At 39.3% G+C, this 60,948-nt stretch overlaps 1 protein-coding gene across 14 annotated transcripts; it reads left to right on the top strand.

The window, feature by feature from the left end:
- The first annotated feature begins 516 nt into the window (after positions 1-516).
- LOC132989311 (neural cell adhesion molecule L1-like protein) lies at positions 517-58,860 on the top strand. Of its 14 annotated transcripts, none has more exons than XM_061056856.1 (31): positions 16,654-16,807; positions 18,918-19,093; positions 19,679-19,787; positions 19,922-20,100; positions 20,222-20,344; positions 22,088-22,258; positions 22,597-22,635; positions 22,831-22,942; positions 23,062-23,243; positions 23,380-23,514; positions 24,252-24,392; positions 26,433-26,544; positions 27,223-27,389; positions 28,786-28,951; positions 29,628-29,758; positions 29,985-30,089; positions 33,032-33,229; positions 33,529-33,599; positions 33,679-33,901; positions 34,783-34,898; positions 39,214-39,418; positions 40,280-40,402; positions 42,139-42,321; positions 48,725-48,763; positions 49,198-49,260; positions 49,713-49,826; positions 50,139-50,300; positions 50,687-50,866; positions 52,096-52,168; positions 52,363-52,426; positions 57,382-57,518. In XM_061056856.1, exons 2-30 carry the CDS (start codon positions 18,946-18,948, stop codon positions 52,424-52,426), a joined length of 3,834 nt encoding a protein of 1,277 aa, XP_060912839.1. In that variant the 5' UTR covers positions 16,654-16,807; positions 18,918-18,945; the 3' UTR covers positions 57,382-57,518. The 14 variants fall into 14 exon arrangements, with proteins under 14 accessions (XP_060912830.1, XP_060912831.1, XP_060912839.1 ...); XM_061056857.1 differs by having other exon boundaries at positions 50,687-50,818; positions 57,376-57,514; XM_061056855.1 differs by having other exon boundaries at positions 57,376-57,514.
- The last annotated feature ends 2,088 nt before the right edge of the window (positions 58,861-60,948 follow it).

The raw sequence follows: 60,948 nt of genomic DNA, 5'->3' as shown, positions 1-60,948 counted from the left end.
TTCACTCATTGAGCTGATGTACTGCTCTGCTCTCTTGCAGCTGGAGTGACCGGGGGAAATGAGAAGGATGTGAAAGTCTTTACAAGCACTGGCACAGTTTTGTGTTTTCACCTACGTATTCTGAGTGTTGATGCGAGAAAGCTATTGAACTTGTCCACTGGAATTCTAAGCTATTTTTTCACCTTTACATTTGATCTGGTAAATACAACTGAGAAGAGTACAGTCACTCTGCACTGCAGTCATTTATCCTCTGTACTCTAGATACTCGGAAAGGGCATGAAGGGAAAAGTTATTGTCCTGTGAATGAGCAAATAACAAATGTATCTCACTTTTATCAGAAGTAGAAGTTTGTGGGTATGCTACGGGAAAAGAGATGATGCCTCTGACTTTCCTTTGATTTACTGTCGGCACGCGCGCGCTCACACACACTATATTTCCCCAATCCCCGCGCTTTGTATTCGCACATATTTTAGCCATGAAGCCTATATGGGTACATTCCGCTTATAGTGTATGACAGCAGTCATTCCACACGCGGAGTCACTGCGTGTCCTTTGACCTCCCTCGTTTCTAAAATAGAGAAACGACCTTGTGGAGACTTGAGTCATAGTTACAGTTGCAGTTTTGGCCGTCCGTCAAAGACTTTCTTACGTTGGGGCGTCTGAAGTAAAAAAGCCAGCAGGAGTCAACATGTTTGTCACTCCATCAGCACTGACTTGTACCGCGGACTAAAAGTTGCCTAAACGTTCACACTTGGAAGCCACGAGCTTCCTCGTTCAAGAAACTTGAAAGACTTTTAATCTCTTCGGTTGCTCGTCTTATGGGTAAGCTATCTCTTTTGCCGTATTTTGTGAGACAGAAAGAAGATCATTTAGCTTAATCATGAAGCAGGCCATATTTTGACAAGGGAAGTTAAAATCAAAACTCGTATAAGGCATCATTCATAGCCCACCAGAGCGTCAGGCTGCTTAAAACCAAGAAGTCTAAAGAGTTATTTGGCTCATGTGGAGCTCATGGTAGCAATTCAACAAAAAATAACACAGTTGGACATTTCAGGTTGTGAAAAAGTGCTTTTTTTTTTACATAGAAAATGGATAAGTCAGTAACAAAGCACTTGTAGAAGTTTTGCCTTTTGTATCTGTTATTTATTGTCTGATCTGGTGATAATGAGCACCAGCCTCCCTCCAGAGATTAGACATTTTTATGTATTTGTTGTTTTGTCCTTCTGACATTATTGCAAAACATTTATCCATTATTTCATAAAGCTGTTTTTTTTTTTTTTACAATAATTGGTAATCTCTTTCTCATGTTTAACATGTTGGGTTGCCAGCATTTTGCAGTTATTCCTGATACATTTTAATTGATTACACATTTTCAACCCTCTCAATGATTTCTTTTAAACATTTGAACAGTGTTTTTTTAGTGGTCTCAAAATGATACTATCAAAGTCACTTAATAATATTTTGTTTGACTTTAAAAACAACAGGCTGTGCTGGTTTCAGATGAGATGGTATCTGACTCTTTTTCCTCAAGTTCAAGCAGTATTCATCAGTACATATAGAAAACAGCTGATTACATTACAATTTGAACTGGAGTATAGGTTTTATTGACGTTTCTATATGGAAGTCACACATTTTCAGATTTATATAAAGATTGGTTATTTTCCTGCACAATCAGTCCAAACTGCTTACTTGCTTTTATACCTCCTTCAGTAGTCAGAGCCAATCACATGAATGCAAATGTTTTACAGTGAGATCACATCTCTCTGCGTCTGTTCTTCTGTCCGGACACTCAGAGAGTGAAGAGGAGTGTTGGCGTCTGAGTCGCTCAGAGCTTTTGCCACACTCAGTCCTGTGTAGGCAGCCCATTCAAGCCCCTGCAGCTTTGTCATGGCCAAATGGGTCGAGTCTTCCTCTTTGTGTGACCCAACTTGACTGAAATGTGGTAATTGGGGGAATCCTGGGATCCTCAGCTCCTGTGGTGTTGTATTGGCCAGCCTTTCAATAAATTAATTTACAGTACAACAAGTTTTTACATGAGAAACAGGTCAGCTTTTAATCAAAACTTTGAAAAACATCCAGTTATGTGTTTATTCAGGCATGGTTCGCTTAGAGTCTCTCCCCCTCTGGTCATCTCATCTGAAATGTTGGCAAAGCCGGTATACTGTCTATCAAACTGTGAATACTTATACAGTTCATCAGTGTTAAGCAAATTGCAAACATTAATATTCTACATGAATTAGTATAACTAAAGAAAAGCAAGTTGAGTAATTTGTTGACAAAAAAAAGAGTTTTTATAGTAAAGTAGAAAGAATCTCTTGTGCTTCAGCCACTCCAAAGTGGAGAAGGATTTACAAGGACGTACAAAAAATAATTCAGTGGATACCTTCTTCAAAACAGGAACCAAAAGAAAATACTGAAGCACACAAATCACTTAAGGCAAAATTAGTAAAGTTGCAAAGGACTAACATTTGACGCATTGAGTCAAAACCTTAAAGTTTTTATAATTCTTCATCATTTCTGTTTACGCCTTTTATATTTGAAGATTCCTGATTCTCCTCATTTTTAGTTAGTTTAGCTTAGTCTGTGAATGGTTTGTGTTGCCAATGCGACAACAGCTCCATAATTAATGCTTTTGTCTGTGAAATATTAGAAGCAGTTCCCAGAGAACACAGATCGATGTCCTTAAATGTCATGTTTTGTGTGACTTCACTTTGCTGTCTTTTTTGGCAAAATGACTAAAAGCAGGATTCAGAAACATTTTACCTTCCGATTGATTTTCTGTTGATTGTTTCAGCTCTGCTTGAATTCACCAGTCCACTGAAAATACACAGACAGCCGCACAGTGCTCTGCCTTCTTTGGTGCACTGATTTAATTCATCCCTTCTCTCTGATAAACACTGTATTGTGCTGCTTGTTTTGACCAAGATTTTCTCCATAGAAAATAAATTGAATCATCCAAATTCATTGCTCAAGGCATTTTCTGACTTATTAGAGACAGAAAAGGGATGATTAATTCTAAATGTCAGAGGCTGAGTGGTTTGTTTTAGTACACTTCATATGAAGCAGGTGCTTGTATGTAAACTGACAGTGGATTCATGCTGGAAATGTCATAATGCTCTGACACTGTGAAATGAAAACTTCCCCGGGTAACTAGCTCACCAATGGCAACAACGAGAGCACATAAAAGTAAGTGTTCCAGTAAATCACTTTGTTCTGCCTTCTCAGAGGTTACACACAGTGTTAGCCCGGGACAGGTATATCTAGCATGTGTTGCCAGGTGCCAGGCATGCTGTCTCCACCTATATCTACTTTGCCTTTCAGAGAAAAATACCAGATAATAGCTTCTCCGCAACCTCTGCAATTGTATAATTGAAGCCTGTCGGAGGCGTTTTACTGTATTTACTCAGCAATGCAGCTGTAAGTCAGTGCATTGCTTTTCAGAGGTGGCAAACTGACAAAACACCCCCAAACCCTTACATTTTGGGATATGAATATCATATAAATACTGGATTATTATGATATTCTGAATGTAGCATATTTTGTTCTCAGTCTGTTGTTGTATTAGGTCTGAAATGCAGCCAAATATTCAGTGACTGAATGTAGTATATTTAGCTGCTGTCAGCATCTGAGCAGCTCATTGTTATCCATTAGAAGAATCTCTGCAGTGTAAGAGCCTTACCAAGCAGGGGGCGAGTTTTCAGCCACTTAATCTGAGACGAGCTTGGGGGAGAAAAACTCAATCCCAGTCTCTATTGCCAACAACATTATGCTATCAACATGCACCCACTTTATGAAAGAATACAACCTGAGCTATGAATCCCAGAGTGGTCTGTCTTGTTTGGAAATCATTTTGTTTTTTAATGTCACTTTGAGAGTGGTTTCAGGTGGTTGTGTATTGGTCGTTAGCCACTACAAATTGATTTTCTGTGTTGGAGCTTTATCGACGTGGTGGACACGGTTGGAAATTCCCTTAATTACAAAGTAAAGGAAGGGAGGTGAACATGCATACCATATCAAAACATTTTACTTCTAGTATCAACTCATAAAATAAACAGTTAGCTGCATAGTTTTAAACCATTAAAAGGTAAAGCGTCCTTGGAAAATGATTCTAGTTGATCAGGCTTACAATGCCAAATGATTTCATCTGCAAAGATTTTTAATTGCAGTAGTAAAAGAAAACTTGAAACAACACCACCACATTTATTTATACACTGCCACAATCAATATGTGGGAAACAAAACCACAGGATTGCTATTAAGTGTAGAAAAGGCTGAAAAATAACTTTATATTCCCAGGGCAAAGAATTATTTCAGAGAAAAGAAATGTGATTGCTTTTTTTTTAGAGAGGCCCAATAATAACTTATTTTACATATCAATAGAGTGAGAGCAAGCTTTCATGTGGATTAACTGTTTAAGTACTGTTTAAGAAGATAATCTGCCAATACTGCATACATGCATAAATTTAGCAGCCTGTGTGTTTAGGAATGTGAGATAGCAGCTGTCAGAAAAGTAGTATCATACTCTGTGTGTGCATGTTTAAATGGCCAAACTGAAATTGGCCTAGCATAATCTTTTTGTGGTAGTAAAAACATTCCATCCATCATCTGCAACCACCACCAAAATAAAAGTGAAGAATCTAACGCAAAATGTTTTTTTTTTTTATCAAGAATAGCAGGTGGTTCGTCTGTGTCGTTCCCATGCTCTTTCCTGCTGTGAGTATTTAGGCTGTGTAGTAGTTCCCTGCTTCTGTTCCATAAAAGGGCACACAGGAATCCCTTCTCCATCTCTTGCTCAATAATTTAATGATGCCTGGGTGGCTTTGATCAGAATGTGGCCATGAAAGAGAAACTAAATGGCTTGAGCACTGATGTGTGTATTTGGTGAGGGAGAATTTATTGCTCTCCTCCGACTCGAGGAGAGCCAGTCCCCATTCGGAATGCTTGTGAAATATTTACAGGAGTCACTGACACAGGAACTTACTGCCATCAACGCTGTGGTTTAAAATAGAGGGATCACTGTTGGAATGCGATTGTGTCTTCACACTGTCTGTCTTGTCTGCCTTTGTGCATTTATTGACATATTTGTTAACATGAAACCTTCACCATCATCCATCGAGGGATTAAGCTTCGTATCCTCTGGAAATGTTTTTAAGAATTCCCAGTCAGTCTCTCCAGCATGGATTCCAGCAGTCTTGTTACCATGGTGCCTGGCTTTCTGCCTCTCAGCTCTGGCACTTCCTAACAACCTAGAGCAAAGGTCGTGACCACTCCAGCCGACAACTGTTTGGTGAAATAAACGCCCCGAACAGGGGGCACAAATAACTTTGGACCCTGTCTGAATTGGAGGAGCTGAAGTTTCTACCGTGAGCACAAGAAGACAGGGATGATCTGGCTTTGTGGGCGATCACATATGTTGTCCTCAGACTCCCTTCACCCCTTAAGCTGCACTTTCAGGAGCTTGTGCTCAAGTTCAACTGGGAATAGGTTCCTCAGTGGTTGAGAAACATGGTTTGCTGGCACTTGAAATGCTCTTCAAGACATTCATCTGGATGCCTTCTTTTGAACAGTGCCCTCACTGTTAAGTCCCCCTTTATCCAGGACAAAGCTTACTGTGACACAGAAACAGGAAAATAAGACGTGACATCTACAACCCATCCCCATGCTAGCAGTTACAGAATGTCCCTGTTACCAGACTATGAAGTAAACATCCTCTCTGCATGTGGTCACCTCCTGCAAATTACTTAATGCACTATTGCAAATTCTAGTTTGTATTTGGCCTGGAACCTGGAGGGATGGGATGACTTTAGGGCTTGTTCAAAATCAGGGCATGTCACGCAATCAACATGAAATCTGCCCCTACAGCCGGTGTGTGAAAACATAATGATAAGAGCTCTGCTGTGTTTGACAGGAGGAAAGAATTTGGGTATGACGCATGGTTCAATGTTCGAACATGTTCCCCTGCTTCAAGGCTGGGATGATCTACATGAGTAACGACAGATTCTCACTCCACTAATCCAAGGCTCTTTAAGTGTTCTGCCATGTTGCTTTACCTGTGCATATTGTCATTATATGATCGACAGCTGTAGAGGAGATGTGATAAACAGTTGAAGAGAAAGTATGTAGGTCCATAAAAGAGAAAATAATTCAAGTGTGTTTAATAACTAAAGTTATAAAAGGTATATTTATTTATTTTACTCACCCATCATCTAGGGGTCTTTGTTCATAATAACCTTTAGTAGCAGCTGCTTTTCAAAGCTCAGTCTTTCTCCCCTATGGTGAGCCTGTTGCACGTGTTTTACAAGCGTGTGGAATTCCTACAGTATGTTATTTTACCATATTTAACCGTCACTCTCAAACCCTGAGCTATACTTTTGAAGCGTACCACCCGGGGATTCACGATGACCCTTGCACTCCGAGCACATTGATTTTGCTCATCTACTGCTGGTATTCCTAACAACAGGCTCTGAACTGAATGTCTGTCTTTTCCTGCTGCTGGAATTTGATTCATATGCTAATCAGCTGAATTCCCATGGATTTCTCTCTCCTGTGCCGTAGATATCAACCCAAATACTCTCTACCTCCCCCCTCTCCTCGCTGTCTGTTTTTGTCTCTCTCGCGCTCCCTAACTTTCATGCTTTCTCTGGGTCTCAACCTTGCTCACAGTAATCCTAGGATGCTTTATATGGTAGTATGCAGTTCTACCTTTTTCTCTATTGCCTTTAGGCCATGTAGAGGTTCAGCCAAATCAGCATGCTTTTCCCTGCTTCTCGAAGTGCTTCTTTCCAATGAACAGATAAAGAGAGAGAAGCCAGCTGGAAAGTGTCTGTTCAAATTACGCATACATACAGTGTATTTTCTTAAATAATGGCTATACAGTATTTTTTAACACAGTCATCAAGATTTGAATTTAAGTATATGTTGCAGCTCTGAGGTCATAATCAGTAGTGGAGTTTTCTGGAGATAAATTCATTGAAATGTACTCTATGACAGGATTAACAATACCACTTTGAACTATGAACCCAAATCAATCATACATTTATTGAAAAGTAATTTACCTTTTAACAAAAACTGAAGATATTTGATTTTATAAAAATAAAAAGTATGACAAATATGTGAAATAAATTGTGGTCTTAGTGAGTGAAAAATAGGGATGTTTGCGTTTAGTAGAATAAATGGTTTAACGCCATCACCCTGGCTAGTCTGCAGCAGAATTACTAGTCAGATCACAAATTATTAATATTTTGGCCCACATTGCCACATATCAATTGTATTTTAAGACTCCCTTGAAAATTAGATGATGCATCACAAGGGGCCACCCTTTCATGAATTCTAATAGCCAGTCACATGTTATGCTCAAACTGCAACACAGCCATCCCCCACTAGCGAGGACTGTAGCTCCGGTTAAAGAGCTGTCCCGGCTCTACTACCTGGATGTAACCAAGGACAGTGAATGGATATCTCATAAGAGCAGTGCGGTTTTGCAGTATTGGGTTGTGTAAAGTTAAACTGGCATATCGTCAAGATTGAATCCACTTATAGCATAGACATGTCATGTGAACCTGCAGGAAGGATAGAAGGCTTAGGATGCTATAGGCAAACCAAATGACATTGTTTACCAGCAGCCAATTTTAGATAAATAATGCTAAATTTTCTCTGTTTCTCTTTTGTTAGCCTTTGACTCGTCAGTTAGTCCTTATTTAAATTTCTGTTTAACGGACTGGAATTTGGTATGCTAGCAACATCCTTGGTAAAAACTGGTGGCCATGACTTTGATCCAGATTCAGCGTCCATTCTCACTAAAACTCATTAACTGAGTGCAACAATACATTTCTTCTGATCCAGGAATGCCTTGCTTTAATCCTATAATGTTCCTCTATCTCTACGCACCAATTTTGAAAAAAATTGCATTACGAAAATTATATTACTAACATTCTTTGCTGGCGAAGGTAATCAATTTCCAAGTTGGTTTACTGTTTGGCAAATAGCACAACATAACACCTGCACAAAATCTGCATTTGAGCTTGTTTCGCTGAATGGTTGAAACATTAAGTATTTCTTTGTATTTTAAGTTTTGAGTTTACCTTCATAGATGCCCAAAAGAAAGGCACTGAGTAAGTTCTACCAGTGTGATTGTAGATTTTTACTTAATGAAAGGAGATCATTTCCTGTCCTTTAGCTTTTGGATTCATGTAATGAGTGGTTGTTACAAATACTTGGTCTTTATGTATTTCAAATTGTATTTTACATAACAAGAAGTGATGTTCATTTTCCTCCATATTTCTCAATGGTTGCACATTTTTTGGAAACCATTAGACTAAATTAATTTGTCATGGCTACAATCTTACTGCTGTGTTTTTATGAATGGCCGTCTTACCCCTAGCAGTACCTTTGTGTGGAAAAACAAGGTATTTGATAATTGTTACTTAGCACAGTTGCCGGGGGGGTAGTGTACTCTATGATTTACAGTAAACAGGCTTCAGTTGATACTTGGCTCTGAATGTAAGGCAGCCACCCTCAGATGAATCACAGCCTCTCAACATGTTCAGTTTATGTGTTAAAAAACGTATGATACCTGACTGATGTCTTTGGTTGATAGCCAATCTGATCAAAGCTGAAATATGTCAAGCAGTCTATCATCTGCATACAGATTGACCGGGCCACCGCGTCCCTCAGAACATTTTTCTTTTGCTCTAGCACCCTCCTTCATACACCCGCTCTCAAACTTCCGACCCAACACAGTGGAACTTCTAAAACACTCTTTAATGGACCCTTTCAATAGGGAGCACAGACCAGAACAAACACTTTCATTCATGATGTTCCAAAAATGCAAATGAAGCAAGGTCCTGACACTTTCACAGGGGTACCCCTGTCATGGGCCTGTGTTAGACAGCAGTGAGGCTATCATGCATTCAGGGTAATGTAAGGTACAAGTCCTATGTTAACTGTCCAGAGAGTCATTTAGACCCACCAAGATGATGAGTCTCCTCAAGCGCCATTGACTCTGAGCCATAGCATAGCTGAAGCACCAACTGATTGGGGGCAAGCTAAATACACTACTGCCATTAGTGCTATACGTATAGAAAAAGGTATACACTATTAGATAGTCATCAGTGCATTAGTGTGTCACTTACTGTTCGTTTGGAGGGATGGTTAAGTGACATGACCACAACAGGTCATGTACATGAAACTGCCCCCCGCCCTCCCCACCAACAGGTTATGAACATGAATCTACCCCCGCCACTAATGTTTTAGAAAATGTCCTTTGTTAAATATTGTAGTTCTGATCCCTTGTCAGAGCTTGCTATCATGTGATAATGTTTGATGAACAGTTTTGAGGTGACTCATTTCTCTCTTGACAAGTCAAAGCAGATTCTTCTTAGCCCATTGATGGCCAGCTCATCATCATAGACCAATTTTTTTTTTTTCTCAGGAGTGTCCTGTATGACGATTTTCTTAATACAGTAGGTTATTTGCCTTTGGGGTTTTTTTTTTGGCTTAAGACAAACATGTTTTCCTCTTCAATATATAAGGCTAATTTGCATATGAATGTGTGTTGTTACTGACGAATCTGACAGTACTAATACATATCTTTTTTAAAATCTGCCAAGATTAAGCTTGATACCTCTTAATGTGACACATGCTTGTGGTTTTAGAGCCATGGCTCAGACTCTTTTCATCCGGACAAGCAGCTGTTAAATGACCAATATCACTCCTCGTCCTTTTCTTTCTTGTTTGAGAAAAAAAACTAGGCTGCAGGTGCAGGCCGTTAAAAGTAAGTCCCAAATAAGTTTTTTAAAAAGTGACAAGAAAATCGCTCTTTTCTTTTCCTTTCATTGTAGTCTGCCTAGGGCTTGAGTAATGACATCCACAAACTGTGTTTTGGATGTTTTAAAAGAAAGCTGGGGGAGAACACGTGGGAGAGTGAAAATGTGTTTACAATAGTGTGTGCGTGCTACAAGACCAGACAGGTCTCGCACTGAAGTGACGCTTCACTTTTCTTTCTGTGTATGAGCACTTGGAGATGAATTTTAATCCCCAGGATCAAACTGTTATTCCTAAACACCAGAAAATGACAATCATCACAGCTTGTCAGGATTTGCAACATAGTCTATGTAACTTCATGGGTGGCTGTTTGTCAAATCTTTTCACCAATAGGAGAAATACTGAAATATGAGGAGTTGAATGTGTCTTGTGTTATCACTGTCTTTTGTTTCATTTGGAAACAGAGAATGTACTGCTTTCATCATGGACATAAGAATTTGTTTTGGGTGGATATATGCCGTTGATACTACTGATTAACGTATGTTAAAAGCTAGATAAATAGCTAAAGTTAGTTTATTTATTAAAAAAAACTGAAAAATGTCTTTACTTATTCAAGTTTAGACGTTTAAGACCCTTCACAGCTCTCTTGATCAGACAAAAAAGCAGAAAATGAAATGAACAAAGTTTGAACAGCTTTTAGGCCCCTGATCCCGATCCGATTTTTTAATATTGAGAATCTGCCGATACCGATTCCTGATCTGATACTTGTTTTTTTTATTACAAAAATAATGTTTGTAAAAATTAAGTTACTACAAGATGTCTTCAGCTTATTACATTCAACTTAGTCCAGTTAGTATTGTTGTAAAACTCACATATAAAATCAACATTCTACTCAGAATGATGTAAAAGCTTTGTTTAACTTTAATATTCAGTCGTAAAAAAATGACAAATTCACTTAGTGCTGTTTTATAATAAATAACAAGTAAACTTGAATACACTAGAACACATCGCAAAGACTACAGTCAAAGGCCAACCAACACGCATGTTCTGCGCATGCGTGAGAGACAATAACTCTCCATGCCAGCAGGTGGCGGTAGTCTGTAACCGGAAGAGGACGAGGAAGAACGCGGATAAATAAACCGTTGTTGTGATACGAGAAGACAATTTTCTCACCACTGTCGCTCAACACTCGTAATAAAGGTACTTCTAATCAAGAATAATGTCTGATAAAAGGTGAAAATGGCACTGGCAGCCCTTGGTCTTTTATTTGTGGAACAAGAATAGAAGAGGCGCTGCCGTAATTCTTCTCATGCACTGGCTCTCCTGTTTCGCTTAGCTGAACATCAGAGAGATTCCTATCCCCAACCGCGTCGGCTCACGGCGATTCAACAAGTAGAGTCGCCCAACTGGGGCCGACGGGTAGCGACAGAGCTGGACACACCGCAAAAACTAGGGTGACGAGCGCTCACCGACGGTCCATCTCGTCCCCGGAACTATTGGAAACCAAGTGATAACGACGGAGGATAAAATAAACAACCCCCCGTCATGGTGGTGACGCCCATGTCTACACGTCATTGGTCACAATTAAACACCAGGGAGAAAACTAACTTTGACTACAAAAAACTGCTCCAATAAACAACAAACTAAAAGAGGACAGATTTAGAGAAATAATTTGCTTGAACTATTTAACCAACAGTACTGTCTAGGGCTGGGAATCTTTGGGTGTCTCACGATTCAATTTGATTTTCATTCTTGGGGTCACGATTCAATTCAGAATCTATTTTCGATTCAAAATTATTCTGGATTCATGATTCAAAGTCTATTTTTGAATTAATACATACTTCAGGATCTCCTCCACTCATCTGTGAGACTGGCTGAATTAATGAATAAATCCATTTTTTCCCCCACCTAGTACTGTCCCATGTGAATGTTTTTAAAACTTCACAAGCTCAGCTCAAACTCAAACTAAGTTCAAGGAATCAAAGAAGTGGACCTACACAAACAACCGTTTTGAGGCAAAATTTCTGGCATTTGTTGGATTCTTAAAAAAGACCTCATCAACCCAACTAAATACCACTCTATGCCAACAGGATTATCCCATAAAACTAATTACCAGCTTAGTTCAGACCACGGAGCACCGTACTGCTCCCTTTATCTGCCTCTCTGCCACACTGATCAACAACGTGTGAGTGTGAAGGAAGGTGTGAAGAGGTCTTCTTGTGGCCTTTTGGTGTTTGAAGGGAGGAAGTTGAGTGTGACTGCTTGTCTCCACACTGTCTCTACTTGTGCTGCTGGCTGTGGCAAACTGATTAAGCTGCTGAATGCCACTCTTTGTCACTCTTCACTTCTATAAGGGACATGTTTCCACAGTGATTCATGTTGTTTTCCAGTCCGTGTCATTCAAAAGCCTTACTTTTTCAAATGGGGATTCATTTAAATATTCTTGTTTTTTTCTGTAATGAAGAAACACCTTTTTTTTTTTTTTTAAACGAGCCAAAGCAATAGAGAAGGAGGTCATATTGATTTGAAAGAAAAACCCAACCATGTGTTTGGTGATTTGGTATCAGGAATTTAAGATTAAAATAATATACAGTAGTGCCCTCTGATTGCGTGCCAGGCAAGCTTGTGTTTATGGAAGCAACTCTTCAAATGACTTTCCACAGAGCAATGTGTGCCAGCACAGGCGCTACTTCAAGCTAGACGGCTTTTAAATGAGGCGAGACGCCTAACATACTTCTAAGAAGCACATGTGCTCTGAAAAATATAATTTGCATTAAAGAACAGTAAATGGTGTTCTTGCTTTAGCTGTTGAAGTGAATAAGAATGTTTTAATGATCTAAACCAATGTAGTGTTTACATATTGGATCAAACTTGCAGTAGGAATTGATCACAGTTAAAGAGTTGTGTGTTTAGATGAGAGGTTTCAAGTGCTAATGTATTTAACCATTAAGTTTCCACGTGCAAACACTTTACAATGTTTTTGTTGGAGTTAGTAAAAGGTTTCAAATATCAGCCACTAAACACTTTTGCTTTAAACCTGTTTTGCATGTTTATGTTTACAATGTAGCAGTTTAGAACTCCTGCCCCTTTACATAATACTGGAAACACAGGTTTGATGGATCTGTTTGATGTGTGTCAGAGTTGTTTGCGTGAATTCCAGACCTGCATAATTACTAGTTGTTGAAGCGCTTGGGGGACTGAAACAGAGACAGTCGCACGTTTCTGTACCAACAAGTAATAAGAAGAAGTGTTGACCTTAGAGGTAAGGGGAGTTCTTTTGTTATGACCTTAGGTAACTTTTAGACTGGATGTGTTTAGAGGAAACACATTTAGGCTGTGAAGCTCATGTATGTCATTATAGGATTATAACACATCCCACTAGGCTTATAGAGCTATCTGTGATTTAAAATATATTTAACTTTTCTTGGAGAAGTCCTCCTGACAAATTCCCCAGATAAAACAGGTATGAGACAATAAACTTTCATGCTTATCTTTTTTCATTTGTGTTTTTTGTTTAGAATTGATTACTTTCCTGATTGAGTTTCATAAACATAGAAAATATAGACGGCAACTTGGGATGTTATAATCATTTAAGTTGACAGTTGAGAGCTCTTTTATGTACAGATAAGTCGGGCAGTTGTGGAGTATTGTAAAAGAAGATAAAAAAAAAGATAATACCTTGTAGATGAAGAAATGGTATTCAGCTCCAAAAATAATTAGTCCACAGAGACAGATGTCTTGTTTATTATGCCTATTGTGTTAAGTTTTGCTGTTTTTAAAGCCATCTCTTAAAATGATGTGAACCTAATGACACCAGGGATTGAAATAGTCAGGATGCACCCATAAGTTGTTTTCCAGAGGAGCAAGAAAATCATCCTAGTTACACTTTCTTTATCACATGTCTGTTAAAAATCCTGAGTTTTAAGAAGTTTTGAGACATCAACTAACCCAACCCACTCAGTTTTTAAGGTGTCGGCGTAGTTACTTTGCCAAAACAAAGTTGACAGGGGAAAGTACTCCAGTATTTGTTCATGAATAGAGTCTGTCTGCAGGCTGCCTTCCTTTCTGTCAGTCCCAGCAGATGTTTGTGGTCGTCTGAACCCTCCTCTGTTACTGCTGTCATTGTCAGTGTTGTTGACAGCAAAGTTTGACATGATGCATCTCTCTTTGGTGCGTGCATTCTTATGTCTGCGTGTTAAGCTTGGGTTAACACCCACTGGAATCAAACAATGAGAATAAAATAGAATCATGAATGGGTTGTGACATTTGGATTCTGTTGTTATTGGTTTTAAATACGTTGGTGTGTCCAGGAAGCATTCCATCCTTTCTTTCTTTGATCATTACACACATGCACATGTGTAATGAGTACAATATTTTCACAGCTATTTAGGCCCAGCCATCTGATGTTGAGGTATGTCAAGCTTTTCTCAAGTTTGTTTGAAAGGTATTCTCTAACAACTATGTGTCTGTGAGCTTTGTGTAGAGACATAAGCAAAAGACTTGTAATTATCAGAAAGCACCAAAGACGAGGGCTGCTGAGGAGGAAATGCATCACTACAAAGGCACGGGGCAGGGCAACCTTTTCAGTTTGTCACCACAGGGGATTTAGATCTCGGTAGAGGCAGAGTTGGAATTCACAAATGAGGGATGTCTCTGGTTTGTTTTAACGTTCCTGTTAATTAAACAAGCACAATGAAACTGGTCATGATCGGAGACCCCGAAAATACTTGGCAAAATCCATAGCATTCTCTTTTGTTTGTCATTATTCTGGCGCCTAGGTGTCATCCTTCAAACTGTGAGTCATTGTTACAACAGTAACAACAGACCTTTGTATATAAAGGGCTTCAACAAACAACTATGTTTTTATAGCAGTTCATCTGGAGATAAGAGTTGTGAGTACCAGTGGATTTGTAGTTTATACTTAATGTTCTTGATACATTGATCAATAGAAAATAACAAACGTTTTTTGATGTCCATCAAAAAGGACACAAGGTCTTGTTTGTTTGTCTATCATAAGACAGCAAAACATATCATTTTGACTGATTTAACAGGAAATTAGAGAAAAATCAAGACCTAGCACAAATTGGTATATTTGAATTGTAAAATACTGATGCAATTGGGCGCCGGATAGCCTACTGGTTTTATCATGGGCCTCACCGCATAGTCTCACCGCATGACCGTGGGAAACAAATAACTGATTATTAATATAGTTGCAGATTATTTCTGTCAGCCGATTCATCAATTCATTGAAAAACACTCAGATTTGGAAAATATACGGTGGAACAGGAATGTACGCATAACATAACAGGATATGTTTTACAAATTATTTTATGTTGTGTCCTATATCTTATATATTATTTTTATATATATATATATATATATATATGTTTCTTTCAGTCTCATTTTCTTGAGCTCTTAGCTAATCCTAGCTCCAAAAACAGCCAGGTGACTCTGTGCATATATTTGCTTTGACCAGAACATGTATGTTTGGCCGTGCTACAGCTATTGTCTTTTAATTTGCATGAATCTTTTGTGCACTTGGTTCCATGTCTACATAACATGTCAAGCTGTGAGTGAACAAGTAAGGCTGTTAGGCTTTGCCTCTAAGGTTCTTTCTCTCCCTGTTTACAGAGGCCCTGCTCCCTTAAACCATAGAAAAGGTCCATTAGAAGTGATGACAAACGGCTTAAATGGACTGCTTATGTCTCAGCCATCTGGACCTACAGTAAAGTGACTTTTGGTTCAGTTAAAGTAAAAAAAAAAAAAGTGGGACAGTACAAAAAGTATTTGTTTCTTATTTAAATAAACATAAACACAGAAGCATGAGGGAATATTGGAAGACATATTCTTTTTTTGGCAGAGTAAATGCGGTTTAGATTGTTTCTCCCCCCCAGAGCCACTAATTAAAGCCATCTTTAAAATATTATACTGCAAGTAGAATAGCTCCTCTCATGGGTAAGGCTCACCCTACCTCATTTCAGGCTTTAAAATACTGAAGCTGTTAGTGTGAAATCTTTTTTTTCCTGCTGGGTGTTTGACCCTGCAGGGCAGTACGAGCATTGCTTAGTCGTTGTGGTCATTATGTCTCCATTAGGCCTAGAAAATTATGTTGTAGATAAAATCTCCATTATTCCTACAGTGCAGATCAGGAAACAAATTGGAAAACACTTTAACTCAGTGCTGTGGCTGTTATGCTACCTATACTGCAAATCCCCTCTGTACTCCTTGGAATATAAATGAGTCTATTGAGAGAATTACAAACAGATAAGATTGCAGACCTCTGCATGAAGGGGGTGTTTAAGTTGTGTGAGAGAAATAAAGATTGATCACTCGTCTCTGGATAAAAAGCCGTACTTACGTGATGAAAGAACTTTAAAAGAGAAAAGCGAAATCATGTTGTTTAGATGGCCTAGTGCCCTGCTATCACACCATCATGTCTACTTCAGGCATGTTCTCCCATGCCTTCATCCATCAATACCCTGCAGTACCGTAAATGAGAGCACACATTTATAAAAGCTCTGGTCCTTTGGGAAAAGATGACTCCCTTCCCCTTTCAAAGGAGCTGAGACACATTGCATTAACATCATTCAGACAGGGACGGTTGTAAATGGGCGTGCGTAGTTTGTTGAAGGATGGAGGGATCTATGAAAGAGAGAGAGAGAGAGAAAGACATGCCTGTACTTCCTCTCCTCCCATTCTTTAAAGCTCTGTGAGTAGCCCCGCAGTGCAGGCTTTGTCCCAGTCATTGTCACAGGCTTAGCAAGCCTCTTTGCCAGTGAGAGGCTTTGGCGACATATGTCACTTCAGTGAGTCTCCTGTTAGCTGCTTGAGTGAAGGGGCGGGCAGGGAGGCGTGTCTGTGTGCCAGCAGAGGAGCAACGTGTGGTGGAGGAGGAAGGGCATGTCAGAGATGTTGGTTTAGAGAGAGTTGTAGGAATGATCCCTCGATAGTCTTGTCACAAAGTTTTTTGTTGTGTGTGGACTTGCCGTGCAGCTGCCTTGTGCCACTGCTAGGGGTGATTTGAGATGTGGAATAATTCAGAAACCAGTAAGTTTTGGTGACTTCATTTTGGACATTTGCTGAAAGTAGTCCCTAACTCTGTGTTGCTTTTTATGTCTTTGAGTAGCAAAAGGTGTACAGATAAATGTGCATTTATTTACTGGCTGTTTCTTTCTGTCTACATGTAAACAGTCTCTGTGTGGGTGCAGGTAGGTTGAGGGAAGTTGTAGTGAGTGTGAGCTTTAAGAAAGGGAGGGAGTCATGTATACAGTGTGTGTTTGCAGGGATTAGTCATGTAGTAGTCACACTCATTGTGCCCCGGCCAACTATTGGCTTAGTGATCACAACCCCTGCAGATTTGTGGCTATGATCTGCCATGTGCTCAGGTAATAGATCCTTTACTCCCAAAACAAATGCCCTGCTATGTGTTTACACAGGACTCCACCCCATTTCACGCTTGAAAGATTATGCCTTTTAATGGGCTGTGGGGGCCTTGTGTTAGTTATTATTAAAGGGATATGGGTGCAGATCTCTCTGTGCATATAAGGCTTGGTAATTCAAAGTGTTCACCCTGCATCAGGCAGAGGATTTGCTGCACATGATTGAAAGTTGCCTGTTTGGTTGTTGCTGTATTGACAGCATCGACACATGACACCCGTGGAGTTGTGGCCTCCTACCTAACAAGGGCTCTGGTTTGCTGTCTGTGATTTAAAGCAAAACACTGTCACTAAAGTTTTTATAGTACTGTGGGTGGTCTCTAATGAAAAGCCGTGTCTTTGTGCAGCCTCTGTGAAATACTTCACACACAACTCCAGACGAAGAATGACAGCAGCTTACAGCTTTATCACAACGTGAAAATGTATGCTTACTCCACTGGAACAAACATCTAGCAGCTTTGTTTACCATCCAATTCAGTGGAAGATAATCACAATAAAGTCCTTATTGTAAATAATACTGTGCCACAATCTCTCAATTTGTTTAATTGATTCCAACCTCAAGCAGCTTAATCCTGCATCTACTGGCACAATTATCATATTAACCTTTCTCACTAAGAAGGGACAGCACATGTAGCTTTGTGTCCTTGGAAGAACTCTAAGTAGCACTCAGTCATTGTTAAGCAACGTACTGTATGACTGCTAGAACTCCCCTGCCTTCATTCTCTTGATAGTAGGATTAGCTGGGCGGGGGGGGGGGGGGGGGGGGGTGAATCCATTTGGCAATACCACCACGGTCTCAGCACTGTGAGAAGTAAGCCGTGAAATACTGACGAGCTTAGACCAATTTATAGTCTGCCATCTTGGATCTAGTGATCGTAGCAGAATGCAGCTTTGTGCCAGTAGGGTTTACTGTAAGCATGCCATGCGATGCCACCAGCCAAGCTTTACAGTTCAAAGGGTAATCTCCAGACAAGTGCTCTGCTGTGTTGTGCCACGACATCACAACAAAGAGGAACAACTGCATCTAAATGGGTAGTTTACTCAAACGGAGATTTTGCATGAATTAATCACAGACTAGTTAAAAAAGAGAGACAACTTTTAAATCAAATCACTTATTAAATAGTGCTGAACTGGCTGAAATTAATGTCGTGTAATTAAAGGAATTAATTTAATTCTTTATTGAATGAAAAATATTTTTTACTCAATTGTTAATAGTCTCGACTGCTTTTCTGTGGCTGTCAGCCTTCAAGTGCTAAGCCTTTAAATTCATTGAAATAAATGCCCTTTGGGTAATCTGCATTTTGCTGCAAAAATGAAATATTTTTCTTACCCTGAGGCACAGCGTAATTAAAATGAAATCATCAAAACACTTGAATGGTTTTAGTTTTAGATTGTGATAGAAAAACACTGTAAAAAAGAATATGGATTTGACATGCTGTTATGGTATCAGGTCGTCTTGTTATTTATGTATAGCCTTCTGGTTTTCACACTTTCTCTCAGCTCTGACTCAGCTCAGTCAGCCACATTTTATAAATTGCCTGATATCAGCATTGCTACCTGAAGTTGGACTATTAAGGGACAAACACATGATCTTCCTTCAACACTGCTCTCTGCTTTGCTCTCATGCTGTGGTGATGATCGTAGCATGAATGAACCTTTATTTGACTGTGAAATAAGTCTACTAATGACTTTGTTTTTTGATCTTACCCTCCATCCTCAAGGTGCTCTGTGCCTTACACATTCCAAGTGATGCCAGTTGATCTGCATCGACACGTTCGCCTGATTGCTGCTGTCTCCATTGACCATTGGACGGGGATGAGGTTGGAGGGTTGCCTGCAGTTTGTCCTGCTCATGGCCTTGACCTCCAGAGCTGCAGGTCTCAATATTCCTCTGGAAGGTAGGAGTACCATATAATTATTATAATTAACTATTTAGGCAATGCCCAATTACTAACTGTACAGAAAAAATGTAGAGTTGATTTACAATGTTTGATAGTGGTGGAAGCAGAGATCTTTATTGTTTTGGATTTTTCAAAATGTAATGTTTGCAAGTTGTGTACATTTAATTGCCTCACGTCTCCATGTGAGTAAGAAACCATTTCTCAAATATTTGTACTCATCCTTTAAGAAGTTCCATCTTGCGAGAGTATAACTGCTTTGTTATGACTAACAAATAAGTTAAAGTAAATTGTTTATGTCACCTGTGTTGCACCAGCGGTTGCTCTGTTTAGGACTGAGAATGCTTTGCAATCAAGTCCTGGTTCGCTGTTTCAGTTCCGTGTCTACATCAGGCACCTTATTTGTGCAGATTATCCAGAGTGTTAACATTCAACTTTTCATTGTCATGACTCATGTGCTTCATACAAGAAGGAAAAAGTTGTATTATTTCTTGTCAGTTTTGTTTTGTAGCCATACCTGTATCACTAATATTAAGATGAGGCATTCTTGTGATCATTTTGCATGTTCTTGTCCTCATATCACAGTGGAGCAGCCTCCCACCATCATAACTAAAACATCCGGCACTGTTATTGCACTTCCTTATGACCTTACCATAACTTTGAAGTGTGAAGCAAAGGGAAACCCAACACCAGAGTAAGTAACACCACCTTCACCTCTGTTATGACCAGAAATGCTATCGCTGATTTAAATGAAGTGTCACAGAAGATCATTGCTTTCATACGTCGCACAAAATGAATGATAACCCGCTGTGTATTTTGTCCGAACAGATACAGATGGACAAAAGACGGCAAAGATTTTATCCCTCCCCTTAACAGGACAGGCCACACAGGTGGCACTTTTGTGCTTCAAAACAAGCTTCTCGACGAGTTCCAGGGTAAATACCGATGCTATGCTTCTAACAAGCATGGAACAGCCATGACGGAAGAGATCAAGCTGATAGTTGCGAGTGAGTATTCTTTACAAATGAAGCTTTTGAACAAGGTGCTTTTCAACATTACAGTGTAAGTCATTTGTTTTTTCAGGTTTCACAATAAGGTTTTCATTTGCTGTGTGTCTTTTTTACAAAGGTGTCCCCAAGTTTCCAAAGGAGACAGTGTCTCCTATTGTTGTTGATGAGGGAGACCCAGTCATCCTGCACTGTAACCCTCCTGAAGGCTCCACCGACCGTCAGATCTACTGGATGTCTATTGGTAAGCCAAGAAGCAAAGGTTTCTATTTGTAGTTTTTCGGTTGAAAAGTGTGATAAATCAGCCTGAAAAGTGGGTTATGTTCTTCTAATATTAAGACACTTCAAGGAAAGGCATCACTTTTACTTGTATTTCACTGAATAATTATTGTATTATGGAGGAAGGGAAAAATACTAGCCAACAACTACAGTCCTCTCCCTTCAAAACTATGGTTGGTGGATTCATCTGGTTTGACCATGCCTGTGTTTTCATGCTTAATAGTATTCCTGTTTTGAGACTTTGCCTGGTTGTGATCTTATTCAGGACACAATGTTTACATGGTACATGTGAATGACCCTTGTTCTTCATGTGTCTGTATACATGATCTTTACAGGATACTCATTTCTTTTAACTTTGTGCAGTTATGTCTTCTCTCTATCTCAGTACAACAGGTAGATTATGCTGGTTTCTCACAACCAGGATAAGGGCATAAACCAGGATATGATGCACATGTAGGAGACATACCCAGGATACTTAACATAACATCACATTGTGAACATAGAAAAGCACTCTGTTTAAGTGAAGACAAGTGCAAAGGCTTAAGTATGTTTCAAATAAACTTTGTTGCCCAGCCATGTCTACATAAAGAGTTTATACCTTGATCAAACACATTGAGACTAATAGCACACTTTTGGATGGTTGCTCTTCAATGGAAATACAAGGTCATGAGTGTTTTGAGATATATTAAAAAAACAGACATTTAAGGAAAACCTTGGCAACTCATAAGTGATAAGCTGTTAAAGTATGGGTGTCATTGATTTAGAGCCTTGCAGAGTTTTAGAGATGGATAGTGAAGGCAGTGTGAGCGTTGAAAAGAGGCAGGTGGCTGTTCTCACTCTCCATTGGCCATCAGTGATTTCAGCAGTGACATTAAGGTGAACTTTCAGAAAAAGGTATAAACTTGAGGAAACGCATCAGGCCCCTTCTTCCCTCCCCTGCCAAAGGAAGTGTTTCTGACTAAAGTGCTTTGTCAATATGGGTGGAGTTTTTTGACTTACCTTTTGCTCTGCTCAAGGAGCTCCAAAAAACCTGTCTGATGTGAGAAAGAGAAATATACGTCTTTTAGATGCTCAGAAGGACATGAGCTGGAGACCTGGGGCAGAGTGAATAAAACACTTGGGCACAAATTCTTGTTTTTTCAGTTTGAAAAAAAAAATCTGAACAAGATGAAAAATATTGTTGCCTTATATGAGCAAGGGCCATGAAACTTAACCCAGAAACAAATGTGTTGGTGTTTTTTTTTTTTTTTTGATGTGCATTGAAAAAACAGAAAAATGTCTCGGGGCAGTACTGTGAATGGGCTTACCAAGCAGTTACACACACCGTCACTGACCCGTGACATGAATAATGGTTCAATGTAAACCATTTATTCTGTTAAAGGGTGCATACAAGTTAAGGCTCTATTAAAGGAGACTCCATAAAGGCAATTCCATGGATATGTAGTGTATGCGGGGCTACCCTGTTTTGCAAATTGTGTCATGTGACCTTCCTTTCATTATGAGACTGTTGTTGAAATATGTTTTATTTTTATTTTGTTTTTACTCTTGACCCTTTGGTGCACCTGATGGCTTTATCTTTCTGTTCTGTGCTGTGTCATTTCTGCTTTCTTACCAGCCAAATTGTATCAAAAAACAATTAGTAGGTTGCATTTGTATTCGAAGATTTGCATTGCTAGCATAGCTTTGATGCAACTATGCTCTTTTCCAGGCCTCCAGCACATTGAGCAGGATGAGAGGGTTTCCATGGGCATTGATGGCAACCTGTACTTCTCTAATGCCTTACAGAAAGACAGTCGGCAGGACTACTGTTGCTTTGCTGCCTTCAACAAAATACGCACCATCGTCCAGAAACCCGCCCTGACTGTCATGGTCAAGAGCTGTAGGTTGACTTTATCTCTTTAACTCAAATACATACAACTTTGAAATACTGAAGCACACAGCAGGTTTGTCATCACATCAAGGACAGAACATATTTCCAGATATTTTTACTGTCCAATTTAAGACGTTCCCAAACTGCATACCAAGACACAGGGCTTGTCTTGTCATGTTTTTGCTTTTAAAAGCTATGCTATAGGACTGGGCAAAGCAAGATATGTCAGCATAGATAAACCATCACTACCACTAGTATTGTTCTCCCTGTGTTTTATTTTCATTCCAGTGAAAAATGCCCATGATTGTATCACTACTATTATCACTTTATGTTGTTTTTCATTTCAGTGAAACCTGACAATAATTCTGCTCTCAGCAGCAATACCAGTGAGTAATTTTTACACATCAAAGCCTTTACAGCATAAATCAAGCCGTTTTTTTTATAATGTGATCGGCAACTTTTCTGTTTTCCAGTTTGAAAAAGCTACAGAAAACATATATTATAAGCATGTCTGTGTATTATATGACTAATTGATTTAAATAATAAAGATTGAGAAACACTATTCTTTTTGTGTTATGTAGCTCTGGCCCCCCCACTGAGGATGCCTGGCCTGCTGCTGCCCCCTAGTGTTCAGTCAGAGAAGGTTCTGTTGAAGGGACAGAGTCTGGAGCTAGAGTGTATACCAGAGGGATAGTATGTATACATGCTGCATCATCACAACGAACTGCAACAACTTCATCACTATGTGTAGTCTATTATCTTCTTCATCTTCTATGACGGCTCACAAAACATCATTTTGTTTCTTGACACAGTCCCACTCCCAAGATAACATGGATGAAATTGGGGGACGAAATGCCTCGAAAGACAAAATTCAACAACTTTGGAAAACAGTTGACCATATCTGCTGTAGAAGAGATGGATGCAGGGAAATACATGTGTTCAGCCAAAAACTCTGCTGGAGAGGCTGTCCACTACTTTGATGTAATAGTTGAAGGTAGGTCAACACCAAGCGCTAATTATGTGTGTTCTTGTGGGTGCATTTGTGTTTGTGTCAAAGAGCAAACTGCTGACACAGAGAGGGCAGTTGTTTAGATGTGTAGACCAATGCATCTCTTCTTAACGTCTCCCAGAGCCTCCTAAGTGGCTGACAGAGCCTCCTCAGAGCCAGCTGACTGTTATTGGGTCTGATGTTCACATTAAGTGCTCGGTCAGCGGAAAACCACCACCAGACATAACATGGAGGAGGAATAGTGAAGTTTTCAAAGGTAAGTTGGGAATCGTGGTTTTGTGCTTCTTTTGGCACTGGGCAGGAGGACTGTGCAACGAGCAGCTTTTTCAAAAGTTCAACCACAAGGCCCTGAGTTCAAGTCCACAAGCAGCTGATCTGCTAAACATCCTTCTACATAAGATGGAATTTATAAAACAGATTGCACTACATTGATATAAATGTCTTGTTGCATAAGTTTCTTTCAGGTCTACTGTTAATTTATAAATCCAAAGGTAATTGGCCAGTACAGACTTATGATAGATATAATGGAGTGAAATTTTAATTTAATGACAATACACCAAATGCAAAAATAAGCTGCAGTCCTCACTGTTAATGGTTTTATGCATGATTACAACTATTTGTCTGACTAATTACTTCATTGATGAGAGTATTTTGTGGGTCTATACATTTTCAGTAGTGGAAATAATGTTCATCAGAGAGTCGTACCTGATGTTACTGTTAATCAGTTTTCCCTGACCAGTAGACCCTAAGCAAAGAAATTATATTTACTCAAATGGAGCCGAGCAGCAAATCTTCACATTTCTGGAGCTTAAACCAGACTTTTTTGATTGATTGCTTTGTTGATCAATCAGCCAATCCTTTCAGCTCTTCTTGTTATCTGATTTGTTTTAACGTTCAAATACTGGTGTTAGCGTTGGCTTAACAAATCATGCTGTGAACTGTAGCATCTCCTTTGAAGTTGTTTTAGATTTCATGTATGTTCCTCTCTCTCAGATGACCCGTTGAGCAACAGACGAGTGCTTGATGACACTATAGTGCTCCATAACGCCACGCCAGAGGACAGTGCCGTCTACCAGTGTGAAGCCTCCAACAATCATGGCAAGATTCTGGCCAACATCAACATCATGGTCACGAGTGAGTGTATCAATAAAAAGTTAACCTGTCAGTGAGGAAATGGTTACCATCTGATGAAATCAATATGAAGTGCAACAGGGTTTTCTAAATGGTTCTGATCCCAAGTATTCTCATGTATTACTAGTATAAGAGTACTCATGTACTATTATAATCCCAGAAGAAATGGCCTTAGGTTTCATTTTAACCATGAACAATAATGACATTGTCACCCTTTAATCAACCAATCTCTGCTGACATGCTTGCTGTTGTTTCATTGTCCTTAATGGCTGTCAGTAGCAGAGGCAGATCTTCTATGAAGAAAAATAAATCAGACCCCCATCCAAACACCTGTGAGATTTTTCTTTTCGCATTTTCTAGCAATGTACATCTTCCGATGTTACACTGCTTGTTTCTCTAAGCTTCTCATGAATGAGTGTCCGCCCTAAGCTGAAGTCTAAACTTGATCTTCTCTGCTTTTAAAAAGCACTTTTATCTGAAGCACTTTTCACAAACACACTCACACAAACAGAAAGAGTAATGCAAGACAAGTTAGCCACTGGGCTGACCACTGGGACCAATTAATGGACTCAAAGAAAGAGGTTTAACTGAGCAGTCCTTTCTTAGAATTTAAAGCTCCAAATATTTGTTGCAATCAATGTCTGCAAGGTTTACTCTCTGTTTATGAGTCACTGTCTAGAGGAGTAGATGTTTACCAAATAAAGACGCCTATGTGAAAGCCTTTTACTAGCATATATAAGTCAATGAAATATCTTATTAAGCATTTCTGAAATATAGGGGGTTGAAAGGCCACACAAAATTCTCATTTTCAACACGTTTGAATAAGTCTCGGAGCTCCCCGAAATATGTATGTGAAGTTTCTTTCTAAAAATCCTCTCTGATCCTGTATTTGATCATGCCTATAAACCCCTTTATTTCAGCCTGCTCAGAACAGGCTGTTTCTGTGTCTATAGCTTTAAATGCAAGTGAGCTGTGTTCGACCACGCCCCTCTAGAAGGGCTTGGTTGGCTTGGGCCTTCTTGCACCATGTCCTATTGATTACAGTGAGAAGGCAGACTCAGAGGGCAGAACAAACACCTAGCTGTGGGAGTGTCACCCAACTGGGGGAGGGGCTACTGCCCTTTGTGATGTCATGAAGGGAAAATCTACAAACAGCCTGTTTGAGCACACATTTTCTGAAAAGTGGAGCAGGCAAAAGACGGAGAGGATGAACTTTTCTCATAATGCGCCTGTTAGTAGACAGACTAGGGGCACACATTTAAAGTCTGTATCCTACCATAATGAATATCTACCATAGTAGTTAATATGTAAAATTGAGAAATTATTTTCTTAATGATAACTACAATACATTTATGTGAGAAAGTCCATGGAAAGGTATGCACATTGTTTCATGCATATACAGGACACTCACATTCTCTTATGCAATAATGAATTAATTTGCTCTTAAATAAGATAAGTGACTTTATTGCCAAATTTTTCACACGTACGGGACATTCTGAGTATTGAAATGCTGTTTTCCCAGACCCCAGTTTATCAGAAAAACATTAAATAACAAACACAATAGAAAAAAATAAATAAAAGAAAACTGTCAAATATAACAGTCGTCAAAAATAGCAGCACTTAACATAATTTATGATGATGAAAGTCAGAAACGACTCCATCAGTCAGTTGTCTTAATACTCAGTTCATTTTCTATCATTTGACTCATTCTTTCATTGTCTCATTATTCCAGCTGTACTGTCATATTTGACCTATCCTTAGCCACTTAAAATGACTGAGTGGTTCAAGTCTGCTCAAAACAGAAACATTAGATACGTTTTTAGCTATGTTTAAAAAAAAAAAATAAAAAAAATACTATTTTGTAGTGATGTCAAATTCACATGTCATATTGTTGTTCAACTTCATCTTCTTAAGTTATTGGTAGTATACGCTATAACAAATGTCATATTAATTTTATTGAGGTTTTCTTACTTTGTCATTTCAGCTTTCTATAAGAAGTTGTGACTACAGCAGTAACCTTCTTTTTGTTTGCTTTCCTCTTAGATTTGGCTCCGCAGATATTGACAAGAGACAACCATAATTATGCTGTAGTCCTAGGAGGTGACATCACCATGAACTGCAATGTGTTCGGCTCTCCTTTACCTTCTATCTCTTGGTAAGGATAACCAGGATAGCAGGTATTCGTGTTGGAGACAGCTGAGAGTGAGAAGTTTCACAGAACATTTTTACACATATTGTCACTGTGCACACCTTTTTTTCTACATGATGTTCTATCTTCCAGATACAAATTTGTGCATGTACACCACCGTATTATTCATGTTAGTGAATTTTGCAGATATCTGTGTCTTAGGTATAAACCAGAGAGAATACCGTACAGAAGTGAGTCATTATATAAATCCCACGCTGCTTCAGGTGTCTGCATGAAATACGGTGATGTTGACACCTATGTCTATTTAATGAGATAATCCCATTCCGTTCATCCTAACTGGGCTAATTAAATCCCATTAACTACCATTGAGCTCTGCTATAGTTCTACGAAAGAGAAATAGTATCTTAAACAGAGCCTGACGACAAACTCTTAACTCTACAAACACCCTGACAAAATATATGATGTTCTACATACCCAAGATAATATTATATATATGTATTGTCGAGAAATATTTTCTAGATTTATAACTAATTTAATTAGCCTTAATCTGGCGTACAACAAATATTTTAATAACTAAATATATATATAACTCATTCTCTGTTGTTTTCACTCAAGTGGTTGAAGAAGTTTTTTTGTCCTTTGTGTTATTGCCCAGCCACTCTAAAAGAGACCTTTCTCTTCCAGGACCAGAGATGGGACTCAAGAAACTCTTGTCGGTGGACGTTTTTATGAATTCCAAAATGGGTCTTTGCAAATAACCAACGCAGAAAAAGACGACAGGGGGAATTATGTGTGTGTTGCAGTTAACACGGAGGGCAAGTCAGCTGCCATTGCTGCACTGGATGTGAAAGGTATCTAAACAACATGATTATTGCTTTCTTACATAGGGCTCGTACAAGTCTCTGCACAGGATTAGTCATTAAAAGGTTAATTAGCCACACTTTACGATCTGTTTCCACATGATCTGTTTGGCTAGACCTGAGGTAGAGATTTTTTAATTTATGTGAACTGACCCTTTAAAGTTAAAGTCAATTTGCTCATAGTTTAACAATGCCAATTGAAAACAATTTCTCAGTGATTCCTGTGAAGACAGTGGCTGGGTTAAATATACAGTAGGTCCTGACCAATATGGGATGTGTGGGGCAGATAAGGATCTAGATAGATAGATAGATAGATAGATAGATAGATAGATAGATAGATAGATAGATTGATTGATTGATTGATTGATTGATTGATTGATTGATTGATAGATAGATAGATAGATAGATAGATAGATAGATAGATAGATAGATAGATAGATAGATAGATAGATAGATAGATAGATAGATAGATAGATAGATAGATAGATAGATTGATTGATTGATAGATAGATGCGTGACATGAAAAAAAATCTGAATTCTGAAGAGATAGATTTATTTAAACTTACACATTTATTATGTTGATCCCTCAAATGCAGTTATCAAACACTTGTGAGTACTGTAGGTGCATCACTGCTTGACACTGGAGATTGATAATGCATGTTGTAAATCCATATACCACACTCAGCTGATGACAGACAACTGCTTGTGTGATAATTTTACAAAACGTCTTTCAGAATGTTTGTTTGTTGAATTGAGGTCGGATGGATCATTTCTGTTCTGTAGTCAAGAAATCTATAAGCTGATTGGCTTAGGTGACACAGCAAAGAAAATCAAGCAAATATGTTGCTCACGTTAAAATGTATGTTCTATATTTGATTGTTAGCTGAAATTTTACGCAGATTTCTAGTGATGAGCGCCTGTTTGGCATTAGCATGGATGCGTAGCTTGCTATTGGTTTCCATTCGGACTACTTTTCCTGCACACACCAAAGTCTGTTGATATGTAATTGGAATTTTTAGTTTGGTCCCTGTTCTCTTCTCCTCTTTGTAGAATCTGTAGAGATAAGGTCATTTGAAACATGCCTACGCTGAATGCCAAACAAATATGTTAGCATCTAGACTTTAGATTAATGTCCCGTTGATGTTTAAATGGAGTTTAAATAAAAATGTGCTGAAAACATTTAGAAATACATTTTTCATGTACTTTTCTCAATGAAAATCTCCATGGAAGATTCCTGAGCGATATCAGGATATTAATATTTTGATTACTGCTATCACAAATTTAAAAGGCAGTTAATGCCTGAAGAACTATTGGATAATGTTAATTAATTGGTTAAACTTTAAATGTTTATGTCAGGGCCTTTATACCTGCCCCTTCTCATCTTTAGACCCCACCAGAATAATGAATCCACCTCAAGACATGCAGATCATCAGTGGGACCACAGCGCAGTTGATGTGCCAGGCAGAGTATGATCAAAGCCTGCGCAGCACCTTTGAGGTGATATGGATGAAGGACGAGGAGGAGATCCCACTTTCCTTTGAGAGAAATTCAAGGTAGGTGGCTGCAGCCTAATCATGTTTCCATTATTTTCCAACCATGCTTGTGTTTAAGACATGTTCAATGTCTTTATCTCAAGTCAATGCTAGGGAAGAAAAATGCATAAAACATCCTCAACGCTTTTATCCTTATCCTGATAGGTGGGGGAGCAAATACTTTTCCCCAGCTAATTACTTGATCCATCACATCTTTTAAGGAGGTTACATTTTGATGTCTTTCTTTAAGAATGCTACAGTTTTAGAACAGCTGTTGGAAAAATAAGTATGGTGGGTAGAACCTTCTACTGCAATAAAATTAATGCAAAAATTTGAAATATAGAGGCGCCTGTTAGCGGAGTGGTTGGTGCGCACGCCCCATGTATGAAGGTTGTAGTCCTTCAGGTTGGCTGCCCGGGTTCAGGTTCCACCTGTGGCTCCTTTCCCGTATGCTGTTCTTTACTCTCTCTCTCCTCCATCTCTGGCGGTGTCCATCTTCCAGTCTCTCCAGTGAAGGCACAAAAAGCCCCCCTCCCCGATGAAATTGTCACTCATTTTAGATGATTATTCCTTACATTCAAATGAGGAGTATTGTAGAAAACTGTTAAGCCTTGGTAAAGTGATATATTTGCTCATTATGTACTTTCTGCCTGATTGTACTCATGTTCCAGTTATGTACTAACACATGTCTTTATAGGTTCAGACACGTTGTGGACGATGGGATGCTGCAGATCATGAATGTTAACCTGAGTGATCAGGGATTATATACATGCATTGCTAGAACCAGCCTAGATGAGGTCAATGCAACTGGTCTGCTCACCGTACTGGGTAAGAGTGTTTTCTAAATAATATAGCACAATATCATTTATTATTGATAGAACATTTCTTCAAAGGTCTCAAATCGGAAGTATACCGTTTAATATAGATAATGACATGAATAATTTAAAACAGTGTGTGAATCTCATTAACATGTTACTCCCTCCGTAAGGTGTGCTTTATAAATTGACTATTGCATCTGAACATCTCATTTTGTTGTATGTATTTTGTGTTACAGACGTTCCAGATGCTCCCAAAAATGTTGAGATATCTGAACTTACGGATCGGAGGAATGTTAGTCTGTCTTGGGTGCCTGGCAATGATCACAACAGCTCTGTAGCAGGTAAAAATGAATGCAGGAGTGGAAAACATGAAGTCTAAAATGTGTTAGAGGTGGTAGTGGTGCTCCATAATGCAACAGAAAAAGACTCACTTAGAGATCATTATTATACGTACATTTTTTACTTTACATTTTACTGCCTATATAATGATTTAACCATTATTTACTTAATTAGAAAAAATTTAAGAAAATGTTAAGGCTTGTCTGACCTGCCAACTTTTGCAAACCCTCAAAGATACCCTATTTGAGTAGAATAGAATAAAGTTTATTCAGACTTTATTGTACAACCTAAGCTAATTATTTACTGCCATCGTTGAACACACAATATAAATAATGGCCAATTAAAGCAACAATCTGTAGCATTTCAGTTTGGTGGCCAGAATCTGTTGACTGACGACAATGAGGTTGAGAGAAGCCAAAGAACCATGTCGATTGAGAAGTTACAGTAATATCACCGTAGTTTAAGCAAAATGACATTACAAGCGTCTCCAGCTCATTGTTTGCATGCTCTTTGCATAGTGAGTTCGGTATGTGCATTGAACTGTTACCATTATGTTTAAAGTCTGTGGCTAAATGTCTACATTGGAGCAATGTGTTACATGCTAGTCTAGAGAGTTTTATGGGCTTGACTTGGACTTGAGCGTTTACACCGCAAAGAGGGAATGAACCCCCGACCTTCCGATTGAGAAACTATGGACTCTACCACTGAGCCAAAGCCGCTCCATTTGTAAGGCTTATACTTACATGTCTTATAAAGTTATACAGCTAACTCCAAGATTGACAAGGAAAGAGACAACTTTTTGGTGTAAAATGTATTTATTAGCATATGCAAGCCTGAGACATAGGTTAGGTTAGACTTAGGTTAGATGATTTTCTGCACACAATAAAGCTGCTAAACATGAGACACTGATGACACTGATAATGATACAGCCTCAATCTGTTAGGAATAATATCAATGGCAAATGGGCAATATGTAACCTGTTTGCAACCATGCATGTGTAAGATGCTACAATTTAGCATTCTCTTTATGCCTTACTAACTGCTGTTTATCAAAGCTCTCACGAACCTGTAATAACCTGACCAGTATTTACTCAAGTCTGGCTCTTTGCTCAGTCACTCTCTCTCGTTCTCTTCTTAGCTTTTTCTTCTCTTCTAACTGAAGGCTTGTGGGTGAACTAATGCCATAAAGCTGTTTGCACTTCATGCGAGATGACTGGCCCGCTGCCAAATTTACATCGTGCTAATAGCAGATGACCTGGCCGTGCAGTGGACATGAGAGAGACTGTGTTCTCCCTGTTGAAAGTCATTGTACTATTAGATCGACTTTAATGCTACTATTTTAAGGTGGAGAACTTACACATTATTGCTTTAAAAGGACAAAAACATACCTATCTGCACACAAACTAGAAACTACCCTGGCAGGAACCTGACACTTTTTTGCCTGATTTGTTCCTGAATCAATTGATCCTGTTATAATTACAGATATTTTTTCATAAAATCAAATCACATTTAAGTCTGTAAAACTCGTATACTTGGTATTGATCTTGGATGTAAGGTCTGTACATCACTGAATAATATCATGTCTCCTCTGCTGTGTAAATCAGCATGTACAGACACAGTGGCTATGATCACTGTTTAGTGCTTACTTAAGTTCTTTAACAAGTGATGGCTGCAAATAGCAATGAAGCTGTGAAGTGCTGATGATCCTGGCAGGGAAGCTCGTGTCTCATTTGTGCTTCAAAAAAGGACTGAATTATTTTTGGAACTAAGTGATGATAAGATTTTATATCAGCGGAAAGATATATCCTCTTGTAGGCTTGTAATGTCTCTGAAAATAAATAAGAAGAGACATGCTGGATGAAGATCCTTTATTAGACTCAAATATGAAGTTGTTTTATTTGTTTAGTTGAACATCTAAGTAATCAAACATCCATTTTAAGTCCAGCTCTAAGGATCACACAGGGAATGGCCAACAGCTCTGGCTGTAATTGAAATCATCAATTAATTATTCCTTACATGACAAGTATGTGAGTTGGGTACTCTTATAGAGCCCTTATATTTAAACATGTCTGAATTATTAACATATTCAACATGCTTACAGGTTTAGTGATGCATAATTCACTTATAAATGTGGAAATTAGGGAAAATAAGGATCAAAACATGCAATAAAGGGACTTTTGGACAAATAGAAGATAGTTTGGTTATACATGCTTAGATAGATTTTTTCAGCCTTTTGGTGCAGCAAAAGACTGTGAACACTTCTATACATCAGCCTTTAGGTATATATCCCACCATTTTTATTACACTGTTTCTTATTAACACATAAAGCAGCCATGGGACACCATTATGTTGATTTTGTTTTGTGTTTGTGGCCGTTTGATGCTCTTGTATCTGACATTAGCTATTTTCTTTAGCTCTGTATTTGATCTTTACTGAATTGAAAGGGTAAGAATTTGACTATTATGGTTAACTAGTTCAAAAGGATGATTGGCTGTGAGAGCAATGAAAGTGAACTCCAACAGATAAACAAATAATATAAAGTCTCTCCTCAGGAATAAATAAGCCTAGCCCAGCAGATGGACTGCAAGCTAAAAAAGGGCCAAAAACATTCCCTATCAACATCCTTTACCTTTAAGGCGAAGTTACTCGCTCCTGACTCCAGCTCAACTTAACAAAAAGATATGAGAGTGGTATCAGTTCTTTCATTTAACCCACAGGAAATACATATTTTGTAACAGAATATTGAAGTACTCCTTGATTGGTTTTATAAGTGTGCTCAGCCTGTATGTAATTTAGATGGTCCAGCAATGATTTCAATGTTTACACAAAATGAAACACACAAGGAATCTAATTATTTTCCTCAAGTTCCTCTATTTGCTGTTGTGATTGTAACTCATATGTTGATAAGTGAATGTGTTTGTCTCCTCTCTCCTCCACGAGCACAGAGTTTATAGTCGAGTTTGAGGAGAGCCAATGGGAGCCTGGCAGGTGGAAGGAGCTACAAAAAGTCCCTGGTAACCAGGCAACAGCTGAGCTGGCACTACAGGGGCACCTTAACTACCAGTTCAGAGTGTATGCTGTTAATGCTGTTGGACCTGGACCCCCTAGTGAGCCCACTGAGAGATACAAAACACCCCCTGCCGGTGAGACTCACTCCCTTTAATTAACATTTCTGCAGTGGTTATTGTTGATTATGAGAGCATGCAAAGTTTAACATTTCCCTTGAAATATTCAGAGAGATGTCATGTGGATAAGCTCTGGCCACAGAAGTGTTTTATTGTAGGTTTTGGGGATACCTTTTCAACCTTTAACCCTACTTGTACTTTATTTTACAAAGATTCTGTCAACAACCAAAAAATATTGATGAATATTTACATTTTAGCATTCAAAGATCCTTATTTTTTCATTCGTAAATGTGTAATTATGCCAAATCTCTTCAAAGCTCCTGATAGGAACCCAGAAAATATCAAAATTCACGGCCATCTTCCTGATCAAATGGAAATCAGCTGGGAGGTAATAGAAATATCCTACTGTACAATGTTGTACTCATTATCCAAGATTTCTAAGTCTTCTGAACTCTGCTCTGTTGTAGCCCCTGCTGCCAATCGAACACAATGGCCCAGGCCTTGAGTACAAGGTGAGCTACAGGAGAACCGGGGTGGGAGATGACTGGAGCTGGAATCTGGAAAAAAGACATTCGTTCAATGTAAAGAACACGTCCACTTATGTCCCATACGAGATTAAAATTCAGAGCAGGAACAGCCACGGCTGGGGACCAGAACCTAAAGTTGTTACTGGTTACTCGGGAGAAGATGGTGAGTTACAGACTTACTACTTCCTCTACTATATGTATTCATGTCTTTAATGTATTTGATCATATCAGTATATACTGTATGTTAATATGCAACTGTTAAACTGCAAAATCTGTTAAACATACCTTAAGGCTGAAGTAGCGCATATAACTGTTTCTGTTTGTGACTTCATGTGAACTTTTTGTGTTATTGTATCCCACACTGCCTTCAGTCGTCTTTTGGCATTGTCTGCGGGAAAATGTGTCAGGTTAAGTTTTTTCCTTTTTTTCCCCACCCGTGAGTTTTGAACCTGTGCACTTGTGAAGTAGAGACTTCTCTTCCCTTCTGGAAACAAGAACAAAAAGAGAAACACTGTTGCTAAATCCAGCAGGTGGTCGATAACCTTTGTGGAGCCAGTGGATGTCAAATCTCCACTTCTGTCTGACGCTGTGGGAGATTTGACGGACCACCAGAAACTTTGTCATTTAGTCCTACTGAGGCACAATGTTCACTCCTCTCTCTAGTGTGTGTGTGTGGTGCTTCTTACCTTTCCCTCTGCCAGTAAAGTAACTTTTAGAGCAAAGTATATAAAGAGCATTACCAATTTGTGTTTGGTATTATGACTATTTTTGCTGAGAAAATAAAAGAAAAAACAGCTTTGAAAAAAGCTGCTTTATTTGATATACCGCTGAGGGTACATTTGTGCACATTTATACTGATCTGCTAGCAACAGGGTTTTATTCACAGATCTTAAAAATCAAAAGAATGGGCTTGTGATAAGGCTGCTTTTGTTTTAGGTTAATCATTCTTCATATGTTTTTGTGTATGTTTAAGAGTCTCTGCAAAGTTGGCCTTTGTGTTTGCAGAATGTCTGTATTCCTGACCTTCCTCTGTGTGTTATTCAGTCCCTACTTCAGCCCCGCGGGATGTAGCAGTGGAGGTGATCAACACAACTGTGCTGAGAGTTAGCTGGACCCCAGTTCCACAAGCCACTGTGAGAGGTCATCTCAGGGGCTACAATGTAAGTTTTCATTGTCCTGAAGAATTTCGTCTTTCAGCCTACGCTATATAACTTTATAAAAAACTTAAAGACAATGGAGGAATTTGAGACAGTGAAACAATCTGCAAGTTGAAGCACAGCATTGCTTATCTACTTGAAATAGGTACAAAGAGGCAATTAGAGTCAATATCATGAGATAACATGTAACAAGATATGCCATACCAGCAACTTCCACATAGTTCGGTACGCTGCGTCCGTCAGCGCACCCTTCCCCACTGGGTCTGTTTCTGGATCATGAGCACAGCTTAGCGCATCCATCAGCAGCTGTACACACGGTTTCACAAGATCAAAGGAGAACTACAAGATCACGTGGGAATAAAGAGAACAATGTGCAAACAACATATTACTTAAGTCTTTCTGAGGTTGATTTGCTGTTTATTCAATGCCTGTTTTGATGTAATGTCGAAAGTGATTGAGTATACGATCGGGAGTCTTTATATTGTGTTTTATTTGTCTTCCTGTCCAGATCGATCTCTTCTGTTCAGCTTGATGTGCATTTGCAGCAAGTCAAAAAAATACGCGGTGCATATTTAGAACATAGTAGAGCGGAGGAAACACAATCATTGTCTAGAGTGGAAGCCAACAGCGTCGTAGTGCGAGGCTCTGACGGAACGTAGCACCCACGGACTACGTGGAAATTGCAGATTAGTCACTTAGTATTAACTTTAATTAATCCATTTTAAAGCTTATTACCTGCCATTATTTATTAGATGTTCTTTTTTTTTTTTACATTATCATAAATTAGTATTATATCTCTAAGACTTATTATATGAGAAGATTTCTCGTTTCACTTTTTAACCAATACTACATGTAAAAAGACGTGAAAAAGAAACATTTTAATTAGACAGAACACAAACATGTTCATTTTACAAGTTAACATTGTAGTTCTTATCCCATCTCTCAGCATCAATCCTAATGTAAATGTTTTTCAAGGAAAGCTTCTGTAGTCAGGGCTCCAGCCATTTTGGTGCCCTAGGCGAGATTAGTATTTAGCGCAAAGTTTGTTGTGTGTTGTTCCTGATTTTTTTTCACTTTCTGTAATCCAAACTCTACTAAAGACCTCAGCTGAGTTGGGTGTTTCTTTGCTGATGTATTGATATTGATATTGATATTGATATTGATATTAGTTGGCAAAGAAACCACAAGGCATCATCTGCTTAGTATGGAATAATGACATTTTATGAAATTACCTCTCCCTTGAAGGAGAAAATGATGGTAAAATACAGGTAATATTGTGTAACATACTCCTCGCTGGCCAGCCTGACGATACGTCTCTAATCCCAGCATTGAACCTCTTTCATCGCCTTCAGGGAACAGAAATTATGGACAGGAAGTTTTTTCCCTTCATGAAAATCCCCTCTGTAAAACATTATGGGACATGTATTCACCAATGATCAGCTAGGCCACCGTAGTCAGACTTCAAGCATGCTAATGCACCATTTGTCAGGAAAAGGGGCAGAATGTGCCACCAAAGGGGCTGTCAAATCCACATGACAAAAACAGGAAAAATGGAGGTCCAATGTTGAACTGGCAGTAGAACAGATATATCACTTAAGGTTAGGCTTAAGTGATATGGCCTTAAAAAAGTGAAGTTGCTTTTTGAATGTTCCCTCCAATGAAAGACGGCTGCTGCTGAAAGCCAGGGAGATGGCCTCCATTATCCAGGTGCTGTTTAGACATGTGTTTACCACTACCTGGATTACCAAATAGACAAATAGCTGATGACATAAACAAATACTCTGAATGCACTGCAGTGTATGTAGGTGTGCACTCCTAGGAAAAGCATCCACCTCCACTTCTCAGATACAAAAGTAAAGGGCAAATGCTCAAGATTAAAAGCCATGGAGTGAAAGGCTATAGGGATAATCTCAGGCAAATGCAGTGTTCAGACATAATGTTACATCTGAGGTGAGAACATGTGGGATGCACAAACAAAGCATGGCTGCTGCCAGCAGCATTTTGGAGGTCAAGTTAGAAATCTGTGCAGTTATGTATAACATCAAATTCATATCAATAGACTCAATGGGTGAAAAGCAATACCATATAGCGTCTACAAAAACGCCAAATCTCATGAAGGGACACTGGTTTTTATACTTGCCTCAGATAGCAGGCTACCTTTAAAAAAATTTTTTAAGAGGTTGAGTGCATCCATCAGACCTAATGTGTTCAGTATGTTGCAACCAAAAAGACCTTAAATGGGCTATATGTAACTTTTTACATGTATAAATAGTTAACGGTTAACTGATGTGAAAAAGTAGATGTTCACTGTCTATCTGTGTTGCCTGTATAAAATTTTTTCCCCGGGTTGTATTTTCCGCAAAAGCTCCAGGAAGTGACATTTTATGCACGTTCTCAACGTCCTCCTCACTCCGCTCCGCTTACAGAGATCAACAGTACAACACATCACACACTCCCGCTACAGCCAGAGACCGCCTTCACTTACCTCCTCTGTAAACATTATGCCGGTAAATATCCAGTGTTTCACGGCTGATGATGATGCTCGTTTGTGTACGTACGAGCACGTATGACGAGCACGCGAGGGAGAGCGAGCAACAGGTTACTGGTGCAGTTCACCTAACGGCCATGCAGTATCGCTACAAACGCAGTATTTTTGAAAGTTACATATAGCCCCTTTAATCGTGCAGAAAGGAGTAACTTTCATCCACCAGCTCCTGAGAAAATGATAAAACGTCCATGATAGAAAACCAAAGCAGGAGTAGGCTTATAGTTGTGTAGTGAGTGGAGGATTCCACTTGGACTTTGGATCCAACACTTGCAAACTGTTAGCCTGTAAATTTGACCAATAGGCCTGCAGCTTTGGCAGTGCTGGGTGCAGATAATTCACCTCATCTCATGTTGGAGAGGAGGTCCCTGTTAAGGGGAAGCTGCCAGCCCCTATCTGCCAGCAGAATGACTATCTCTGCATACCATGCGTTCGCCAGACACTCAGGGGCTACCAGGACCAGGGACCGATTCCACAGGCAGTGTCATTTTTACTTTGGAAAAAGTGTTTTGGGCCATCCATTCCAAAAGGTGTGTTCTGGTCTATTATGGTAAAGGACAAGGGGTAGTGGGTATTTGCCCCAGAGTAAAAGGGATCATATTTCCCCCTGCCCAAATGTTCCCATATTCTCTCTCAGTAGTTATCACCACATAGAGACTGTATTCCCCAAAGGTTCAGGCGGCCTGGGACATGGGGCAATCTGAGAGACTTAAAAAAGCCACTGCACCACAGCAACAGACAGAAAGAGAGTTTTAACAGGGGGAGCAAGCAAATTCAACCAGCTTGCTTATGTGGAAAATCTGTCTTATTCAGCACAATCAGCCTGTCAGAGCGTATAAGAGTTTAAAAAGAGTTAAAAAAAAAAGTCACTGGTAGCTCCATGCCATTGATGTGATATTTGCATTGGCCCGGTATTCATAAGCTTTATTCATCACATTCTCTGATGTACATTGCTCTGGATCAAAGCATCCTCTAAATCCTATCACATCTAAGAATGATGTTGCACAGAGTTTTTAGCTTTGTGTTTTTCAACTAAACATATCCTGGGACCAGGTAGCTACCAAACAAGCCCTCTGCTGAAATAGGCTCATTCAAGTAAATGGTGCTGTCTCTGTCAGGAGAGTCAGATAGTGTCAGCCAAAGAGCCCCACTAACCTGAGCAGTAGAAGTGGCTAAAAACAGCAAACACTGCTAAGAATATTTTAAGCTAGCTGTAGCCTGGAGGATGGAGCTAACTAGCTGAAGCTTGCTGGTCTCCTTAAAAAAGGTGTTCTTATTGAGATGAAAAGCGTTGGAACTTACAGTGTGATGGAGGTTTTATACGCAGGTGGGCTATCACATAACTCACCACAGATTCTGCCCTTTTAGTAAGAACGGAAGGGTCACCATTCAGGCCGTATTAGTGCATGATGTCCCATACTTTATGTGATGTACTGAATTAATTTATTGAAAGAGAACTTTTTAGGGTCATGTTTTTCTCCGTTCATTCTGTCACCTGTTAAGATATTGTGACTAAAATAATGTATCTGGCAAAATGATTGTGTGAAACAGCATTTTATAACACACTGTCACTTGAGATGATAGGTATAACATTCTTAGATTTAAATTTGATGTTTGATTTCAGATGTGTCTCATTAAAGGGGAAAGCAGGCTTAACTTGCTGCTCCTTAATAGTATGTTTTACTGCTGTCTTCCTCTCAATCCTCTGTTTCTCCCTCCTCTCTGTGACCTGTTCAGACTTGTCATCATTCTCCTATTTTGTCTATCTCACAGGTTCACTGGGTGAGAAAACAGAGTCTGCTGAATCCAAGTAAAATTTTAGATGAGCGCCACTCCCTCTCTTTTCCTGGAAAGAGGAATCATGCCATTGTGCCACAACTTGAACCATTCTCCGAGTACAGACTCACTGTAAATGTTTACAACAAGAAGGGCAATGGGCCCAACAGTGACCCGGTCACCTTCAACACCCCAGAAGGAGGTGAGGTGACACAAGCTCACTTTTTATTTACAATGACGTTCCATCCTGCTCAAAAATGTGTTTGGCCTGTAGTTACTTGACTCCCATGTTTGTGCTTCACTGTGCGGAATAAGAAATGAGCAGAGTTTGACAATTGAAGGCTGGAACATCTTTTGCGCTCAGAATAAATCTGAGTTTTCAGGGTTGTATTTATAAGAATGATTCATGATGTCAGAAGGAGTTTAGGAATCAGTCATTTCTCAGTGTGATTTGGACACTTACTTAAACTATACAATCAAACACATCTACTATGTTGTTCATAGACTATGGATTTTTAAAAAAGGAAGAAGAAATATATTGAATTAAAAGGATCTTGTTGAAAAAACATTTCAGAAACAAATTATAATTCAGCACTTTGATTTTAATTCATCTTTAACATGATTAAGGAAGGTAAGGAAAGTGTTGAGCCTCAAGAATCAATCAATAAATCTATCAATATTTATTTGTATAGCGCCAATTAAAAAAACGTTATTTCAAGACACTTAAGAACAGGATAGAAAGAAGAAGTCATCAAAGTTAGTGTGATTTATACAAGTCCTTGTTAGACTGCTCTGTGCTGCAGCCTTGTGCAGGGACAAGGACACCTCGAACAAGCACTCAGCAAATGTGACAGCAGTGTGATTATAATCTTTTTAAAGGCTCGGCATGGGGTGAAAAAATATTTCTACAGAAATAATACAAGTGCAGACATGTATCTAGACAGAGATATAGATTTATTTGGTTATTAAAAAAAAGGTATTCCGACATCACTGACACAGCAAGCTGCAAGAGAAGTTTCTTTATACATGCATTCAAACATTTACATGAGCGTTATTTTCATAGTTCCCAGGCAGGTGCCCATCCTGACTGCTTCCAACGCCCGGACAGACTCCATTCTGCTGGTTTGGGGTCCACCACTGGAAACAAATGGCATCCTGACTGGGTATCTACTGCAGTACCACCTCCGTATGTATACACACCATGAATACATACTCATTGACTGTAGTGTAGACCTTTGTATCCATGTTAGATATTTCATTAATAGATTTTTCTTTGCTGTATCACAGTTTTTGTAGTATGAGGCATTGTGGGCGAAGTGTGAGCAAAATTGTAGAAGTGTTATTGAAGAGTAGGTGAGAAAAGATCAGGTTGGAAACAGGTTGAAGAAAAAAAAAACATAGAGGGTGCTGATGTGGATTTGATTAACCTGTAAACAGAGTTCATGCACTAGCTTCTGCTTTTTTCCCTTTACTCTATTTTTTGTGTTATCATACCAGACACTAGGTTGCACTGTTTGACACTGAACCCTGCACAGTAGTCTGAAACAGCATGATTGTGCAGGCTACTTATGATTGTGCTTTGACAGTTTCCTCAGTGTTTCTTATCTGGTATCGTCCTGGACTGCTGGTTTTTTCTGAAAGGGGACCATTTACACCAGTGCTGTTACTACCTCTTGTACAAATTTCTTTTTGCGTTTATCTCTTAGAAGAATTGCCTTTTGCAAAAAAAATAAAAATAAATGCCCCTTCTTTTATGCTGGAGAACATGTAGGGCGAATAAGTGAGTGAGGGGCTTTCATTACGCTTCCTCTGTTTTCAAAGCCTACACTCTCAGTTGGCTGACATTTCTGAAATCTTTTGTTTAAAATGTGAAGGCAGAGACAGCCCTTTGCCGCCTCCACCAGCACCCACAGAGTCTGGCCGGCTCTTCAATACACTCTGTCCCCCTTTCCATTCTGCCTTTCCCATATCAGATGTCAGGCTTTACACAGATATTCCCACACAATGCAGGCTGTGGGTGTTAGAGATTTTTTGGACTGAACTGATTCACCATGAAACTTGAGTATATTTGAAATAGAGCTCTCAGTTAATGCTGTATAAGCACAGAATGAACATACAGTTGAGTCAGGAAATGGTTGTGTTATAAGTCAATGTATAATCTGCTGATGTACAAACACACGTGAAATATTTAGTCTTCTTCTGCGCTGCAAACAAACACCAATTTCCAAAGTGGCACAACAGGCTTGGCACACATTCAGTTCTTCATTTCAACATCCACACAATAATGGCATACACCAGAGGGGGCTGCAGGAGGGGTGTGTTCGTTTCTACAGTCTGTACACACACTGTACTTTGATCTATTATGCAAGTTTGATGATACATTATCCTGCTTGTGATGTAAGTCATCTGAGTTCCCACTTCTGCTCCAGCCTTGTTTTCTTTTCTTTTGTCTCTTTGTGCCTTTCCCACCTGTTTGTGTAAATTTTCTACTTTTCAAATTGTCTTTTTTACCTTTTCCCTCATCATATCTCCTTCAATTCCTCCTCCTCAGTTTTTTTCTTTTACCTACTCTTTACCTCCTCCTCCTCCTCCTCTTCCTCTTTTCATCCATTGCTTCTTGTTTACACCCTTCCTCCTCCCCCTGAGCTCTCTATCTCCTCCTTTCATCTCCTCTCGCCTCTCTCCATAATGTATTCCTCCTCAGCTCACCTGTCACGACTTGTATCTGCTCCGTTCACTTTCTGCATGAGCTAGCATGACAACCCTTCATCTTCTCCCTCCCTCAGCCATTGACCCTCATTATAGCTGTGTTCTATTAACATACAACATGAGCCAACAGTGATGACTTTTTCTGTGTCTCTCCTTCGGGGGGGTCACTCATGCCTCCTGAACTGACCTGACATCCTTCTCCTTTCTCCATAGTTAATGAGACCACACTGGAGGTGGTTGATTCCCAGGAGATAAACATCACTGGGGCTGACACCTCCCAGTGGCGTCTCCAGGGCTTAAAGGATGGCAGCCTCTACCGCTTCCAACTCAGTGCGTGCACTCAAGCAGGTTGTGGACCTCCGCTGGCCCAGGAGAGCAACACTGTTGAACAAGCCCGTGAGTAGATCAAATCGATGTTCCTGTCCTGGTTTTGTGCCAAGAAAGATATCATTTGGTTAAGATAAGAAAAACCTGCCCAGAGTTTCTGTATCATACAGTAGCCCATTACAGACAAGTTTGTTGCAATGTAGTAACTACAAAGCAGACATATTCTTACTTATTATGTATGATATTTTACATCAATTAAAAACAACCATTTATAGTTTCAGTGAGTACATATCAGCCTTAAAAGCAGCTTCATAAATGTCCTTGGTGGCCTTGAGGACAGTTCGACAGGTCTGAACAAAAATACACTGATGATGTCATAATCAGTTTATTTTATTAGAGCATGGAAAGTTGAAATTTTTAACACAATCTATGTATTTGAAAAAAGGGTGAATAAAAGATTATTTTTTTGCATTGTGCCAATTGTGGGATCCAGTGATTTTGTGGATCATTCAACACTCAAGATATTTTATTATCTGATGCAAAGATTTTGATATTTGTAAGAGTTTTCTGCAGGATGTTGTTGCCTTTTAAAGTTTAAGAGCAGTTTGTTCTGAGCCACTCAGGCTGTATAAAAGAAAAAAGCCTTTTACTAAGTCATTCTCTTGAAGATATACTAGGCCAGAGTGACTCCTCTAAAGCTTAAGTGCAAGCCTCTTAATAGGTTTGTTTGGAAGTCTAGCAACAGATTTATTAATAATTGTAATTCTCTAAATACCATTATAGTCTCCTTGAGATGAAAGTATTAATAAGCCTTGTGGCAGCTCTCTAGCTTTTAGTTTTTATTTTATTTTATTTGAGGCATAGAAAGATTTCATCCATGTAGACCTTAGTTAGCATTAAGGCTGACTGAGAATGAGCTTTGGGCTTGGTTGTTGTGGCTCTATTGAAATTTAAAGTCAATGTAAAAAAAAAAAATACACCTTACTCTGAAGACATCAAAGAATGATTTAGGTGTGAAAAACGGAGACGTTTCTTTTGTGCAAGCCAAACGCAGTCACAGCAGATGGCTGCTCAAGACCTGTCTGGCTCTGTTCGATGTTTCTGCCCGTTAGAAGGACGCGTTTTTCCCAGCCACTGTTTCTTACTAAATGTTACCAGGTACTTTGCTCATAGATTAATCTCTCTCTGTAAATAATATAAAAACGAGTACAGTTTAGAGCTGCTCTCTTTGCTATGTGTCTTGAGATAACATGGTTATGAATTTGCACTTACACATAAAGATTGATTAGTTGATTGAGATCAGTGCTACTTTCCAATTCAAAAAAGAATAAAGTCATTGTTTCCTGAAAAACAGCTAACAAGGTCTAAAAATTTTGAAAGCTGTAATGAAAGGTAAGAAAACATATGCAAATAATGCATTATTAAGATAAGATTGTATTGGTGGGCTTTGGTTGATCCTTAAGTATGGCAGAACTTCTCCAGAAAGTTGTATATTTCAGAGAGCTGGTAAATTAAATATAGCCTTTAAAATGGCATGCCTTTTAGAGGAAGGTTTAATACCTCACTAATGAGAATTTCATTGTGCAGGTTGTTATTTTTCTAGGATCAACACACAGCCATGAAACAGCACAAATAAATCTTTGTCCCCCTTGAGATGCTTTTAACTTTCACAACACATTTAGACATCAAAGATACATTTGGAAAAATAGTTGTATAAAAATCCAGATATCATGCAGAGGATTCTTCAAGTGTTCTGTTGAGGAGTGATATCAGGGGAGGGGACCGCTGCACAATAAATCACAATGGCATCATAGTCTCACTGTTTAAAGAAGATCTTATTTCTCTATTAGTATGTTTGACCTGTTTGATGGAGGCCCAGGTATAATGGCCATGCTTCAACAAAAATGTTGAAACTATGACAGCTAACTATCAGCTAAAATTCTCAAATTCATTGGTGCTAATTTAGTGGTTAAAAAAACAGCTTTTTGGCTTCAGGAGGGACATGGTGAAAACACAACCGTTGTGTAAAACCTGAAGAACATCAGATCCACATAAAAACTGAGTTCTCATTATTATTTATATATATTATATTATATCTTAATCATTCTTCATTATTTGTTTAGTTACCACACTTTATTTTGTTATTGAAACATTTAACAAAGTAATCACACATCGTCCAATTTTCTAACATCATGTCGGCCTAATATGTAGATAGAAAGCAGAATGCATGATTTTCTGTATTTTTCATATCACAAAATATATATTGCAGGTCTATGTCTTTTTTTCCAATATCATGCAGCCCTATTACATAGGCTTCAGGGAACGCTATTTCCACAGTATTTTTATTATCCCCTAGGAAATAGCCTTTCTTCTCAGTGTATACACTCTGATTATAAGTAGTCCAGGGTTCTTTCTCAATTAAACATGGACCATTCAGCACTTCAGCTTTATACATTTCCTGTCAGTGGCTCTACATAATCTCTTTGTAGATCAGGTAGAATAGAGTTTATAAATCATGCTGATGTTCTGTCGCACAACTCTTTAATGACCTTCAGTGTTCATCAGGTTGTTGTTCAGGGTGTCATCTATTACAGCCGCTGAGCCAGGCTCACTGAGAGAATTAATGAGCTGATAAGTTCAGAGAACTAACCCTCTGCTGCAGCGTCGGTGACCCTATTCTGAACTATGCTTTATCCGAAGCTTGTAAAATAACAACAGACATCATAAGCAGTTAATTTCATATTACATTATCACTTATTCTATACCATATTTAGAGTAAAGTAGTTATTAATAGAATACAATTAAATCATTAAATGTGGGTTCCCATGTTTAATTCAGGAAATTCAGACAATCAGGAACAATGAAACAATAACTGTGTGGATGTGACGAAGGAAGGTCCACATTTAAGTTCCAAAGTCAGAACAGGACTTTCATTTCAGTCACTTAATGCAAAGCTTTCCTTTTTACAACATTTCAAGTTATATTCTGAACTAGTATGATGACAGCACTTTTTAATCAATTATAATCCCCCTTTAAAACTCTCTTTGAATTTTTTTTTTATGGTGAAAAATAACCTAATCCTTGTTAACATTGGTGTCAATCGTGTCAATTTCAGCTTCTTCATTTGACCACCAGGGGCCGCCAAAGCCAAGAAATGTTCAATTGCTTGACAGATAGTGGCTTTAACTAGTATTTTATATACTAGGTGTACATAGCAAAGCCATGTACACCTTATCTGTTTTCATGTTGACACTTCACAATGGTGGTTTCAGCCATTGTGACATTACCTGTCACCATTTAGTACTGGTAATTTCTTTCCTGGTAGGACATGATGAACACTAAAAATTAGTTTAAAGATTTCAATCATGAAGTTTCCTCTAACACTTCTCCCTCCATTAGATTAAGGACAGGAATCCATGAGCAAATGTGTACTGTCTCTGTCTGACTGCGTTTTAATAAAAGCTATTCATCCCTCTCTGGCTTTTATCCTCCCTCTTCGAGGCTGTGCATCTTGTAGGTGGATGTCCAGCCTGAGAGCCATTAGATGCACTGTTTGTAAATCCGGTCGAGTAGAGAGTCAGTTGGGAGATAAAATGGTTCTGTTTGTGAACACTGTCCTCAGGGTATGTTAGTCACAATGCGGCAGAGTAAATTTATGGATGCCAATAGCACGGAGCAGGGGCACTGTGAGTTGAGAGACGTTGATGAAGGGTGATGGAGTGACAATGAAAAAAAAAAGTGAGCACTGGCTATCAAATGTTCCTGTTTGGATTTCACCTAGTGGCTTAAAAAATAGCCTGTTCTAATTACAGACTGAGATACTGGAAGAAATTACAAGCATTAAGGTATTGACATTTTTTTGTATGCGTGTGTCAAATTGTCTTTGTTGAAAAGGTTTGTAAAGAGAAGAGAGTGGCTGAAGTGAGAGATGAAAAAACACACATAAAAGAAGTGGTGAAGCATCTGTGAGAAAGAGGAGAAGGAAAAGCTCAGAGAGAAGCCATGGCAGAGGACTGTTGCAGACAGAAAGAATATCTATTCTTTTGCATCAGGTCTCATGAGATAACAAAGGAGCAGAGATAAAGCGGACTGCAAACATGACAAAAAGGCACAGAGTCTCTCCGAAATAACCAGCTCCCCCTGAGAATAAATCATTTGCCTTCTGCCACAACATTTGAGCGCCCAACTTGTTATCTTCTACAAATTATTTAATAGTTTGAAGTTCGTGTTTGAAAAAGTTTATTTGGAAAACATAATTGTCGAAGGCTGACTTCAGATAGAAGCAGAACAGGCTGTGTTCATGCACAGCGGTGTTCATTTTTAAATGTGAGTTCACACAATAGAATGCAACAGAGAGAACATGCTATTCACACTAGACAGTCTGTGAAAAGTTACAGGCAACAAATGATATGCATGCCACAGGTAATGAAACAATTATACCAGTGAGTGCAAATTATTTATATGTAAACTCAAAGTAACTGAAAATTACTAACAGAGTTCAATTACCAAATCCTCTAGCCATTAGCTGTACTGGTTAACTTTAGAGGATCACAGGGGGCTGAAGTCAATCCTAGCTGACGTTTTGTAAAAGGGGGGTACATCCTCGACAGGTTGCCTGTCAATCACAGTGCTGACCAACAGAGAGAGAGACAACAAATCACACTCAAATTCACACCTATTGGCATTTTGGAGAGACAAATAACCTAACTTGCGTGTTGTGGCTTGTAGGTGAAAGCAGACAACCTTCTCTCTGTGAGGTGACAGCATGTGCTGCACCATGTCAGATCAGCAACCCCTTGTAATGATTGTGGCTTGAAATGCAGGTATTGTATAAAGGTTTATTTGGATAAGAGACAGCTTTTTACTTGTTCTCATGTTTTTTCAAGGAAAAATCTTGAAACTTTTAAATAACAGAAGCACATCAAATAATGACTTAACACTCGCTAGTTACTTCATAAAGTTCAGGCGAATTTCTTTTGGATCAAATATTTATGATTTCTTTAAAGAACAGCAATGTAATGCATATTAGTACCTTGATGAGAAAGTTTAGCTGTATTTCAGTTACAAATCACAAGTGTAAACCACCCATGTGAATATTCTTCAACTCTTTGACCATCTATGTGCAAGAAAAAAATTAAGAGGGCTGTGATATATTTCACCATGCTAAATAATCTAATGACAATGTTAAAACATAGTTACAACGCGGCTCGATGAGGCTTTGTGTTGGCTTTCTTGTGGTTCAACATTCTCTGAAAAGATGATGAACATTGTGGAGTAGCTAACACCCAGATATTCTCGATCAAAAGTATTGGATTTTCATTAATAACATGTTCAATATTTCAACTTGGTGGTGAAAAGCCAATGTTGTGTTTACTGATGAAGCTTTAAAGAGGACATATTATACCCATTTTCCACCTTTTCAAACAGTCCCATGTGGTCTAAATGAAACATCTGTGCTGTGCTTTGGTCAAAATATAACATGAATCAATCCCCGAGGAGGTTTGTGACCCTGTATAAACCAGCTCTCTCAGAATGCTCTGTTTTGGTGTGTGTGTCTCTTTAAATACAATGAGCTGAGTTTACCCGGTAGACATCACTCCTTCGCTAGCGAGAATGAAAATGGCAGACCTGTGCTAAGGTTTTGCTCTAGGCTGGAGGTGGAGTCCATGGGTGGAGGGTATTTTTTTTTTACCAGAATCCAACTTATGACATCACAAGTTGAGCAAATTTGAAACGGAGCACTTTTCTGTGTGTTGTAAGACTCATGCAGACTACAAACAAAGGACTGGATGGGTTTATTTCACATTTTGTGGATCAGTAGACACTCACACAGGTTACCCAAATATATGTTCACAAACACTGTAAAAGTGGATTTTGTATACAACATTAAATTGATGGTTTACAATGTCAACTCTAAACATTGAATGGTACATTCTAGCAACTAACTGTAAAATCCACTTGCTTCATGAGACCAGCGGCTTTAGGGCGATAAACTCAGTTCCTTTTAGAGGTTTTTGTGTAATGAATTATCTGGGTATTTCATACATGCAAATTATTGAATCGATATCGTAACAAATTGATCAATATTGAATCAAATCGATATCGAATCGTGACCCAAATAATCTAAATCTATCTGGATTGTGAGGTCCTTGACAATACCCAGCCCTAGTGCTTTGTGGGATACCATTGTCTATCAACAATCCACCCACTGGTGGTGCTGCACTTCACTGGTCACAGAATCTAGAAAACCACTAAACAAACAGATCACTCATGCAAGCTTCCACCTGCGTTTCATGGTTTGTGTGGATGCTCTGCCCACGTGTGTGTCTCTGTCTGTGTGGATGAGCATGCACATCTGTGTATCATAGTGTGTGCTTGTGTGTGTTTGTGCTCCGTCTATAAACCTTAAAGCTGGCTTTCCATATTTCTGTAATCTTCTGCTGTATTTCTTTCTCTTTTTATCCCTCTGAAGATTTGTCCCCAACTCCAGCTGTGGCCCCTGATCAGAGCTGTATGTATCACTACATAGAAGTAGTGTTAGAAGTAGAGGTAGACTATGTTTAGGTCATTTTGTGTAGTGCAGTGTTGTGTTGTCATCTAAACCTTGTCCTTTGTATTTGACAAGTAAGTTTCTAGTAATTCCTGAAAAAACTGTTCAGGAAAGACAGAACATTTCTTTGTGAAAACACCTTGTCAAAAAGTGACAATTGCAGTTTGAATTTGCAATTCACATTCATTATTTAGTAACTCTGCCACAGTTATAGTGTGTTTACGATCACTTGCAGTGTTCTTGCACAGTTATGGCCATTAATCTAGTTTTCCCAGTTGCTCTAACAATCTTACCTTCATGTAGTCTGCAGAGCCGGCTTGTTGCACAGAATTCAGCATTAGAACTGACAGTGTTGTAGCAGGAATCTTACATCTGAGGCTTCTCTTTCCTTTCAGGCCACAACTGCTCTCTCTCCTTTCCCAGCTCTATCCCAGGCAATTCTACTCATCCTCCTTTAGGTATATCGCTCACACTCACGCATGCATCTCCAATGATAGCTTTGTGATCTCATCTCTGCATACCTCAACTTTCAGCTAACAATGGAATCTGAGACATGGAGTCTTTGCAATCTATTCTGAAATCAGCTCATGGTGGGGGGGGGGCATCAGGAAATGCCAGCTTTGCTTAGGGGAGAGTGAAGACTAGATGTCACTCCCGCCCACGATCTCTATATCTACCCTTTATGAGCCTAAATCCAGCTCCACTCAATTAAGTCTGGGGCCAAGCGTTGCCTTTTGAACTGTCGTCTTGAAGGGTTTTTCTGCAAGCTGCACTGTTCTCAGGCTGCGGGGGAACCTATTTGCCTCTGCTAATCCTCTTTTCCTGCCTTCTATCTGCTTTTCTCTGTGCCTGTCTGTGTTTCCTCTACTCCTTATTTTCCCCGCCTCCTATTTTCTTCTCTCTTTATCAGTTCCAGCCCTGTTGAACATAAGCTGCTATGTGAGTGACACATTTGCCAAAATCAGCTGGACTGCCATAGAGGAGCAGCAGGACTCGCAGCTTTATGTGGCTTATAAGAATAACCGTAAGCTACTTTTCCTGTCCCCGCCTTGCTAAATATTTACACGATTTTCAGGTGGCATCATGTTTAGGTGCAACTGTGAAGTATGCATATAAACATCTAAAATGTATCCTCAGCCTAACATTAACATTGCTACCTACTCTATTTCCACAATTTCCTTAAAATGTTTTCAAAGTTATACATAGTGCAGAAAATACCTACAATAAATGAAGAACCATTTTCCTATTCGCAACAACCTATCCTATCTTCTTCCTCGATAGCATGAATGCTAATACACACATGCTGCTTGTGCACTTCCTATGCTTGGCTGTGCAGGTGAAGCTATCTGGAGGATTTCAGAGGCTGTAAACACTTCTCAAAGTTTCCACATAATTGATGGGCTCAAACCCGGGATGGAGTACACCGTGCGCCTCATGGCCAACAGGCTGCTCGATAACACTAGTATTTTCGAAGAAGTTATCCAGACAAGAGTCCAAGGTGAGACAAGAGAACAGTGTTGCAGTCAGTAGAGTTTAGAGATTTGAGTTCTAGCCTGCCATACCGAAGCGCTGAGAGAACTATTGATAATTGTTATTGATTATGGGGGAAATGTGCATTCATTAATTTTTCTTGCATCTCTGAGTATTTTTGTCTTCTTCTATCTAATATTCTTTCAAGAGACAGAGTGCTATAGCTGAAGGGAATATGAGTCAAACAGGACGTGAGAACATCCTCTCAAACTAGAATCCATGGTGTTTTTTCTCTTTCAGTCAAATAAAAAGTTGTTTGGGGAGCGCTCGAGGGGACTGTCGTGCTCAAACACACAAAGATGTAAAGTCGAAACCTTGAGCTCTGTGTCTCTTTGCTTTTTTTTTTGTTCTCAGGTGTGGGAGGGCAGAAGAGCGAACTTTCGACCCAAGGCTGGTTCATTGGGACCATGTGTGCTGTGGCGCTCCTCACACTCATCGCCCTAATGGCCTGTTTTGTGCGGAGAAACAAAGGTGGCAAGTATGCAGGTACGCCGCCGCCTCCTGAGCGACAAGACATGTTCTCCATGGAAAAAGGTCAGTTAGTCTTTGACCAGGGTTGGGTCCAATTGTTTTTTTCACTCCAGGAAGTGAACCAAAATACAATTCATTAGATGCACAGAGTGTGTTGACACTAGATGAACCTGGTTATTAGATATTTAAAACCATTTTGAAATGTCTCCAAATTGACACGTTGAATTGACTTTAAATCATTTTGGTTGACCTCCTGAAAATTATAGAAATTTGCAATGGACCTAAACCCTAATCCCTTCTTGGTTTGGAAATGCATCGTTACTGCATGTTGGACCCGTTCTGCATGCTAACCCAGCAAAGCACAATAAATCATTAACCTTCAATCAGCTGTCCATGAGATGCAGCAGGTGTAAGAGCACTGGCATGTAAGTTTGTTTGCTTGGCCCGGTTGATTCCCCTGTTTGGTACCTCTGATTCAGTATCTTGTCAGAGCAGACGAGTGGGAACCAGCTGGCTTTGTTCCACACCTCTCCACCCCTCACCTGTTCAGACCTTCCTGGCGCTTCCTCTGCACCTCTGCTCTGTCTTGTATCAGAGCCAAATTCTGTCTCTCAATGAAACCTGCTGCAAGGTGTGGGTCCTCACTGTTACTCGCTTGCCTTTTCTATCAACCTGTTCCCCCGTTGTCTCCCCACCACTCCACTGCTTTGCCTGCAGTAGCTTTTGACATGAAGCACTGAATATTTCATCAGCTCCTTTAGATTCCCCCTTTACCCAACCAGCTCTTTTCATGAAGCCCCTCTTTTGTCTCTCTTGAAAGCAACTGGTATTTCTTAAAGCATATTTACACAAAGAGCTGGTGTGTAGCTCTTTGTGCAGACACAGAGCAGAGAGGCTTTCTGTGTACAGGCTTGATAATAATGTTACACTTTTCAGTTATAATTTTTCAGTTTAAACTCTTACATACACGCCAGAGACTTAAAAGTTCAGATCAATTATTCCTGCAGCCCTACAAAGCATCAATGTTGAGTCTGCTTTTGCTCTGGTTTCCAAGAATTGTCTGACAGAAAATCACTGAGGTTGATTAAATCTAGCACAAGGCAGATGCTACTGTTTGAGTAATTTCCCTTGGTACTGTTAAAGATAGGATCCTTTATATTTATTCGAATTTGAAGCATTTCACTTGACTGTTTGTCCCAACAGTAACAGTAATATGTAATTACATCTTAGGAAGAAAGTATTTCTCGCTAACAATGATGCTGAAATGTCTGTCCTGCCCCCCCCCCCTCCAGTGAAAGCGAAGGAGGACCTCCACCCTGACGAAGTGTCACAAGGAATGAATGATGACACCTTCTGTGAATACAGGTGAGCTCTGCAGTTCTTACCTGCAGTGAAAAAGCTGCAGTGCAAACGCATGTCAAGGAAACAACACTTTTTTTAATCTCCTTGAAATGCATCGTATTGTAGCAATAATCTAACGACCATATGTGAAATATTTCCAGGCTGAGAAACTCATTTGTCATGTGTCATATCAATGTTTTTCTCTCCCATTCCAAAAGAAAACCATGCGTTCATTACCAGGATCAGCCTAGCAGCCAGTGTTCTCATCAGTTAATGGGCTAGGTAATCACACAGTAGTGGGTAACAGGAGCTTGAGATTTGCCCCCCATTAGCTGGAATTATGTGCTTTTACTTTGTTGTCAGACTCTTACCTGAGCGTGTGTGTTGGCTTAGTTGTGCAGACATTAGTAGGTTTTGTGTCTTGTGTAACTATGTGTGTGCCTGTTTGTTTTGGGTGTGTGTGCATCACTGTAAGTGTGCTATGATTTCATCGGACTTACAGTATGTCACCCAAAAGACCCCCGTCCCCAACCCTGAACCCATCCCCTCTTCCATCAACACTATATATATAGTCGCAATTAAAATGTTACACATTTGTTTCAGGATTTGGTTAAAAAAAAAACAGGCTGAGTTGTGGTTACATCAGCCATCAGTCTATCAAGAATCCCTCGCACTAAAAAAAGCGATGACACGTCACATGTCCAACATGGGTCGTGATGCACACAAATAAACCGTGCAGCAGCACTTCAGCAGATGGGTTTTAGCTTGTGAATGGCAGGATGGAGCAGAGAGATTGGTGGTAGTGTGACCACACTTTGGCAGCAAAACATTTCTCAGACAACGCACTTGTGTGTGTGTTACAAGTGCGTGGTATTAATTATTTAAAATCTTAGATCAGCTGTCTGCTGAACTTATCGCAGTTTTTTTTCCACCCCTCCTGATGTAGAAATTTGCATGAGAGGAGAAATGGAGAATGGATCATAGTGAAAGATAAAATGTTATCTATCTGTTGCTCTTTGCCTCTGGTGTTTTGAGGGATGATGATTTACTTTTAAACTCTGATTCACATTTTGAATGAATGATTCAGAAGAACATCTTCCATACAATACAGATTTTTAATTGCAATAGAGAAAGGTTCCTCTGCAGATGGCAACATTGATTCTCCACAAACAGTAATTGCTGATGAAAAACATCTTACATTCAATGAAGCAAGTATAAACAAAGCATCGCAAATGGTAGAAACAAACTTAGCCTTTAAGCCTGAAGCAGACAGCTGTTGTGCTTCATAATAGCTGTTGAATTTTCCATTGTTTGCATTGTTTAGCTGCTACGGTGACAGTTTAGGAAAATCGACTGAATCCTATTTTGCTTGACAGCACTGCAGGAGCTGTGTGACAATGGTGTGTTGGTTTGTGCACATGCAACAGAAATCACCTAAAATAGCCTCTTCTGTCGGCTTTGATTTCTGCTCGTCGTCATATTATTCAGAACATGATTACTCACCATTGTGTGCCTGCTGCCAATTGCAGTCCTGTGGTTCCTGCCAAGACTGTAATTCTATTAAACAAGGAGAATGCATTGTCCTGTTTAGGATTACAGAGTATATTTTATAGATTATGATTTATTTAAGGATGTAATACGCTGGTTTTACTGTCTCATACTGACCCAATGACTGATTTATGTGAACACATTATAGGGTTGTTGATCCATACCAAGCACTCAAGGTATGCTGTACACAAGCTAAGGCTGTTTTCAGACAAACAGACTTAAAGAAGTGTTTTCTGTGAGGCTTAGCACTGATGGAGAGCACTGGAGGGTGCTTGGCAACAATTTAATATGACCAATATCTACTTTGAGTAGTAGTAGTAGTAACATTGTTAATATTAATATTATTAAGAGTTACTCATTATTTATTGGTTTCCATTTTCTCATTGATCTGGAGTAATGAATAATAGTTGATATATATAATATATATTATATTATATATAATTAACCATAAACAACATATTGGGACAAAATATGGCCACTACAATATATGGTTGGCCTTAATCATTTGTTACAGTTATTGAAGTATAATAAAGAGAAGTCAAAAGGATAAAAGAGGACAGTGGGATAATATCAGACAGCTGTAAAAAAATAAATAAAGAGATGAAACTAAATTGCAGTGAACCAATGCACTTTTCTGCACTTTCCCCTTTATAACTGTATATTTTTTATACCCCGTCTAGTGGAAGCCCAGACACAACATGAGCACAGGCCCAAATCCCTCACTTCCTAAGCAGCCACGGAGAACAGTGTAATGCTTTGACCCAGATGTTATTTCGTGTTGATGCATAAATAATAAACAGGGATACAGTAGTGCCAATATGAATAACTAAGAATACGAGTGAATCTGTGTCCAAACATAACAAACAAAACGGAGGCTAACTGGTGTAGCGAAATAACCTGATAAATCAAGTAAAACAAAAGACAACCAACTTACCACCTTAACTAACCAAAACATGAGAAAACAAGGTTAAGGTAATTAGTGATTCACAACATTACTTCTTCTTGTTTTTAAGATTTATTTTTGGGCTTTTTGTGCCTTTAATGTAGAGATAGGACAGTGGATAGAGCTGGAAATCAGAGAGAGAGAGCGGGGAATGACATGCGGGAAGGGAGCCACAGGTGGGATTTGAACCTGGGCCGTCCGCTTGGAGGACTATAGCCTCCAAACATGGGGCCGCGCACTAGTTGTGGTTCCCCCTGCGCCACAGCGACGTCATCTTCCTGCTCTTATAGTGTGAAAGACCTCTCCGCAGCGTAACATCGGTAGGAGCAGGAAATTGATGGGCCACTCAGCTCCTGGGACTGGCACACCTATTTACAAAAAAGTAAACAGCACAGAAGCAAGCAACACGGCCAATAAATAAAAATACATATTACGGCTCACAGTTGTTAAAATCATTTTTCGGTTAACGAGGTATGATTGTCTTGGAATACATCAATTGTATCATGACATTATCATTGTGGGCATCATCTATGATGTACTATGGTATCATGGTATCGTTTCATATTGTATTGTATCATATTTTATTCTATTCTGATTGACTCTGCATGTCCTTCCTCTATTGATGTATTCATATTCTATTACTTGAAAACATTAATGATATGATATTTTTTCTGCAACACCAAGTTAACTTTAGAGCTCTTGCAGCATGAGAAGCCGTAGTGATAAGAGAAAAGTACAGATGCTTAGCTGTTTGATTTAACTATTTGATCAAAAACTAATGCATATTATATTCTCAGGAATATCTTCTATATCTTTATCTCTGATACAAACTTACTTTTAAGACTCTTGAAGCTGGAGAAGCTGTCGTGCTTTGAGCTTCTGCAGATATTTGGCTGCAGCTATCTGTTTAAAATGCCTCTCATGTTTGGTTTCATGAGCCTGCTCTGACTACTGTCCCCCCAGAGTGCCCTTAGCTTCACTATGATGTTGTTTTCCTGGTGTTAGAGCTCGATTCAGGGCTCTCTTGTGCCCTTTGAATCTCAGAAGGCAATAGACCACCCACTGGTATGCCACGTGTCTGGGGAGTTGACAAGTGGTAATTATGCGTCAGATGATCTCTCTTTGGAGACGGGCCTCTGCCACCAAGCCCCTTTGTCCACTGCAAGAACAGCAAGTGTCAAAGCTGGCCAGACCATCCGTGTGATGCAATTTTCTCCTCAGCTTATTTATGTTTTTTTTTTGTTTTTTTTAACCCCACTCCCTTTTCCCCCTCCTCTTAGTTCTCATCTTTCATAGATTTATGTACCATCTTGGAGATGGCTGAGGAGGCTGCAACGTTTTCCTCCAGAAACCTTTAGACTAAAATAAATACAACTTCAGGAGAATTGTTGGGGAATAAACCCTCCTTCCACCTGGAGATTAAATGCTGCCCTCGAACCAAGTCAGCATGGGTCAATGGAAAGACAGATTTAATTACATTCTGCCTGGCGATGTGCCTCCATCTCTCACCTGTTTGTGAGGCTTGAGGAAAAGCCTTTTTACAGCAACAGCTGAGACTAAACTGGATTTTGACCAGCATCTTGAATGAGAGTTGGGGCTTAAAGCACTCAGCCCCATTTTATCACCATATTCAAAGTCACTGTGGGTGGGCTGCGGCGGCTCTGAGATAACAGCCACTTATCTTCGGCACTCTAGAGTCGTCAGAGAAAGAAGGTTTGATAAGAGTTGAAATGCGGACCTTATGTGGCTTGCATGGTAAACGGCCCCATGAAATAGGACAGATAAGATTGGTTATTAAAAATCCCTGTGAAGGAGGCCTGATTTGTAATCTTAGCTTGAGCTGCTTCTGTGTGCTAAAACGCTCCTCAAAATGTCGAGCTTGTTTTATTTGACACAGGTGTCAACTACAGTACGCCTCAAATGGCGCTATCATATAGCAGCCAGCAGAGCGTCGTCTCTGAACGCAGACACTCTGTGTTATGAATACTAAATCAAAGGAGGAAGAAAGAAAGAGAGGGAGAAAGAGAGAGAGATGTTACAAAATATGGAAGGTTTGGGGAATTAGAAAAAGAGGACAAGGAGGAAAATATCCTCAGTGTTTTGAGGTGACCCTGCGTCTTGTTGCGAGACACCTGCGAGTTGGCCACTTGCCCAGCCTTAAATTGGCATCTAATCTCCTTGGCCTGCGTGTGGGCCCCTCGGGAATACCAGGAATGACAGGCTGTTTGTCTGGGATTGCATATGGCCCTCCTCTTCCCTCCCTCTTTCTCAATCTCATCCCCTTCCCCACACAGACACACACAGACACAGACACACACACACAAACCTCCCACCCGACTTCTTTCTCACTGCACTCTGGCAATTTCCATCACTGGTTCTAAAGAGATTTGAAATTGCCTTTGGTCCTGAAACCTTGGCAATTAGCAATTAGTGAAGTGATTGTAGCAAGCCCTCCCCGCCTCCCCTGTGCTTCCTTTTTAGCTGTGCAGCCGCTGCATCCTCCCCTGCCTGCTGCCTGTAGTGATGTATTACATGTGTGTGTGTTAGTGCAGCCACGGATTTAAGAGTGTATGTGCTCTTTAAAGGCTTGTGTTTGTGTGTGTAGCTTTTGGTCATGTTTGATCTCTTAAGGCCATGTATGTAGCTGCAGAACATCTGCATGTGGTGTTTAATATGATGTGTTTGTTTATGCATTGCACTGCTGACCGCAGCCATCCTTCTCTGTTCCCGTTGATGGCAGTGACAGTGAGGAGAAGCCACTGAAGGGCAGCAGCTTGTGTTCTCTGAATGGAGATGACATAGGGGACAGCGTCAGCCGAGACAGCCTGGTCGACTACGCAGACGGAGAAGGAGAATTCGATGAGGACGGTTCATTTATCGGAGAATATTCCGGACGCAAGCACAGAGGCTCTGTTAGCGAGCCCAGCGGACCCAAGCCAGTCACTGCATAAAGCCAGGCTCCGGTTGAAACGGTCTGCTTCAAATCCTTTCAAGATACTTTTCAAATTCAGCTTCCCTGGCATTAAGTACAGCTCCAAAAGCCAAATATGAGGGAATAAAAATGACTAAAATGTGCAGGAGTTTTTACAGCAGACAGAACTTTGCCCAAGGACTGGAGAGGAAAAAGTACACCCACCATACAAACGTGTGAATACTGTGTGAGTCTGTGTACATACTGTGAGAGAATGATCTTTATCATGTGTTTCATATCAATAATCAAGTATTTTTTTGTACCTATCAGAGACAATAATCATCCAGATACATTGATTTTAATAATTAAAAAATATTTTTCTATAAGATAAAATCTCTAAAAAATAAACATGGAACATACAAATAAAATAAACTTGGAACATATAATGTTTGCAGTTAATCAGAATAAAACACAAGAAAAACTGACAGTAGATAGCAATTCATAGCATGTGTCCGTTCATTTACCACACAAAGCAAAGCAAGGTTTTTCTTTTGTACATTGACGCTGGAATCACTATCATGAAATTGAGCTGATATATTTACATGGAATTCCATTTTGTCCATTTATGTAAATGAGTTTTCTTTATTTTGTGAAAAAAAAGGATAATTGCTTTTTTTAAGCACAATGTTGTTGTTTTTTCATCTTGTCAATAATATTTTCAAACGTTTTATATATTAATGAGGATACACATATGCATAAAATCAACATGAGAAACAGAAAAAGTGACATTTTAATCCCGCTTTACATCCACCCATCAACCTGAGCCTGGTTGGTAAGTGGAAGTAAAGCGGGATTATATACAGCATAAGTTAGTTGACAAGAAGGTTAACGTGCCAGTTGTTTTTCTGCATTTATCTCTGGGATTTTATCACAAAACATTTATTTAAAAGACTCATCAACACAGCCATTTGTGAGTGACTTTTTATTCTAGCCTCTCGGATTGGACAAGTCAGAGTAAATGGTTATTTGACCCTCTTGTTCGAATTGTGACTTTTTTTTTTATCATGCTCAGTCTGTGAGTTGAGTCATTCCTTTAAAAAGATCAGACTGCTGGGCTGTTTCTAATCTTAAAACTGTTCATGTTGAGACTTCCTACCCTGTTCTTTTTAAAACTTGGTTCAATGACTCATCAGTTTCTATTTGCTTTCCCAAATAAAATTAAAAAAAAACACTGACTTACACGGTAAGCTCACAAGTAGAGATGTTTTCTCCACTCAGCATGGAATGTTAAGACATTAAAGAAAAAGTTCCATCCCTTGGTGATCAGCTATTTAAATACTTTTATTCATTTTTGTTTTCATAAACTATGCACACAGTGTTAATGAACTGAGACAAACATCGATGAATGAAGCTTGATATTCAGGTTAAGGTCAAACAAACTGCAAATCCCCAAAAATATTTTCAGTTATTTCTGCAACACGTGCATAATACATGTTGCTGAAATATTCATGAAGAATATAACTGAAATAAAGTCTGGATTTGACCTGTTCAACAATCCTGCTTAAACAGATTCAGAACAGGATGGTGCAAGTGTACAAAACTCTAAATCGTTATTGACAAGAGGCTTTTTATTTGTTTGTTTACTGTTTGTTACTGAGCTCTTAAACTGTAAATACATATTTCTTTGGAGATAAGAGTAAACCAAAAAGAGAGTCTTTGTTACTTTGTGTAAAATAAAGTTTTCACCACAGATCAAGAAGAGCAGAAGTAGACCTACGGAAGAAGGTTTCATTATGAAATACAGTCAACACTGATGTCAATACCCCACTCTCACTGGGAAATCTCTTTACCATTACTCGGTTCAGATAATTGGAGCTTTGGGACTAAACTCCAATTATCTGAACCAAAGCAGTGCTCACTTTCACCTTCAATCTGTGATGGGAAAATATAGCACCTTTGATGAGGCAGATATCTCGACTAACGAAGATGGGAGATGATAGACTCATCCGTCATTTGGCTGTAGCCTCTTTAAATCCCTCTAAAACAGCCGACTCCCCCTCTGACTCACTCCAGGATTTCTGAGCTTTTCAAAATTAAAGCTCAGAGGATCAGAAGGAAGATTTTTTTTTATTTTTTATATCATATTGCAGAAATTCCTTGAAGAACCGAAAATTAACATTTCGCCCTGAAAATAGAAAATGAAATATAATTTGCATTCAAAGAAAGGAAGATGCATAAATTACAGAACATGCTCTAGATAAGTCTGAGCTTTAATGGGACAAGCCATTACTGGAAAACCGTGTGTGTTTTATTTTATTTGAGCCATGTTCAAATCCTCTCACTTCTATCACAGAGCTTCTCTTTAAAACTACTCGGAGGCCCTTATCTCACGTTTTAAATTAACCGCCACTGCAGCTGTGTAGTCTGTCTATAGCCGTATGATTATAAATAGGCATTGTAGCCGGAATCAAACCAGATTTGGGATAGTGGAGTTGAAAAGCACTTCATGCCTCATGGCAAGATAAAGGTCATTTAAAGAGATAATCCCTGTATTGTCGGGGATTACGTCCTCATCCGTTTTAAAATTGCTTTCTCGGTGAAACGTTAAAACCTCTAAACAACAACAAAAGATTACTCCAGTCAAAGCTCCCCTGAGTGTCACACAGGCAGCCACTAAATCTGTTTTGAGGACATGCAGGTGACCCTTTTGAAAAGTCATAATAGCACTATTTATGAATGAGCAAAGGTCAGGAAGTTAACATCACCGGAATCCTTTGCTCGTCATGCTCATGTTATCATTGGTAACTGCTGCACACTCACACAAACAAACAGATCCTGGCTCAGAGAGGATCACTCCTCTTCAGTCAATTTGATCGGTGCTGATATTTAGGCTAAGTGCCCTGGAAATTGCCTGGTTGGAGGGAATCGATAGCGCACGCGGTGAGTTCAGCCCAGTGACCGCCGCAGTAAACCAACTGAAGACACTGCAAGGACAAGACACTGAGTAAAAATTGTAGCACACGGGGAAGATTTGCAGTTTGCTCAGGGTGCGAGATATTGAGTTTACGCTGCCCTGGTAGAGAAAGAGGTAGCATGATGGTCATGAAGATCTCATCAATTATGAATACTGGTCGGGTTCACAGAGAGGGCAACTGTGACAGGTGTTGCAGAAGATGCTTTCATGGACGACCTCCTGTTTTTGAGGGCTTTTTGAAGGAATGCAGTGAAAGCATTTGCAGAGGAATTGGTTTCAATATAGTTAAAGCAATGTCACAACTTCCTTTTCAAAGAGCAACAGCCAGCCAGGCCTATTGACAGCAACGCATTCGGAAAAACTCTCTCAAGGACGAGCTGTGAGCACTTTACCAGAGGAAGGGGCGAAGGGTGGGTGGAGAGAATGGG

Source organism: Labrus mixtus, chromosome 15 (assembly GCF_963584025.1).
Source record: "Labrus mixtus chromosome 15, fLabMix1.1, whole genome shotgun sequence".
Taxonomy (NCBI): Eukaryota; Metazoa; Chordata; class Actinopteri; order Labriformes; family Labridae; genus Labrus; species Labrus mixtus.
The sequence above is the reverse complement of the archived record's forward strand: the minus strand, read 5'-3'. Positions and strand labels throughout refer to the sequence as shown.

Excerpts from the sequence above, each read along its gene's own strand:
- LOC132989311 (XM_061056847.1), top strand. The coding sequence starts at position 18,946 with ATGCCAGTTGATCTGCATCGACACGTTCGCCTGATTGCTGCTGTCTCC. Across the intron at positions 22,943-23,061 it reads GAGTGTATACCAGAGGGATA|TCCCACTCCCAAGATAACAT; the intron begins GTATGTATACAT and ends TTCTTGACACAG. Across the intron at positions 34,899-39,213 it reads GTCATCTCAGGGGCTACAAT|GTTCACTGGGTGAGAAAACA; the intron begins GTAAGTTTTCAT and ends TCTATCTCACAG.